Source organism: Hippopotamus amphibius, chromosome 15 (genome assembly GCF_030028045.1).
Source record: "Hippopotamus amphibius kiboko isolate mHipAmp2 chromosome 15, mHipAmp2.hap2, whole genome shotgun sequence".
NCBI classification, from domain to species: domain Eukaryota; kingdom Metazoa; phylum Chordata; class Mammalia; order Artiodactyla; family Hippopotamidae; genus Hippopotamus; species Hippopotamus amphibius.
The window spans coordinates 10,499,105-10,570,782 of record NC_080200.1 but is presented as its reverse complement, the minus strand read 5'-3'; the positions used below and the strand labels follow the sequence as shown (position 1 = coordinate 10,570,782).

Genomic DNA, 71,678 nt, shown 5'->3' with positions numbered 1-71,678 from the left:
GTAAAAAAAAAAAAAATTGAAGAATCCTAATGAGAAACCTGATGGCTTCATAAGCTGTTAAGAAAAAGAATGTTACAATAGGACTGAGAAAACTGGTGAATATGGTTATAAGTTTTATGGTTTCTATCTAAAAGTTACTGGTTTAAATCTGTGTTTTCCAGGTGTAAGGAAAACCTTCCCCTCAAACTAATTATGGCTTACAGTAATTTGGTAAATTATACCTTTGTAAGCAGGATTGAAACATTTATCTTTTCTCTCTATCTATTCCCTCTAGACATTGGAAACTCTTAGGTTCTCAGCAGCTTTATCAGATAAATTAGGAAGGCTACCTCATTAACAGGTATAGAAGATGCAAGGTATTTTGAGAAACCTGAAAAGGGAGGAATTCACCTACATCTGTTAGGCAAAAATCTGTGATAAGCCCTTGGCATGGCTTTCCTAGCACTGAGAGGTCTTTTAGAAGTCCAGTCTGAGACTCCTTATAAAAGATTCAGCAAAGCAAAAAGCCTATATGATCAATTATAGTTACATAAATTATCAGGCCAAGTTTCTTTTGAGACCAGACTTATTTTGCAAACAGATTAGCCTTAATCTGGTTATATTAGGTAAAAATGAGGGTAATTTTAGAGAGAAAATTATGTTTCAATAAATATTAAGTGCCAGTTTTGCTGATGGAGGTCTGTATTTACTAAGATTCACTCCCTGGAAAGTTCTTTGCTATTGCACTATAGTAATGTAAAATCCAACTAAGTTTTTAAAAGGACACTGTGAGTTTGTTTCTGAAGCTTATCTCAGTAATCTATCTTTGGATGAAAACCAGATGCCCCACAACCTGCAACCAGGGGATTATGGATACTAAAAGGACATAATTTAAAGGACAACCTGCAACCTAGATGGAAGGACACTTATCAAAGGAGAAACTACACTCACACTAGGATGAGAAGAAGCCGACATCAGAAGTAGACAGCTAGCCCAAGTTGCTGGACCTGACTCGTATGAACATTTATAATATTTTCTTGACTTCTTGGACCTTTCAAATGTTTTTCTATCATGGGCACAATCCTATGCTAATTTTGAAAATCAATCCGATTGTTGGGTTTGTGGCCAATTACCTATGACTAGCACTTTTGGGTTGCCTTGGTGGGTTTCTAATTGGATGGCCCTTAGGAAGTTTGCTCTAAAAAAATTATAGTCCTTTTCGGGGATCCCCTTGCCTGGCCAATTACTAATACCTATTCAGATTTCTGCAACGCACTGTGAAGTCTTGACCTCTTCAAAACTGGTTTGGCTTGGGAAGCTCGCGGCTTAAGTATTTACTTGTAACTCTATTGATGCTACTAGCTATATTGTTTGTATTTTGCCTGCTTTTCAAGATTATTGCTTCTCATATTACCAAATGTGTGACTGACCGCCAACAAAAATAATGACGACTAGGCTACTTGAAGCAGTTGATCAAATATATAGTTCTGTATGTGATCAATGATTGTAATAGTGTAACTCTGTATATGGGAAGATGCAACAAGAGGGAATTTTTCCTGGACCATAACAGATTAGGAATACAGGTGGTCCAGAGAGCTTTGGCTTTTGTTACAAAAACCTAGCCCAGTATTGGCACATTGAGTGGCCTATCGGCAAGATCTTCATCAGACCTAGGAATGAGCCTTCCTAGCACCGTGGGACAAAATGGTCATAAAATGCCTCCCAAAACATGGTCAAATTTATGACCATGAGGGGCCTCTGTCAATTACAAATTGGAACTTGCCATCTGCCTGTACAAGGACTAAATCACTTTGTGCTGCTGCAGCTACTGACCTTCCACATCCCCTGAAGGGAATTCAGGGTGGAGACCAGAAATGAGGCACTCTGTGCTCTGGAGGCTGGGTGGAATAGGTCTTTAGATAGTTAGATATTTTCAGGAGCTGATTTTATGAGCCCAACCCTTGCATCTCCTCATATCTAGAAAAGCACTAAATCCCTACATGGTGACATCGGCTTGGGCAGAAGATGGGTCCTGGGGCTTCTGAACCCCAATTTACATGCTTAACAGAATTATTCGGCTCCAGGCGGTAGTTGAAATCATTGCTAATGAAATGGCCAAGGCTCTTAATTTATTGATAAAACAACAAACCAAGATGGGTAATGCTATTTATCAGAATCATCTGGCCCTAGATTATTTACTGGCTGCAGAGGGGGGCATCTATGGGAAGTTCAGTCTCAGTAACTGTTGTCTACAGATAAATGATAAGGGCAAGGTTATAGAAAATAATAATAATCAATAAGATGGCTAAAATAGCTCATGCCCCAATCCAGACTTGGCAGGGATGGAATATCAGAGAGCTATTTGGGGGATGGTTCTCTTAGGAGGATTCAAAACTCTTGTGGAAATAGTTCTACTCCTCCTTGGGACCTGCCTCCTCTTACCTTGCCTCTTTCCCTTATTCATGAGGATAATTTCCAGCCTAGCTGAAGCCACCTTGGATAGGGGGACCACCGCACACCTCCTAGCCCTGAGAGGTTACCAGCCCCTGGGCCTGGATGACCAAGAAGTTGACGCCTTGTAAGAACTTTAAAGAGGGGGGAATGATGAGGAAATTGAAACTTCCATACTTGTAATTGCTTACTCTCTTCTATCTTGCAATGGCCTGCTCGCCACTCTCAGTTAAACAGTAAAATGAATTACTAAGATTGATCAGATAAGGGAAGACTGTCTAGCTCTCAGGCACCCACCCCAAGCCTTTGTTTGAGACCCTTTGCACATAGACTTGTTAAGTGACCATTAACTTCAACCTGCAACCAATATGAGAATGCAAATTGTGACCTTAGTCCTGATAGGAATGGAATGTCTGGCTCCTACAAGTTCCTGTTAGGACCCCCTACCATGTGTGTAACCCATGGCAACTCCGGGCTCTGTAACTGCCCGCGACCTATAGTAATTTGTAGCCAATCAGTTTGTACCAATTATAGCTGTATGCTTTAACCTATATAAGGAGAAGACTCCCCTGAAACGGGGCGCCAGAATTTTGAAGTGTTAGCTCGTCTGGGTCAACCGGCTCAATAAACCTGAGTTCTCCAACTCTCTGAGTGTTGTGCTTGGTTTCTCGTGGGATCAGTTTTTTTCTGCAACAGTGGTAGTTCCTAAAACAATAAAATATCTCTTAATTTTTTAATTTTAGTATTATAAAAAAATGTATGGTACTTTGAAGCCATTCAAAAATTACTTGGTGAGGGAAGAAATGAGTAGATGAACCTGAAGGAAAGAAGTGTTTAAATATTAGTATTGCTAGAATTTAAGGCAGAAGTGAAAGACTTCTTTCAGACAAGGGATGTCTGTGTGTTTCATGGTAATTCATGTTTCTATTTTCCAGTAGACTCATCAACAGCACGGAATCAGAAAATCAGACAGGTGTCTCAGAATTCCTGCTCCTGGGCCTCTCAGAGGATCCAGCACTGCAGCCCCTCCTCTTTGGGCTCTTCCTGTCCATGTACCTGGTCGCTGTGCTTGGGAACCTGCTCATCACCCTGGCCGTCGGTTCTGACCCCCACCTCCACACCCCCATGTACTGCTTCCTCTCCCACCTGTCTTTTGTTGACATCTGCTTCACCTCCACTATAGTCCCCAAGATGCTGGTGAACATCCAGACCTTACAATCTACTTTGTCTGATAGTAACGCATTGTAGTTACACAAGCTTTTCCTGGCATCTCCCAGGTGACAGGATGCTTGGCTGCAGTCCATACTGGTTTGCTTCCAGTTCCCCTCTATTCCCCAGAGATGTTCCTTTGGGGTGCCAGCCCAAAGAGGGGAGACCCCTACTCTCATTCTTCACTTCTGATCCTGCAGACACCTAATGCTCACTTGGTCCCGTAGCTGCCTCTTGTAGACCACTTCAAGTGTGATCCAAGCCCAGCATCTGGCTCACCTCTCTGGAACCCTGTCCTCTCCTGGCCTCCATGCAGTAATTTCTTTTTTGCATAAATTTAAGGTGTGCAATGTACTGATTTGCACAATGCTTATGTTTTGCAAAATGCTTACCACCATAGTATTAGCTACCACCTCCATCACATAATTACCGTTTCTCTTTTGTGGTAAGAACATTTGTGATTTATTTATTTATGTGTTTGTTTTTTATGACATTTTCTTAGCAACTTTTAAGTGTACAATATGGTTTTATTAACTACAGTCACCATGTTGTGCACTAGATCCCCAGAACTTATTCATCTTATAACTGGAAGTTTGTATCCTTTAACCAACATCTCTCCCCCACCCCCACCTCCCCCAAGCTGCTGGTAACCAACATTCTAGTCTCTATTTTAATGGATTCAGCTTTTTAAGATTCCACTGCAGTGATTTCTTACTAGTATTTAGATCTTTGGTGCTTTTTAGATTTTTTTTTTTAAATGTACACTACATGCGGACTTTTCATTGTCTTCAGTTGGAGAGTTGGTCCAAATTTCCCAGCCTACAGTTACCAGCAGCTGAAGTCCTGTATACGGATTACTAAATCAATACTATGTTAGGTCTGAAGCTAAATTTCTGTACCTTATGGGGGATACAGTCTTTTAAAGCAGAAGTTACCTTTTTTTTTCCAGCTGTGCCATGCAGCATGCAGAATCTCTGTTCCCCAACCAAGGATTGAACCCATGGACTGCCAGGGAAATTTCACCGAAGTACCTGTTTTCTGTGGTGAGTTCTCTGTACTTTGTGGGGGGCGGGGTGGGGGGGGGCGAAATGCTCTTATGAATGGAGGGCTGGTTTTTGTCTCTGTGATGTAATACAAAATATTTGGTCTTTGTTCCCAGTTTCTGGCACAGGCTCCTAAAACCCTTGGAATCTCCCGAGTGATAAGAGTGTCTTTGGTATGTTAATGAGATGATTCCTAGCTAAGTGGCTTCTAGAAAGCTTCAGGGCTTGTTGCCAGAAAGACTGAGCTTTGATTAGAGGGTTGGAACTTTCAGCCTCAAACCCCCACCTCTCGAGGTATTGAAGCTTGAACCAGTAACAAATGACCAATGATTTAATCCACCTCATCTATGTAGTGAAGCCAACATAAAAACCTAAAAGAATGGGGTTCAGAGAGCTTCTAAGTTGGGGAGCAAGAACACATCTATAGGGAATTTCCTGGTAGTCCAGTGGTTAAGAGTCTGCTCTTTCACTGCCAAGGGCTTGGGTTCAGTCCCTGGTCAGGGAATTAAGATCCTGCAAGCCACCTGATGCAGCCAAACAAAAACAAAAAAACAAAAAGAAAAACAACCAAACAAAAAGGTGACTCTCCACTCTATCTTAGTTCTTAGCTAGAATCTGAGACGCTTCCCTGAATTTTTATAAGTAAAGTTTTACAAACTTCATATAAAAAGTATAAAAGTTGAGCTGCAGTGTTTCAAATACAAGGTAACAGACAAATGAATAATGATCAACAACTCTAAGGGAGGTGGCACAGTGGTTAAGAATCCACCTGCCAATGCAGGGGACACTGGTTTGATCCCTTGTCCAGGAAGATCCTACATGCCGCAGAGCAATTAAGCCCATGCGCCACAACTACTGAGAAAAAAGAAGAAAGAAGAGAAGAAAGAAGAAGAAGAAAAAAAAAAACACTCTGAGGGAAATTCAAGATGTATTGAAAAATCCTTTGAGCTTGCTTGTTTTCTGCATCTCAGAAGGAATTTAGTTTTTCAGACGTTTTTGCCCAGCCTCTAAAGCCCTGGTTCCCAAAGGGAGATATAGAGCAATTTTACCAATACCCCACAGCCCCCCAGCCTAACTCCAACCTCAGTAGTATTCACCTTTGGAACGAAATAGGTCTGTTTTGGGAGATTATCCTGTGCATTTTGAGATGTTTAGCTGCATCCCCAGCTTCCACCACTAGATGCCAGTATCATCCTACCCAAACCCAGTTGTGTCACCCAACCCTAATCTCCAAGAATTGTCAAATTATTCCCCACTGAGAACTGCGCGGGGGGGTGGGGGTGGCTTGGGGGGGGAGGATGGTTTAATGGAAGGCAGGTAAGTTGCCTTAGCATAAACTAGACATTTATATGCATGGTTGAAATATTAATATATAAAGGCGAGTGACAATATTGAACTTTACCTGTGCTGCTGGAAAACCCAGACAGTTAATCCCCTCACCTCCCGCCCTTTTGTGTTCTAGAAACCAGTACTGCAAAGAACCTCCCTTCCCCATAGGAGGAGGTTAGGACTCTCTGATGACCTCTTTGTTTCCTATGACCGGGCCAGACACACCCTCCAAATTCCCATTCTTTTGTCTCATAAATGAGTACGTGAACTGTTTGTCCCCATCCTTGACAAACTAGCAAGACACAGAGATAAGCATTTCTTGTTCAGCTAACAGAGTCCCCTGGCTGCAATAAGAATCCCAAATGTACAATCTCTTCACCTATAACTTGCTTATTCCTCCCTATGAAAGTCTAAGGCAAAACCACTCTGCAGAGACACTCTGATCTTTGGATCTGGGATGTTTTCCTCATTGTGTTAGCCTGAATAAAACCAATCTCCCTACAATCTCACTTTATAGTATTTGCCTTTGACAAAAAAATAGCAAAAAAAAAAAAAAAATGAGGTGGAAGAGTGAGTGAGCTTGATTGGAAAAGGGCCCAAACTTCCAGGTATATAAACAAGCTTGGGGATCAGAGGTACAGCACAAGTGATTATAGACAATAACACTGTATCCTATACCATGGTATTGCCAAGAGAGTAGATCTCAATTGTTATCACCAAAAAAAAAAAAAAAAAAAAAAAAAAGGCAACTATGTGATGGGATGGAGATGGTAGCTAATATTCTGGAGGTAATTGGTTTGCAATTTACAAATGTATCAAATCAACACATTGTATACCTTAAACTTACACAATCTTATGTGCCAATTATAGCTCAATAAAGCCAGAAAAAGGAAAGTGAAAAGAAAAGAAAAGCTTTGGGAACTTCAGCAGAGCACTAATAAAAAGCTCACCCTCCTGGTATTGATCATGGGATTTCAGGATAGCTCTGAACTTTTAAGAGGTAGAAAGGTGGAAGCAAAACATGGCAAAGGAGGGAAAAAAAAAAACCAAAAACCTGGGGACCAAGAGGTTCTTGTTGCCTCACCCCACTCCCAATATCATTCTCACTGCTGAGCCCATGTAGAAAACCTATGGCATTGCTAATCCATGTAAAAGAATCATTCTTATCCATTTGCAGCAATACGGATGGACCTAGAGATTATCATACTAAGTGAAGTAAGCCAGACAGAGAAAGACAAATATCACATGATATTGATTATATGTGGAATCTTAAAAAAAAAAAAAGATGCAAATGAACCTGTATACAAAACAGAAATAGACCCACAGACATAAAAAACAAACTTATGATCAAAGGGGAAGGTGGGGGAGGATAAATTAGGAGTTTGGGATTAGTATAGTCACATTACTATATATAAAATAGGTAAGAAACAAGGACCTACTGTACAGTACAGGAATCTATACTCAATATTTTGTAATAACCTATAAGGGAAAAGAATTTGAAAATATATATATATATATGTATGTATAACTGAATTGCTTTGCTGTACACCTGAAACTAATACAAAACAATATTGTAGATCAACTATACTTCAGTAAAAAATAAATTTAGGGGCTTTCCTTGTTGTGCAGTGGTTAAGAATCTGCCTGCCAATACAGGGGACATGGGTGCATTCCCTGGTCTGGGAAGATCCCACATGTGGAGCAACTAAGCTTGTGTGCCACAACTACTGAGACTGAGTGCCACAACTACTGAAGCCCACAGGGCTAGAGCCCATGCTCCACAACAAGAGAAGCCACTGCAATGAGAAGCCCGAGCAACCACAATGAAGAGTAGCCCCTGCTCGCCCCAACTAGAGAAAGCCCATGAGCAGCAGTGAAGACCCAATGCAGCCAATAAATAAATAATTTAAAAAATTAATTAAAAAATTTTTAAAAGAATCATTGTTTTTCTTTAAAGAACTTTTATTGAGATATAATTGACATACAATAAACTGCATATATTTAAAGTGTACAATTTGCTATTTTTTTCTTATTAATAATGTATATATGGCAATCCCAATGTCCCAATTCATCCCACCTCAACCTCTACCCCCACCCACTTTCCCCACTTGGTGTCCATATGTTTGTTCTCTACATCTGTGTCTCTATTTCTGCCTTGCAAAATGGTTGATATGTACCATTTTTCTATATTCTGCATGTATGCATTAATATAGGATATTTGTTTTTCTGTCTCTGACTTGCTTCACTCTGGATGACAGTCTCTAGGTCCAACCATGTCTCTACAAATGTCCCAATTTCATTCCTTTTTATGGCTGAGTAATATTCCATTGCATATATGTACCAATGGATCTTCTTTATTCGTTCATCTGTTGATGGACATTTAGGTTGCAACCATGACCTGGCTATTGTAAATAGTGCTGCAATGAACATTGGGGTGCATGTGTCTTTGAATTATGGTTTTCTCTGGATATATGCCCAGTAGTGGGATTAAAAGAATCATTCTTATCAGTAAAGTGCCAAACACATGGAGACCATAAGAAAATTTTATTTTCCTGAAACTGGTTATTTTAAATTTTAAAAAGACTAACAGCAATTCAACCTGACACACCAGAGTTCTAGGTAAACAGAGGGCTGGCTGGGGAATGTAGTCCTAAACTGTGATTGTGTCACCAGTATCAATTTATTTAAAGTGATATTTGAAATCAGTATCATCCCCTTAGGTCTACCTATATAGGACAGGCAGGATCTGAAGTTTTACATGAATGGCACTTGTGAAAGTTACAGAAGTGTGGACCCTGGAGATTGAGCTATATTTCTAGAGAAAAAGGGGAAAATTTCTACAATCAGAGGGAGCAGGGGTTGGGGGTGGGATGGGTGGATATGAGGAAGCCACAGCACCACACAGTGTACTTCAGACCCTTCTATATACAGCAGTAGGAATTTATAAAATAAATAAATGCTCCATGGACAATTTTTAGAGGCATCAATTTCTTTTTCTTGTTTCTTTTTCTCTCAGCACAGAAGGAATTCAGTGAGGGGCAAAATGGTAGTATATAAGAAGTAGATTTATTGGAAGGTATACACACTCCAGAGACAGAATGTGGGCCATCTCAGAAGGCAAGGCGAGAGTGGCCAAGCCTTCAATTTTTTATTTTTTTAATTTTAATTTTTAATTTTTTTGCCTTCCCACCTGGCTTGTGGGATCTCAGTTCCCTGACCACAGCAGAGAAAGCTGTGAATGCTAACTGCTAGGCCACCAGGGAACTCCCTTCAATTTCTCTTTCTTTTTTATTTTTCTGAAAAATGCTTCCACATTTGTGTGTGTGTTTTTCTTTTTCTTTTTTCTTTTTTAATTTAATTTATTTTATTTTTTGGCTGTATTAGGTCTTCGTTGCTGCATGTAGGCTTTCTCTAGTTGCAGCAAGCGGGGGCTACTCTTCGTTGCCGTGTGTGGGATTCTCATTGTAATGGCTTCTCTTGTTGCGGATCATGGGCTCTAGGCACGTGGGCTTCACCAATTGCAGCTCATGGGCTCAGTAGCTGCGGCTCACAGGCTCCAGAGCATAGGCTCAGTAGTTGTGGCGCAGTAGTTGTTGCCCCATGGCATGTGGGATCTTCTCGGACCAGGGAATGAACCTGTGTCCCCTGCATTGGCAGGTGGACTCTTATCTGCTGCGCCACTAGGGAAGTCCTAGTATGTTCTTTTTTATTTTTTGTTTTTAAGTTTCCTAATGATTTATTCCCTGCTTTTATACTTATAAAATGCCCCCCTTCAAATTTTCAACTATTTTGAAAGAATGCAATATTTAACATTCCATTTGGAGTTTAAAATTTTGTGGCATCATTGCTCTGGTGCACCATTTCCTCTCTAAGTGGCTAGCAATCTGTAGTGGATTTTTTTTTTTTCTCTCCTCTGTATAAGACGTGTATTGTTAATAGCAGCATTTTCTACAATTATACTTAGGTAACAATTTAGACAAAGAACAGCCATGAAGGTAAAATCTTGGACTTGAGACCACTGTGTAAACAGGGATTTGCTTAGGTCCAGACCCTGATCCTCCCACTGCATGAGGTGGACTCACAGGGAAAGTGCTTCCTGGCCCCCTTGGTTGCCCATGGTGCGTGATCCTTTGAGGCCCATGCTCCTTTGATTGCTGGTGATGTACCTCTGTCACTTCCCTCTACAGACTTACAGTTCTTAGGGTAATTTATTCATTTCCTTCCCCACAGGTGCACCCATAGAAAAATTTCCTGAGAAAATTCTCGTCACTCAGTTTTCTTACCCTTCTTTTCTCAGGGTTTCTTTTTCTTTCCTTTTTCTTTCTTTCTTCCTTTCTTTCTTTCTCTCTTTCTTTCTTTCTTTCTTTCTTTCTTTCTTTCTTTCTTTCTTTCTTTCTTTTTTATTGGAGTATAGTTGATTTATGATGTTGTGTTAGTTTCAGGTGTACAGCAAAGTGAATCAGTTATACATACACATATATCCACTCTTTTTAGACACTTTCCCCATATAGAACATCCTACGACTATTAAGAGAAGACTGCATCAGTGACCTGCAGGGAGGGAGACAAAGGAATGAATACCAGAATCTCACTCTTCTTCCCTATGATCTCTTGCTAGTCCTCCCCAATGCTAGGCAACCCCAATGGGAATTCAGAGGGTGGACCAATCTCTTAATGTAGATTAAAAAGATCAGTATTTGTGGGCAACAGGGCAGGGTAAAGTATGGATGGGGTAGAGAAGCAAATGGAAAATATCCAGCATCCGTGAGAAGCCACTGCAGAGAATTGATCTGAGGATGCATATGATCTTGCTTAAGTCATTTTGTTTGTTTTGTTTTTTAAATTAATTTTTGTTAGATTATATTTGCTTTACCTGCTTAAGTTTTGAAAGGATCACTCTGGTAGTTGAGTTCAGAGTAGATAGGGGCAGAAGCTGGGAAATCAGATAGTAGATACTGCAACAATCCAGTGCAGAGCTGAAGGGCCAGGGAGATAACAGTATAGGTGATGTGAGATGGACTGATCCTGGAATTTTTTCTTTTTCTTTTCTTTTGTCTTTCCTTCCTTCCTTCCTTCCTTCCTTCCTTCCTTCCTTCCTTCCTTCCTTCCTTCCTTCCTTCCTTTCCTTCTTTCTTTCTTGATTCTGGGGGTGTGTGTGTGTATATATGTATATTTTTTAATCTATTTAATTTCTTTATTTACTTTTTTTGGCTGTGTGCCTTGTGGAATCTTAGTTCCCCGACCAGGGATCAAACCTGGGCCCCAGCAGTGAAAGTGCCATGTCCTAACCACTGGACCACTAGGGAATTCCCAAGAACGACTCAAAAGTTTTTTGACATGAACTAATGAGAGTTGTCGTTGTTACCCCAAAACTGGATTTGCCTCTTGGTGGGTGTCGAACCTAAAGCCACAACCAAGCCAAAGAGTAGGAGAAGGAAGGATTTTACTAGTTGCAGCAAGTAAGGAGAACACCCAGGATCTTTCCCAAAGCAGTGAGGAAATTTTAAGCTAAGGGTGAATGCATGTTGAGCAGAGAAGAACTCAGTGCAGAATTGGGGCGAAGGTTGACAGTATCCTAGCTCCAGTTGATTGAAGGCATGAGGATCGGCAAAAGTCCAGCATCATCATTCCTTAGGTTTGAGGGGTTTGGATCCTGTTAAAACAGCTCAAGAATGTGCTTCAGGCTAATCTTTACTTTCAAACAGAACTGGGATCTTTACAACTGATTTGTTGTCTCCAATATGGTTATTTCCCTGGCCTGGTCAAGGGCAAGCATTGTGGCCAGGTTTAGACCCCAAAATGGCTTAGGCCTAAAATGTCTTATGTCAAGAATGTTATGTCTGAATTTGCCTACAGGTTTTCTGAGATAAGGAAACTGTAGAGTTTAGGGTGTGGGGGTGAAGTTTTTAATTTTTTATTGAACTAAAATAAACATACAGAAGGGAACACATATAACTTGATGAGGGTTTCTTTTTAAAAAATATAAATTTTTAAAAATTTTTTTGGCTGCATTGGGTCTTCATTGCTGCATGTGGGCTTTTCCTAGTTGTGGCAAGTGGAGGCTACATTTTGTTGCAATGTGCGGCTTCTCAGTGCAGTGGCTTCTCTTGTGGCGGAGCACAGGCACTAGGCATGTGGGCTTCAGTAATTTCAGCACATGGGCTCAGTAGTTGTGGCTCACAGGCTCTAGAGTGCAGGCTCAGCAGTCGTGGCGCACAGGCTTAGTTGCTCCGAGACACATGGGATCTTCCTGGACCAGGGCTCGAACCCATGTTCCCTTGCATTGGCAAGTGGATTCTTAACCATTGTGCCATCAGGGAAGTCCTAACTTGATGAATTTTTACAAACTGGTCATATTATCCATTCAGATCAAGAAGCAGAACTCTGTTGGCCCAACTTCACTAGTAATTAACATCTCCCTGCCTCCTGGGTAATGACCACTCTGGTATCTAACAACATAGATTGTTTTTATCTGTTTTGTACTTTGTGTATCAATGGTATCACACAGTCTGTCCTTATATGTGTCTATATTTTTACTCAATTCATTATATTGGTGATATTTATCCAGAAATAGCAATTTACTCATTCTTAGTGTGTAAATATGCTATAATTTATTTATTCATTCTACTGTTTCCAAATTTTTATTAATAATAGAGCTGACATGATTTTTTTCTTTTGCATCTGTCTTTTGGTGAGCATATGAACACATTTCTGTTCAGGAGTGGGGTTTCTGGGTTATAGGCTCTACATGTTTACAGCTACAGTAAATTCTGTCAATTTTCCAAAGTGGCTATAACAAATTACCCTCCCACCAGCAGCAAGTGGGTTCTGTTTCCTCCATGTCCTCACTAACACATTGTATTTTCAGCCTTTTTCACTATAACCATTCTGTTTAGGTAAGTAGTGGTATCTCATTGTAGTTTAAATTAATTAGCACTTAATTAGCCTTTCCTTAATAAAGCTGAGCACTTTTTCATGTATTTATTGGCCATTTGAATATCCTATTTCGTGATATGTCCAGATTTATTTTTGGCCTATGTTTACATTGTCTATTTCTTATTGAGTGGTAAAAGTTCTTTACATATTCTGAACATGAATTATTATTTTTTAAAATTTTATTGGAGTATAGTTGATTTACAATATGTGTTAGTTTCAGGTGTACAGCAAAGTGATTCAGTAATACATACGCATGTATATGTATATTCATTCTTTTCTCAGATTTTTAAAATAAATTTATTTATTTATTTATTGGCTGTATAGGGTCTTCATTGCTGCATGTGGGCTTTCTCTAGTTGCAGTGAGGGGGGGCTAATCTTTGCAGTGTGCGGGCTTCTCATTGCGGTGGTTTCTCTTGTTGCAGAGCATGGGCTCTAGGTGTGTGGGCTTCAGTAGTTGTGGCATGTGGGCTCTAGAGTGCAGGCTCAGTAGTTGTGGTGCACAGGCTTAGTTGCTCTGTGGCATGTGGGATCTTCCTGGACCAGGAATTGATCCCGTGTCCCCTGCATTGGTAGGCGGAGTTTTTTTTTTAAGCTCTTTATTGAAGTACACTGTTGTGCCAGTTTCTGTTGTACACTGTTGTGCCAGTTTCTGTTGTACAACAAAATGAATCAGCTGTATTTGTACATATATCCCCATATCCCCTCCCTCCTGTGACTTCTTCCCACCCTCCCTATCCCACCACTCTAAGTCATCACCCATCATCAAGCTGATCTCCCTGTTATGCAGCAGCTTCCTGCTAGCTATCTATTTTACATTTGGTTGTGTATATATGTCAATGCTATTCTCTCACCTCATCCCAGTTTCCCCTTCGCCCTCACCCCCACCCCCCTGCCGCTGTGTCCTCAAATCTGTTCTCTACATTTGCATCTTTATTCTTGCCCTGTCACTGTCTTCATCAGTACCATTTTTTTTTATATTACATATATATGAGTTAGTATACAGTATTTGTTTTTCTCTTTCTGGCTTACTTCACTCTGTATGACAGTCTTTAGGTCCATTCACCTCACTACAAATAACTAAATTTCATTCCTTTTCATGGCTAATATTCCATTGTATATATGTGCCACATCTTCTTTATCCATTCATCTATTGATGGGCATTTAGGTTGCTTCCATGTCCTGGCTATTGTAAATAGTGCTGGCAGGCAGATTTTTAACCACTGTGCCACCAGGGAAGCCCCAGATTCTTTTCTCATAAAGATTATCACAGAATATTGAGTAGATTTCCCTGTGCTATACAGTAGGTCCTTGTTGGTTATGTATCTGTATAGATGTATATGTTTTTCTTGAGCTTTGTGGGTTGCTTTTTCACCATCTGTGGTATATTTTGATGAGCAGTTCTTAATTTGGTCACGTTGTGTGGCTTGCAGGATCTTAGTTCCCCAACCAGGGATTGAACCCAGGGCCACAGCAGTGAAAGCACCTAGTCCTAACCACTGGACCACCAGGGAATTACCAAGTAGTTTTTCTTTTTTTTTTTTTTAACTAATTAATTTGTTTATTGGCTGAGTTGGGTCTTTGTTGCTGCACACAGGCTTTCTCTATTTGCTGCGAGTGGGGGCTACTCTTCATTGTGGTGCACAGGCTCCTCATTGTAGTGGTTTCTCTTGTTGTGGAGCACAGGCCCTAGGTGCGTGGGCTTCAGTAGTTGCGGCACATGGGCTCAGTAGTTGTGGCTCACAGGCTCTAGAGCACAGGCTCAATAGTTGTGGCACATGGGCTTAGTTGCTCCATGGCAAGTGGAATCTTCCCAGGGCAGGGCTCGAACCCGTGTCCCCTGCATTGGCAGGCGGATTCTTTACCACTGCGCCACCTAGGAAGTCCACCAAGTAGTTCTTAATTTTAATGTATTCCAGCTTATCAAAACTTTTTTTTCCCTTTTGTCTCCTGTTTAAGAAATTTCTGCCTACTCCAAGCCATGAAATCATGTTTTTCTCTATAATTTTTGTTTTACCTTTCACATTTAGTTCTGCCATCATTTTGGAATCAATTTTTTGTATGTAGTATGAGCTGGGGATCAATTTAAATTTTTAAAAATTATTTATTTACTTATTTATTGGCTGTGTTGGGTCTTCATTGCTGTGTGTGGGCTTTCTGTAGTTGCAGCGTGAGCAGGGCTGCTTACTCTTTGTTGCTTCTCATTGCCGTGGCTTCTCTAGTTGTGGAGCATAGGCTCTAGGCGTGAGGGCTTTAGTAATTGTGGCACATGGGCTTAGTTGCTCTGTGACATGTGGGATCTTCCCGGACCAGGGGTCAAATACATGTCCCCATTGGCAAGCGAATTCTTAACCACTGCACCACCAGGCAAGTCCCTGGGGATAAATTTTAATTTTTTTCTATGTGAATATCCAATGGGCCCAGGTTTATTGGAAAGACTGTCCTTGTCCCACTGTAGTCATTGCTGCCATAGTAGATGGCCGTGTGTGTGGTTCTGTCCTCTTGCATTGGTCAGTTTTCTACTCTTGCACCAACTCCAAAGCAGAGAGGCTTGATTCTACTTATGTAAAATTCAAAAAACAGGAAAAACTCTTCTATGATGTGTAGGGGAGAAAAAAAAACAAAACAAAACTTTTCTTCTTCCTTTATAGATTCTTGGCTGGGGCTCCGTAGCAAAACAGATTAACAAGAGAAAAGCATACAAATCTATTCACTTTACCCTAAAGCCTTCATAAAGAAATGAAGACACACAATGCAGTGGTTAAATCTGAGTGTTTGGGGGTTTTTTTTGTAATTTATTTATTTATTTTTGGCTGTGTTGGATCTTTGTTGAGCAAGGGCTTCAGTAGTTGCAGCATGTGGGCTCAGTAGTTGTGGCTCATGGGCTCTAGAGCACACGCTCAGTAGCTGTGGTGCATGGGCCTAGTTGCTCTGCGGCATGTGGGATCTCCCCAGACCAAGGATCAAACCCGTGTCTCCTGCTTTGGCAGGCAGATTCTTAACCACTGTGCCACCAGGGAAGTCCATTTGAACGTTTTTTATGCTAGGTTTGGTGAATAGTGGAAAGCTGTAGAAAAATGTGATAGGACAAAAGGGTATGAGTTAGGGGTAGTAAACGGAGGGAAATTTGGCAATCTTGTTCTCTTGGATTCCTTTATGTGTCCCTTCATCTTCAGTGATAAGGATACTCCTCTCCTCTAGTGTAGGGAGGACAGCTACCACAGGAGGGTCTTATGACCTGCTTCAGGGGAATGTCAAAGAATCCTTCTTGAGTTGTCATAAACCTAATTCCCTCAGCTTAAAATATTCCATAGGCTAAGGTGCCATATTTTCGGGTATTTGTGTCCTGAACCATGTCAGATGTTATGATAAGTCATTATGATCTTGGGTGGCCTTGGCCCGCAGCGACTTGAAGCAAGATTTCGATGCCCCAGCCAGAGACTGAAGGTGGGTTGCAGCAGTGAGAGTGCTAAACCCTAGCCACTAGACCACAATGGCCAGTGACAAGACCCTGGCCCATTGGCTTTGTAGACATGAATTTCCACAAAGAGATGGAAAGTAGTGAAACACGTAAAGTGTTTATTAGGAGGAAAGAGAGGAATCACATGAGTGGTCTGAGAGAGAGGGTCACCCCCTTGTGGTAGTTTAAATCACTTATATGGGGCATTTCTTCCAGGTTTCCTTTAGCCGATCATCTTGCTTAGCTGTATTTGGTTTATCTCAGGGTCCTCCCCTGTGTGTGTGTGCATCTCTTAGCCAAGATGAATTCTAGCAAAGAGGCCTATGGATATGGGTAGGTTGACATCACCTACTATTGGGTGGTACCCCTTCCTTTTTTGACCCCTAGGGAGCCTGTCTGGGCCTGTGTAGTCAGGAAGGTCTCCTTGACCTCGAGAATGAAAATATGTGGTCTGGTTATCTTTTACCTGGGCAGGGCTCAGCTCCTCTCTCACTCCTGCTATTATCTTTCATCTTGGAGTATCTGTCCACAGGGGACAAACTCCAGCAGCTCAGCCTGGGGCCCAGCTATCTCCTGCCTCAATAATAGGGTTTCCCTTAGAAGATGAGGGGTTGTCGTGACCAGGAGGGCCATGAAGGGGACTTCTGCATTACCGGTAATTATCTTTTTACAAAAACCTGGGTAGTAATTGCATAGGCATGTGCATTTTGTGGACATTTAAAAAAAAATAATTTGTGCATAGGTATGTTCTCTTTAAAAATTTATTTGTATACTTTCTGTATGTTTGTTGTAAAATAAAGAATGTTGCTCATCACCTGGTGCTACAAGGATCAAGTCATTAGCCACTGCGGTTGCTGATGGACAGTAGTAACTCCTGAGAGGAATTTAGGAGGAAAAACAAGGTGAGGCACTCTCTGCTTTGGGAAAACAGGCCCTTTAGATAGTGTATTTCAAGAAGAAATTTAATGAGTCTAGATTCTTGTATCTTCTCATATATAGAAAAGCACTAAAATCATTAATTGCGATATCTGTTCCTTGTGACTAGCAATAATCTTTTACTGAGATATGTTCTTGACTGCATGTATTCCCTGGCCAAAAATCACATATATACTGTCTTTTCCCCCTACCTCTTCAGAGCAGTCCCCTCAGAGCTACTGAAAGGCTGTTGTTGCTGAACACAAGTTCGTGTGCCCTGGTGCACAGTGAGGCCAAACAAACCAAGACATCAGAGTTTGGAGCAGGGAAAGATTTATTGCAGGGCCAAGCAAGGAGAATGGGTGGTTCATGTCATGGCTTGAGCATGGGCTGGAAAAGAATTTCCAGACACAAGGCAGAATGTAAGGAAGATAGAGTTTATTAGAGAGAAGGGATGCTGCAAAGACAGCAGGATGACTTCCTGGCAGACCAGGGAGAACCGACCACTTTGTGGGCTTGCAGCCAGCTTTTATAACCCCTAGACAAAGAAAATTCCTGCTAGGAGAATGGCATTAATCGATTGGTCAGCGTGCCATAAGGCAAAGGGTGTCATTAGGTGATAGGCCAGGATCCTATATGTTGAATACCTTCCCTAATCCAGGGTCATGTTATCAGCTAGCCTAAGTCAAGAAATATAGTCTAAGTTAGTATACAAATCTTGCTGGGGGATGGGGGTCGCGCTAACTCTGGAATTGAGTTGCTAGGCCATAAATTAACTCTGACTTAACTCTGGTATAGGGCTCCACAGTTCATGGTTGAAAACTCCAAATTCTCTGATGGTTTTCAGGAAGGAGTTTTCATAGGCAAAATTTGGGGTGAGGGCTGCAGGATTTGTGACTTTCTTCTGGTGTATGAGGTAACAGGGCCTTGTTCCTGCTTGGCTTCAAGTCCTGCTGTGATCTTTCTTAACTCAGAAACAAGAAAAACATTTCTGGCAAAGCAATCAGATTCTGAGTTGATGGTCAAGGTAGAACTGAGCATTCCCTGCTGAATCAATGGGACAAAGAAGAGTCCAGGGTGTTGCCAAGGTTTACAATGGACATGTAGAAAGATGGGGATGCTATTATTTGAAGTTGATAAGGTGGAGTCAGGAGTTTGATTTGCAGACATTTTAACGCCTCTATAAAAAACCCAAGTTGAGAGAGACTATCTCATTCCATCTGGCATTCAGGGTAGAACTGTGGGGATGCGGATGGAAATTTGAGCCTTGAGTATACAAACAGTACCTAAATTGGTAAGTTTCAGTGCTAACACAGAGATTATGGGACAAAAAGAGGCCTGAAAACTGAGTCCGGAAGCGCTCGAACAATTAGAAACTGGAGGAAAAGTGAGCAATCCCCAGTCAACCCCGCCATGCTTGTCTTAGCTCCAGAACTACATTTCCCAGGATCCTTTCCGTCCTGTACTTCCGGGTTGGTGGCTGGTTATGAAGTCCCGCGACACTTAGAAGGCGGAAGTGAAGCGGAAGCCATTACTCTCGGGAGGCAGTTGCTGCTATACACATGGGCAGAGTAGGGGTTCTACCGCGCCGTCTTCCGAGCTTTCGGTCCGCGCGGCAGACCGGACCTGCCGTATGAACTTCTTGTCCCTTCCGCGCCAGCTTCCGTGACCTCTGCTCCCCGTGATTCTGCCCTTGCTGATGTAAGCCCCGCTTTCCTCTCTTAACCCCTTACTCTCGGCATTCCTGAGGACATGAGAGGCCCACAAGGCAGGGAGGGGTAACGGGGTACAGGGACGTGGGGCCGGGAAGCCCGGCAGCCAGGCGGAGTATGTTTTAGATCCTGTGATAAGCGGTATGAAACGCTGGTGACGAAGTTTAGGACCACTGTATTTAGCGGCGAGGGGGAGGCACTGGTGATCTAGTCCAAAAAACCTGACCTCTTGGGGTGGGGACAGAAAAGCCCGGCCGAAGTCAGTTCAGGACATTATTGGGGGAGGGGGGGAGGTGTCAGGAATTGGGGATCGCAAGGGTAAACTACCTACCTTTTACTTTGTGGTCAGTTTTCTATAATATTAATGAGAGCACACTGGTTTTTTTTTCCGTTAGCATTTGTCATGAATGCTTTTTACACTTAAACTTTTCGGCTGCTTATCTTTATTTACGTTAGTTTTGACTCTGGTGTAAATAGCCTATAACTAAATTTAAAAATGCACTTCAACATTGTTGTTTAACTTGAGAATTAGTTCATTAATGTTTATTGTGATTGCTAATATTTTGTGTTGTTTTTTACCATCTTATTTGGTACTTTCTATTTTTTAAAAAAATAAATTTATTTATTTATTGGATGCATTGGGTCTTTGCTGCTGCGCATATGCTTTCTCTAGTTGGGGAGAATGGGGGTTACTCTTCATTGGGGTGCCGGGGCTTCTCATTGCAGGGGCTTTTCTTGTTGAGAAGCGTGGGCTCTAGAGCTCAGGCTCAGTAGTTGTGGCGCATGGGCTTAGTAGCTTCAAGGCTTGTGGGATCTTCCCGGACCAGAGACTGAACCTGTGTCCCCTGCATTGGCAGGCAGATTCTTAACCACTGCTGACCGGGGAATCCCATCAACTGATTTTCTAATGTTACATTATATTTGCTTGCGTAAATAAGTTGGGAAGGATATGTACTATTTTATTATTTTTGGTTTCTGATTGCTAGTATTTTTGTTTGATGATTTGTGTCTATGTTTGAGTGAAAAATTGGCTTGTAATTTTCCTTTTGTGTTTCAGGTTTATGCCAGCCTCATGAAATGGGGTGGGTTGTTCCCTCTTTTTTCTGAACTCTGGAATATTTTGCCTAATAGTAGAATCACTTGTTCTTTAAAAGGGAGTTTTATCAGGAAAAACTACTGGGGTCTGTAGTTTTCTTTGTGGAAATTTTTAAATACATCTTTATTGGAGTATAATTGCTTTACAATGTTGTGCTAGTTTCTGCTGTACAACAAAGTGACTCAGCTATAAGTATGCATATATCCCCATATCCCCTCCCTCTTGAGCCTCCCTGCCACCCTCCCCATCCCACCCTTCTAGGTCATCACAAAGGACTAAGCTTATCTCCCTGTGAATGAAACAGCTTCCCACTAGCTAGCTATTTTACATTTGGTAGTGTATATATGCTACTTTCTCACTACATCCCAGTTTCCCCTTCCTCCCACCCCCATGTCCTCAAGTTCGTTCTCTACATCTGCATCTTTATTCCTGCTCTGCCACTTTGTTCATCAGTACCTTTTTTTTTTTTTTTTTTAGATTACATACATATGCATTAGTGTACGGTATTTGTTTTTCTTTTTCTGGCTTACTTCACTCTGTATGACAGACTAGGTCCATCCACCTCACTGCAAATAACTCAGTTTCATTCCTTTTTATGGCTGAGTAATATTCCATTGTATCTATATACTGCATCTTCTTTATCTGTTCCTCTGTTAATGGACATTTGGGTTGCTTCCATGTCCTGGTTATTGTAAATAGTGCTACAGTGAACATTGTGGTACATGTATCTTTTTGAATTATGGTTCTCTCAGGTTATTTGCCCAATGGTGGGATTGCTGGGTCATATGGTAGTTCTATTTTTAGTTTTTTAAGGCAACTCCATACTGTATTCCATAGTGGCTGTACCAATTTACATTCCCACCAACAGAGCAGGAGGGTTCTCTTTTCTCCACACCTTCTCCAGTATATATTGTTTCTAGATTTTGTGATGATGGCAAGTCTGACTGGTGTGAGGTGATACCTCATTGTGGCTTTGACTTGCATTTCTCTAGCCATTAATGATGTTGCACATCTTTCATGTGTTTGTTAGCCATATGCATGTCTTCTTTGAAGAAATGTCTACTTAGGTCTTCTGCCCATTTTTTGATTGGGTTGTTTGTTTTTTTGATATTGAGCCACATGAGCTGTTTGTATATTTTGAAGATTAATCGTTTGTCAGCTGCTTCGTTTGCAAATATTTTTCCCATTCTGAGAGTTGTCGTTTTGTCCTCTTTTACGGTTTCCTTTGCTGTGTAAAAACTTTTAAGTTTCAGGAGGTCTCATTTGTTTATTTTTGTTTTTATTTCCATTACTCTAGAAGGTGGGTCTAAAAGGATCTTTATGTCCATGAGTGTTCTGCCTATGTTTTCCTTGAAGTGTTTTATAGTGTCTGGTCTCATATTTAGGTCCATTTTGAGTTTATTTTTGTGTATGGTGTTAGGTAGTGTTCTAATTTCATTCTTTTACATATAGCTGCCCAGTTTTCCCAGCACCACTTACTGAAGAGGCTATCTTTTCTCCATTGTGTATTCTTGCCTCCTTTGTCAAATATAAGGTGCCCATATGTGCGTGGGTTTATCTCTGGGCTTTCTTTCTTTTTTTTTTTAAATTTTATTTATTTACTTATTTATTTTTGGCTGTGTTGAGTCTTTGTTGCTGCACATGGGCTTTCTCTAGTTGTGGCAAGCGGGGCTACTCTTCATTGCGGTGCTCAGGCTTCTCATTGCGGTGGCTTCTCTTGCTGTGGAGCGTGGGCTCTAGGCGGGCGGGCTTCAGTAGCTGTGGCACATGGGCTCTAGAACACAGGGTCAGTAGTTGTGGCTCATGGGCTTAGTTGCTCCGCAGCATGTAGGATCTTTCCAGGACCAGGGCTCAAACCCATGTTACCTGCATTGACAGGCGGATTCTTAACTAGTGTGCCACCAGGGAAGTCCCTATCTCTGGGCTTTCTATATGTGGAAATTTTTAAAGCTGTTGTTTCAGTTCTCTAAGAGTCATAGGGCATCCAAGTTCTCTATTTCATTATGGTTAGTAAAATTTCTTCATTCCATCTAAGGCTAAATTGTATTGTCAAATCTATTTATGTGTTAATGTGTTTTAGTGCTTGCTACATGTGTAATTTTTTTTCTTTAAGAACTTTTATTGAGATACAATTGAATACAATAAACTGCATATATTTAAAGTGTACAATTTGGTATTTTTTTCTTACTAGTAATGTATATAAGGCAATCCCAATCTCCCAATTCAGTCCCCCTCTCCCCACTTGGTGTCCATATGTTTCTTCTTTACATCTGTGTCTCTATTTCTGCCGTGTAAACCAGTTGATTTGTACTATTTTTCTATATTCCACATATTTATTTTTCTGACTCACTAGAGTCTTTGTTACAGTCTCTAGGTCTATCAATGTCTCTACAAATGTCTCAGTTTTGTTCCTTTTTACAGCTGAGTAATATTCCATTGTATATATGTACCACATCTTCTTTATCCATTCATCTGTTCATGGAGATTTAGGTTGCCTCCATGTTCTGGTTGTTGTAAATAGTGCTGTGATGAACATTGGTGTGCATATATCTCTTTGAATTATGGTGTTCTCTGGGTATATGCCCAGTAGTGGGATTGCTGGGTCATATGGTAACTCTGTTTTTAGTTTTGCAAGGGACCTCCATACTGTTCCCTATAGTTGGCTATATCAATTTACATTCCCACCAACAGTACAAGAGCGTTCCCTTTTCTCCACACCCTCTCCAGCATTTACTGTTTGTAGATTTTCTGATGATGCCCATTCTAACCAGTGTGAGGTGATACCTCACTGTAGTTTTGATTTGCATTTCTCTAATTATTAGTGATGTTGAGCAGCATTTTCAATGCCTCTTGGCCATGCATATGTCTTTTCTGGAGAAATGCCTATTTAGGTCTTGTGCCCATTTTTTATTAGGTTGTTTGTTTTTTGGTATTGAGCTGCATGAACTGTTTATATATTTTGGAGATTAATCCTTTGTCTGTTGATTCATTTTCAAATATTTTCTCCCATTCTGTGGGTTGTCTTTTTGTCTTGCTTATAGTTTTCTTTGCTGTGCAGAAGCTTTGAAGTTTCATTAGGTCCCACTTATTTATTTTTGTTTTTATTTCCATTACTCTAGGAGGTGGGTCAAAAAAGATTTTGCTGTGATTTATGTTGAAGAGTGTTCTTCCTATGTTTTCTTCTAGGAGTTTTATGTCTGACCTTACATTTAGGTCTTTAATCCATTTTGAGTTTATTTTTGTGTATGGTGTTAGGAAGTGTTCTAATTTCATTCTTTTACATGTAGCTGTCCAGTTCCCAGCACCACTTATTGAAGAGGCTGCCTTTTCTCCATTGTATATCCTTGCCTCCTTTGTCATAGATTAGTTGACCATAGTTTATCTCTGGGCTTTCTATCCTGTTCCATTGAACTGTATTTCTGTTTTTGTGCCAGTACCATACTGTCTTGATTACTGTAGCTTTGTAGTATAATCTGAAGTCAGGGAGTCTGACTCCAGCTCCATTTTTCCCCCTCAAGATTGCTTTGGCTATTTGGGGTCTTTTGTGTCTCCATACAAATTTTAGGATTTTTTTGTTTTAGTTCTGTAGAAAATGCCTTTGGTAATTTGATAGGGATTGCATTGAATCTGTAGATTGCTTTGGGTAGTATAGTCATTTTCACAGTGTTGAATCTTCCAATCCAAGAACATGGAATACCTCTCCATCTGTTTGTATCGTCTTTGATTTCTTTCATTAGTGTCTTATAGTTTTCTGAGTACAGGTTTTTTACCTCCTTAGGTAGGTATGTTCCTAGGTATTTTATTCTTTTTGTTGCAGTGGTGAATGGGATTGTTTCCTTAATTTCTCTTTCTGATCTTTCATTGTTAGTGTATACAAATGCAAGAGATTTCTATGTGTTAATTTTGTATCCTGCAGCTTTATCAAATTCATTGATTAGCTCAAGTAGTTTTCTGGTGGCATCTTTAGGATTTTCTGTGTATAGTATCATGTCATCTGCAAACAGTGACAGTTTTACTTCTTTTCCAACTTGGATTCCTTTTATTTCTTCTTCTTCTTTTTTTTCTGATTGCTGTGGCAAAGACTTCCAAAACTATGTTGAATAGTAGTGGAGAGAGTGGACATCCTTGTTTTGTTCCTGATCTTAGAGGGAATGCTTTCTGTTTCTCCCCATTGAGAATGATGTTTGCTGTGGGTTTGTCGTATATGGCCTTTATTATGTTGAGGTAGGTTCCCTCTGTGCTCACCTTCTGGAGAGTTTTTATCATAAATAGGTGTTGAATTTTGTCAAAAGCTTTTCCTGAATCTATTGAGATGATTATGTGGTTTTTATCCTTCAGTTTGTTAATATGGTGTATCACATTGATTGATTTGTGTATATTGAAGAATCCCCACTTGATCATGGTGTATAATCTTTTTAATGTGTTGCTGGATTTTGTTTGCTAATATTTTGTTGAGAATTTTTGCATTTAAATTCATCAGTGATATTGGTCTGTAATTTTCTTTTTCTGTAGTATCTTTGTCTGGTTTTGGTATCTGGGTGATGGTGGCCTCATAGAATGAGTTTGGGAGTGTTCCTTCCTCTGCAATGTTTTGGAAGAGTTTGAGAAGGATGGGTGTTAGCTCTTCTCTAAATGTTTGATAAAATTCAGCTGTGAATGCATCTGGTCCTGGACTTTTGTTTGGTGGAAGAATATAAATCACAGTTTCAATTTCATTATTTGTGATTGGTCTGTTCATATTTTCTATTTGTTCCTGATTCAGTCTTGGAAGGTTACCCTTTTCTAAAAATCTGTCCATTTCATCCAGGTTGTCCATTTTATTGGGATATAGTTGCTTGTAGTAATCTCTTACGGTGCTTTTTATTTCTGTGGTGTGCGTTGTAACCTCTCCTGTTTCGTTTTTAATTTTATTGATTTGAGTGCTCTTCCTCTTTTTCTTGATAAGTCTTGCTAGAGGTTCATAAATTTTATTTATCTTCTCAAAGAACCAGCTTTTAGTTTTATTGATTTTTGCTATTCTTTTCTTTGTTTCTCTCTCATTTATTTCTGCTCTGATCTTTATGATTTCTCTCCATCTACTGACTTTGGGTTTTGTTTGCTCCTCTTTCTCTAGTTTCTTTAGGTGTAAGGTTAGATTATTTGGGATTTTTCTTGTTTCTTGAGGTAGGATTGTATTGCTATAAACTTCCCTCTTAGAACTGCTTTTGCTGCATCCCACAGGTTTTGGGTTGTTGTGTTTTCATTGTCATTTGTCTCTAGATATATTTTGATTTCCACTTTGAATTCTTCAGTGATCTCTTATTTATTAGTATTGCTTAGTCTCCATGTGTTTGTGTTTTTTACAGTTTTTTTCCTGTAATTGATGTCTAATTTCATAGCGTTGTGGTTAGAAAAGATGCTTGATATGATTTCAGTTTTCTTAAATTTACCAAAGCTTGATTTGTGACCCAAAATGTGATCTATCTTGGAGAATGTTCCACGTGCACTTGAGAATAACGTGTAATCTTCTCTTTTTTGATGTAATGTCCTATAGATATCTATTAAATCAAGCTGGTTTATTGTGTCACTTAAAACTTGTGTTTCCTTATTAATTTTCTGTGTGGATGATCTGTCCGTTGGTGTAAGTGGGGTGTTAAAATCCCCCACTAGTATTGTGTTGCAGTTGATTTCCTCTTTCATAGGTGTTAGCATTTATCTTATGTATTGAGGTGCTTCTATATTGGGTGCATATATATTTATAATTGTTATCTCATCTTGTTGGTTGATCCCTTGATCATTATGTAGTATCCTTTCCTGTCTCTTGTAACATTTTTTATTTTAAAGTCTATTTTATCTGATATGAGCATCGCTACTCCAGCTTTCTTTTGATTTCCATTTGCATGGACTATCTTTTTCCATCCCCTCACTTTCCATCTGTATGTGTCCCTAGGTCTGCAGTGGGTCTCTTGTAGACAGCATATATATGGGTCTTGTTGTTTTGGTATCCATGCAGCCAGTCTGTCTTTTGGTTGGTGCATTTAGTCCATTTATGTTCAAGGTAATTATCGACATGTATGTTCCCATTACCATTTTCTTAATTGTTTTGCTTTTGTTTTTGTAGGTCCTTTTCTTCTCTTATGTTTCCCACTCAGAGAAGTTCCTTTAGCATTTGTTGTAGGGCTGGTTTGGTGGTGCTGAATTCTCTTAGCTGTTGCTTGTCTGTAAAGCTTTTGATTTCTCCATCGAATCTGAATGAGATCCCTGCTGGGTAGAGTATTCTTGGTTGTAGGTTCTTCCCTTTCATCACTTTAAATATATTATGCCACTCCCTTCTGGCTTGCAGAGTTTCTGTTGGGAAATCAGCTGTTAATCTTATGGGAGTTCCCTTGTATGTTATTTGTCATTTTTCCATTGTTGCTTTTAATAGAAATTTTTCTTTGTCTATAATTTTTGTGAGTTTGACTACTATATATCTTGGTGTGTTTCTCCTTGGGTTTATCCTGCCTGGGACTCTCTGCGCCTCCTGGACTTGGGTGGCTGTTTCCTTTCTCATGTTAGGGACGTTTTTGACTATCATCTCTTCCAGTATTTTCTCGGGTCCTTTCTCTCTCTCTTTTCCTTCTGGGACCACTATGATGTGAATGTTGGTGCATTTAACATTGTCCCAAAGGTCTCTTAGGCTGTCTTCATTTCTTTTCATTCTTTTTTTTCTTATTCTTTTCTGCATCAGTGATTTTCACTATTCTGTCTTCCAGGTCACTGATTCGCCCTTCTGCCTCAGTTAATCTGCTATTGGTTACTTCTGGGGTATTTTTCATATCATTTATTCTGTTGCTTATCTTTGTTTGTTTGTTCTTTAATTTTTCTAGGACTTTGTCAAAGTTTTCTTGCATCTTTTTGATCTTTGCATCCAGTCCTTTTTCAAAGTCCTGGATCATCTTCACCATCATTATTCTGAATTCTTTTCCTGGTAGGTTGCCTATCTCCACTTCATTTAGTTTTTCTTGGGTTTTATCTTGTCCCTTCATCTGATACAAAGTCCTCTGTGTTTTCATTTTCTCTGTCTTTCTATGGCTGTGTTTTTCAGTTCCACAGAACATAGTACTGCTGATATTGCTTGATACTGCTGTCTGCCCTGTTGTGGAGGAAGCCGTCTAAGAGGCTTGTGTGTGCTTCCTGGTGGGAGGGAGTGATGGTGGGTAGGGCTGGGTAGGCGGAGCTCAGTAAAACTTTAATCTGCTTGTCTCCTTATGGGTGGGGCTGCATTCCCATCGTGTTGGTTGTTTGGCCTGAGGATACCCAGCACTGGAGCTTACAGGCTCTTTGCTGGGGCTAATGACGGACTCACACCAGTGAGCTCTTCCCAGAACCCCTGCCACCAGTGTCCCTTTCCCTGCGCTGAGCCACAACTGCCCCCCACCTCTACAGGCAACCCTCCAACACCAGCAGGTAGGTCTGGTTCAGTCTCCTATGGGGTCACTGCTCCTTCCCCTGGGTCCTGGTGAGCACACTATTTTTTGTGTGTCCTCCAAGAGTGGAGTCTGTGTTTCCCCCGGTTCTGTAGAGGTCCTGCAATCAAAGGACCACTGATTTTCAAAGTCTGATTCTCTGGGGATTCCTCCTCCCATTGCTGGACCCCCCAGGTTGGGAAGCCGGATGTGGGGCACAGAACTCTCACTGTAGTGGGTGCCCTTCTGTGGTATAACTGTTCTCCAGTTTGTGAGTCGCCCACCAGCGGTTATGGGATTTGATTTTAACACGATTGCACCCCTCCTACGGTCTCATTGTGGCTTCTCCTTTGTCTCTGGATGTGGAGTGTCTTTTTTGGTGAGTTCCAGTGTTTTTCTGTCAATGATTGTTCAGCAGTTAGTTGTAATTCTGTTGCTCTTGCAATAGGGAGTGAGTGCACGTCCTTCTACTCTGCCATCTTGAACCGTCTCACTCCTGTAATTTTTTTAGGTTTTCATTTTTGTATTTATATGTTCTTTTAAAAAAGTAAATCCTGCCAGAATTATGTCAATTTTGTTTTCTTGAAGAACTTTTGGCTTGATTGAACCACTTTGTAATATGTATGTTTTCTATTTTATAACTTTTTGTTCTTTATAATTGTCTTCCTTTTGCCTTTCTTGATATGTTTCTTTATAATTTCTTACATTGGATACCTGCACATCCCAAAGGATTGCACAGATAGTATTTTATTATACTTCAGTTCTGAATATTATCAAACACTATGGCTTCTTTGTTGTGTGAATTGTTTAGGACTTTTTACTTTAATTTCTATTTCTGTGACTTTTTCGGGTTATCTTTTGGTTATTGTTGCTAATGTGCTTGCAATGTAGTCAGACATTGACACCATTTTGTGAGCACACATTGTGCCCCATATGTGTGTGGATTTCATAGTCAGGAAATATAGTTAGGAAATTTTGTGTCTGCATAGAATTATTGAATTGTCTGCTCTGGTAGTGGCTTTGTCCATTCTCCTTAGAGTTCTGCCCCCATTTCTCCCCCACAATATATTTTTGAGCCTATATTATAACATATATACAGATTTTTCTTGGATTATCCCCCATTTTATTATGTAAATCCTCCATTTTCTCTATCAGCCTTTTTGCCTTAATTCATTCTGATATTAATATATTTATATATATATGTAAATTTTTAAAAAATATTTGCCTTGTATATCTTTTTTTCCCCATTCTTCCTATATCCTTAATTTTTAGGTTTCTCTTGTAAACAGTATATAACTGGATTGTTTTCACTCCATTTTGAGAATATCTGTATTTCAGTTGAAGCATTTCGTCCGTTAACATCCTTTTTTCTTTGCTCTACCCTCCTTTGATTTGAGTATTTTTTTCATTTCACATTTTTCTCTGCATGTTTTCAGTTTATCTACATGTTTGTATACATACTGAGTTTATTTATGTCTATTATTTTAGTGGTTGTTTTGGAGAATTTGTATCTGTGTTTATTCATGAAATTTAGATTTTTGATATGTTATCACTCCCCTGATTTATGTGGTTTTGTAATCATGCATTTTAATTCTTTTTTAAACCTCAGAAGAGATTATCGTTGTATACAGTCATTTTTAATTTCATTATACCCACGTATTTTCCATTTTGTGTGCTTGCTTTGATTCTTGGACTCATTGGTGTAAATTCTTAAGCCTCTTTACTTTGATTGCTTGACTTTTTCTTTCTCTCTAAAATATATATTTTAGAATTTTTCTAAAAATACCATTATTTTTGCCATCCTAATGGACATATTGGTTGCTAAAGGCTTGTATATTTTATTCTAGAGCCATGAAGATGTTCCACTATCTTCTGGCTTTCATTGTTGCTGGCGAGAAGTCAGGTGTCAGCCTAATGTTTATTTCTTTAAAGCAGTGGTTCTTAAAGTGTGCTCTTCAGACCTGCAATATCAGCATCACCTTGGAACTTGTTAGAAATGCATATTCTTGCATCCCACACCCCAGATTTTCTGAATCAGAAACTGGGGATGGGGTCTAGCAATGTGGGTTTTTTTGTTTGCGTTTTAAAATATCTTTTCAGTGTGTTTTAACAAGTACTCCCAAGTGATTCAGCCTTCCAAGTTGATTCAGCTGCAGCTTGAAGTTTGGGAACCATTGCTTTAAAGGTGACCTGTTTTTTTCCCCTGCCTGCTGTTAAAATATTCTTTTTGCCATTGGTGTTTTCTCTTTCAGTGTTGTAGCAAACTGTGATCTGTTTTTATCTTCAGTCTCTTTATATTTGCCTTCTGAAATGAGAAATCCACAGCTGATATATTTTGCAATAACTGCCTGTGCTCCTTCCCTCTCCTTTTGGAATTCTGTTTAGAATCAGTTCAGCCTTTCCCCTCTGTCTCCCATGGCTCTTTATACTATCGTCTGTTTATCTGTGTGCTCTCATGTCTGTTCTGTAGAAGTGATTTTTAAATTTAAGCCTGCATAAAAGTCACCTGTAGTGCTTGCTAGAACAGATTCATCAGTCTACTCCAAAGAGTCTCATTTAATTGGACTTGGATATGAACTGGGCATTAGAATTATTAAAGCTGTCTAGGTGATTTTATGCAGCTGGCTTGAGGACAACACTTTGGTATTCTAGAAAACAGTTTTGGTGTGTGTGGTTTTTTTTTTTTTTTTTTATTGGCTGTGTGTAATCTGATAAAGCTATCTACCTGGTCCCCCCATTTTGCCTTTATTTCAACAATTGTAAGTGTCCTTTTAGAAATTTCTGAGTATTTATTGCCAGCTTATGAATGATTTTAAAAGATATCTGTCTATATTTTGTGTTGCACTTAAAATAGTTTTGAGTGGAAGACTTAATCAGTATATCTAAATTTCCTGTTGGAAACAGAAGTCTTAACCTGCCCTTTTATACCCTGGAACGTTTCATCTGATTAGTTTAAAGCTTACAGATAGTGAAGTATATAGAGATATTAATTTACAAAAGTAACACATTTCCGGATTGAGAAAAATGGCATGCAGTGTTCTCACAACTACTGTTACTTTGTCTATGCCTGCAGGAATAACACTGGTAGATAACAGTTTTAGCAGGGACAGAAACATCACTCTGTAAAGTTAACAAAAGAATCATTCTCTCTTTAGTATTTACACCTGCAAATTCTGAATATCTTGGGGCAGTATTACAAAATTCAACGTGAGATTTTAAATAGAATATTGGAAGAATTATGGGCACAAAAGGAGAATTCACAATAGAAGTTTTAAAGGGTAAAATGTGTTTTAAAGGGTAAAGTCAAAAAACTGATGAAGGAGGCAGATCTTCTGTAATTGTGGGGAGCATGGATGAGAGTAGGGTGAGGTATGTGGGCATGCAGAATCCAAGGAGGTGTTAACCCTGCCCTGTGTGATGCTGAAAGCACCTCTTTGAGTTTTGTACTCCAGCAACCTCTTTTATCTCTGACCTTGGTACTGGCCCTGGCACAGAGAAAAACAGATCCTAATGAGAATGGGCTAAGATGTGTTGAAATAGAAAAATGGAACTGTTTTCACTGCATTATAAAGGAAATTAAGAGGGAAATTAAACAACCTCAGTAGCTCTTTGAAAATGATCTCTGCATCACATTTATCTGTGCTGATATCAGTCTGATTATTGTGTTTTTTTTTCCTGTATCATGTAGAAACAGGAGTCGAAACTTCAATTCATCCCATAACCATTCCTAAACTCCTCTGCTCTACGTTCTGTCACTTAGATGCTGAACTATTCCTGCTGTATCTGTATTCAGGGTCACTGATTCTAGCTCAATAAGTGGTATAATTGCTCAGATGAGAAACATTCCAGAACCTCTCTCTGGGCTCTAGTTTGTATTACTTTGAAAATACCCCACAGGTTTGAAATTGCTGTGAGTGCATTCTCCATCCAGGCTTGAACCATTTGTGTACCTGGCCTTGCTTTGGGGGTGGGACATGAATGATGGGGGGCCAAGGTGTGGCTAAGCTTTATGGCTATGTCCTAGCACCTGGGTCAACATACATCTTACAGGACACCCCCATCCCCGTGATCTTCCCAAGACCCCCAGGTCCAGAAGGGCTGTCTCAATATGAAGGGAAATGTGGATCACCTTAGTTGTCGTCCATTCATTCTTTGTTGTCTGAGGTACTGTTCCAGGCACCTCAACAGTGAATGAAACAAAGAAGTGAAAAACCCCTGTCTGTCTGGCGCTTACTGTCTGGCTGGGCATACATAAAATACATAGTATGTGTGGGAGAGACAGTAATGCTTACTAGATATTCTGTGTGCTGTCCTGCATTTCCCAGGATCCCGGCAACTAGCGGGGGCATGTTACTAGTTCTGGGCAATGAGCTATGAGCACTTCAGGGCTGGAGCATGTGTGTCAAGGGGCACAGTTCTCCAGGCACACCCTTCTCATCATCCATGGCCAGAATGACCACAGATTTCAGTTGACTCGGATACAAGAGGCATGCCCCTATGTAACTGGTAGTTTAACCACCAGCCCAGGTTAAACAAGTAATATGAGTGAGACATAAGGTTCCATTTCATTGAGTCATTGAGATTTGAAGTCTATTTTTGCAGTAAAGTAGTGCTTACCCTGACTTATATGGTATATTAAGTGGAGATTAGTGCCTTGGAGAAAAATAAAAGAAGGAGTGGGGTTTAGGGCTAGACAGGCAGAGGTTTGCATTTTGACTAGAGTGGCCCGTAAATGCCATATCGAGACACTTAAAGTTGATTAAAGATCCGAAGTGGGAGAGGGAACAGGTACACTTGAATGTGGAGAAGAACATTTCCAAGCAGAGAACAGCAAGTGCGAAGAACCCAAGGTGTGAATGTGCCTGGCACAGGCATGAGGCCTCCAGTGAGGAGGATAGTGTGAACAGAGGGAGTGAGCAGTGGGGGAGGGGCTCGTGGCTGAAGCAGCAGGAATGCAGGCCTTTGGCTAAGTGAGATGGGACACCAGCCCAGGTGAGCAACAGAGCAGTGTGACCTATGTTATGCTGACAAAGTTCTACTTGCCATATAAACTAAAAGATAGAAACAGGGAGACACTGAGGAAGCTATTGATGTAGGAAAGTAGAGGTGCCTTGCACCACGGCAGTAGTAGAGTAGGTGGTAAGGAGTGGCTAGATTTTGGATAAGCTTTCAAAATAAAGCCCACAGGATTTGCTGGTGATTTGGATCTAAAATGTGAAAAAGGAGAGTCCAGAATGACTTCGAAGGCTTTTTGCCTTGAGCTCCTGGAAGGGTGGAGTTGTCATCGAGATGGGAAAGCTGGCAGGAGCTCAGTGTTAGGTGTTTACCTTGAGGTCTTATTAGCTATTGCAGGGGAAATGTGTTAAATAGCACTTTTCTGCCCATTTCTGTGGCTCATGCTGCCTGGGGCAAGTGCCAGAGTGGAGAGTGGCACTGACCGTAAATTAACAGTTAAGTAATTTGTGAAATCATCAATGGACTTTTTTTTTTTTAAAGATTTTATCTTTTTTTTTAAGTTTATTTATTTACTTATTTATTGGCTGTGTTGTGTCTTCGTTGCTGCGAGTGGGCTTCCTCTAGTTGTGGCAAATGGGGGCTACTCTTCGTAGTTGCTCCGTGGAACGTGGGATCCTCCTGGGGCAGGAATTGAACCCGCATCCCCTGCATTGGCAGGTGGACTTCTAACCACTGTGCCACTAGGGAAGCCCGGATATTTTGTTTTATGATAAAAAGTGTTGTTTTAGAGTGAACATTTATTGAGCACATACAGGCCCGTAATTCAGTATTATAATCTATAATTTCCAGGTGAGAAAACAGGCTTAGTCTCTTGAATGGGGCCCCCATGGGCAAGAACACTGGGCTTGCAGCAAGGTGGGGTCACCTGAGGTCTCAAGGACAGACAGACAACAGCCTTTGTAATCAGAACCCAACTGGTGATTGTGATGTCAGTACCCAAAGGGTGGAGGGATTTCACAGAGTGGACATGTGGGATAGGGGAGAGGAAGGCCCAGGAGAACCCTGGCACTTAGGGGATCTGCCAAAGGAGGAAGGACCATGAGCAGGAGTCTCAAAAAGAGGAACCAGAGATGAAGGAGGACAACCTGAGATGTGATGCACAGTGGCCAAGAGCAGAGGTTCCCCGGGGAGAGAGAGACGGGGCAGTTGGTAGTGGGCAAGGTCGTGTATTGAGAAGGTCAGGCAAGGTTAGAATCAGGAAAAAGCTGTTTCCTGATTTGGTGTCAAGGAATTCATATGCAGAGGTCACCTTAAGAGGGGACCTGTGTGGCTCTGGAGTCAGATTCATTAGCCCCTGTTTGTGACTGTGGCCACATGACCTAACTCTTCAGTACCTACCCCACCTTTCTCAGGATACTGCTTATTACCTCATAGGGAAGTTGTGAGGGTTAAATGAGAGTCCCTGGAAAGACTCAGGAGATACTTTGTACATAGTAAACAGTGCATATGTTGTTATTTGTAGCGTTGCTGTTGATGCTGACAAGAAAAGTTGGGGGACAGAAGCTTGAGCAGAAATTTATAAATTGAGAATAGAGGAATAAGCAGGAGGTGATGGTGGAGACCTTGTTCTTCAGTGACTCTGAACCTCTGTTAACTTACCTAGCCTCTCCTCAGCAATCTGATGTTGGAACCTAAAGGCACAGTGATCCAGAAGAGCTTTGTAAATGAGAATCCTCTACTTGAGAAAGGCAAGCTTTGTTCCAAGTTCGACCTGAGAAGGCTTGCAATATCTCTTTATACCCAGAAGGTGGCAGCACCTGTTCTTATTTGGAGACAGGTACCATGGTATCTAGAAATGAATGAGAGAGGATTAACGTTTGTGTATTTCCTCACTGCATAAGGGGAAAGAAAAGGGAGCTGATAATTGTTGAGAATCTACTACATCAGCAGAACTGTTTTGCCCTCACTGTTCTCACTCAGGTGGTACTTACCAAATACCTCCCCCCCCCCCCCCCCCCCAACCTCTGGAAGGAAGAATAACTCAGGTTTTGCAGTTAAGGAAATTAGAACCCAGGTCTCGCCCCTGCCATATGCTGTGTAATTTTCTGGCAGTTACTTAAACTGTCAGAGTCTGTTTTCTGTGGGGTTCAGGGAAACCCAACACTGGATCCTGCTTAACGTAAGGTAGGACCTGGCTTCCCACCAGTGGCAGTGCTGTTCACTCTTTTTGTAAACCTGAGAAATGCAACTACTTTTATTGTCATTACTTCACCCAGTTTCATAAGTTGTTCCCAAGAGTATTAAATTTTTCTAATTTACTTTCATTTTACTACATCTGATTTGTTCATATTTCTAGAAAAAAGATAGGACTGGTGGTTGGTAACATTTAATTACAGCCCAAGAAATTAAACAGTTTGACCCTTATTTTCCAGTTAACAAGGTATAAAACTGTGTTCTACTTACTGGATTTTACATCCCTACTCAGTTTTTAATTTGAGAAGAACATAATTCATCAACTTGGCAAATGTGTTTTTTCTAGTGAATGATAAATATGTGTGTTGTTAAGGAGATTGCAAGTAAAGCAGTTTTGGAAAGCAGTTTGGCAACACTCTCTAAATGTTTAGTCATAAATGTTGACTAAACGTTTTACTATCTAGAAATTCATTCTAAGGAAAAACTTGAAAAAAAATCTACAAAAATTTAACTGCAGATATTTCTTACAAGTGTTATTTTTCTATTTGTGAAAAATTGGAAATATTCTAAACATTTCAATAAATTGATGTGCCTGTTTAGAAGCACGTAGAATATGAGGACATTAAAATATCAAAACATTAAAAAAATAAAATATCAAAATATCAATAAAAATGAAAAGGCATTATACAAATATTATAGCTGATTCTAAATTTCATCTGTAAAAGAAAATATGTGAGAATATCCAGTATTTTTGACAAAGAAAAACTAATGAGTTACATGTTGTCCTAGATACCAGAAGATACTAAAATAAAGTGTTTTTTTTTAAACTTTTATCATTTGAACTTTATTTTACTATTCATATATCCTTTTCTTCATTTTTAAAAGTAATTTCTATGTGTAAGGTACTATGCTTGGCATATGTATAACTGAATCACTTCGCTGTACATCAGAAATGCTGACCTGTATAACAAATCAGCATAAATTCAGGTGAGATTTGATAATAACCTATATAAAAAAAAGGAAACTGCTAAAGGATTAATTCAGCCAAACAATAAATGACTGGAGTAACAATCACATATGGGTTAGCAGTGATGGAGGTCAGGGCAGGATGTCCCAAAATATGCCACTTTGGCATATTGATTATTTTGAATTAAAGTTATATAAGAAACAGCTGGCATGAGAAGGACCCTCTGACCTTTTTTTGCTCCCCTGAAAGTAGGAAACAAATCTCCCATGTGAAAGGCACCTTCCCTGTACCGGAAGGTAAAGAGACATCCTTATCTCCAGTGATATGAAGTTCAGGACCGAGAAGGCTGTATAAACAAAATTTGTTACTTCTTTACCAATTTAGTACCTCAAGCCCAAACTTCTTTGTCCTGTCAGTTCTTCAGAAATTTATTGTTTTTCTGTCTAAAAGGTATAAAAGCTGCCTGCTTTGGTCGCTTTGAGTCTTTTATAAAATGGTATGATATTGACTGAGAACCAGGCAACCTATCAGTGGCATAAAATCTAAACTCCCTGCTGCCAGGCTTAACATGTATACAGGTAGCTTGTCTATTTAGGAGTTCAAAGGTGTTTGAGACTGTGCTATCTTGGTTTAAGATTGGTGTTACTTCTTTAAATGTTTGGTAGAATTCACCAGTGAAGTCATCTGGTCCTGGACTTCTTCTTTTATTTTTTTTTAAGAACTTTTATTGAGATACAGTTAAGAGACAATAGACAGCATATATTTAGAGTGTACAATTTGGTATCCCAATCTCTCAATTCATTCCCTCCCAACCCTCCCCGCTTTCCCCACTTGGTTTCCATATTTTTGTTCTCTACATCTGTGTCTCTATTTCTGCCTTGCAAACCAGTTGATTTGTACCATTTTTCTATAGTCCACGTATATGTGTTAATATACGATATTTGTTTTTCTCTTTCTGACACATTTCACTCTGTATGACAATCTCTAGGTCCATCCATGTCTCTACAAATTTCCAGTTTGTCTACTAACTTTGGGTTTTGTTTGCTCTTCTTTCTCTAGTTTCTTTAGGTGTAAGGTTAGATTGTTTATTTGGGATTTTTCTTGTTTCTTGAGGTAGGATTGTATTGCTATAAACTTCCCTCTTAGAACTGCCTTTGCTGCATCCCATAGGTTTTGGATCGTTGTGTTTTCATTGTCATTTGTCTCTAGGTATTTTTTGATTTCCTCTTTGATTTCTTCAGTGACCTCTTGGTTGTTTAGTAGCGTATTGTTTAGCCTCCATGTGTTTGTGTTTTTTACAGTTTTTTTCCTGTAATTGATTTCTAATCTCATAGCGTTGTGGTTGGAAAAGATGCTTGATATGATTTCAGTTTTCTTGAATTTACCAAGGCTTGATTTGTGACCCAGAATGTGATCTGTCCTGGAGAATGTTCCACGTGCACTTGAGAAGAATGTGTAATCTGCTGTTTTTGGATGTAATGTCCTATAGATATCTATTAAATCAAGCTGACTTATTGTGTCATTTAAAGCTTGTGTTTCTTTATTAATTTTCTATGTGGATGATCTGTCCATTGGTGTAAGTGGGGTGTTAAAGTCCCCCACTATTATTGTGTTACAGTCGATTTCCTCTTTCATAGGTGTTAGCATTTGCTTTATGTATTGAGGTGCTTCTATATTGGGTGCATATATATTTATAATTGTTATCTCCTCTTCTTGGATGGATCCCTTGATCTTTATGTAATGTCATTTCTCGTCTCTTGTAACATTTTTTATTTTAAAGTCTATTTTATCTGATATAAGTATCACTACTCCAGCTTTCTTTTGATTTCCATTTGCATGGACTATCTTTTTCCATCCCCTCACTTTCCGTCTGTATGTGTCCCTAGGTCTGCAGTGGGTCTCTTGTAGACAGCATATATGTGGGTCTTGTTTTTGTGTCCATTCAGCCAGTCTGTGTCTTTTGGTTGGTGCATTTAGTCCATTTACATTCAAGGTAATTATCAACATGTATGTTCCTATTACCATTTTCTTAATTGTTTTGTTTTTGTAGATCCTTTTCTTCTCTTAGGTTTCCTGCTTAGAGAAGTTCCTTTAGCATTTGTTGTAGGGCTGGTTTGGTGGTGCTGAATTCTCTTAGCTGTTGCTTGTCTGTAAAGCTTTTGATTTCTCCATCGAATCTGAACGAGATCCTTGCTGGGTAGAGTATTCTTGGTTGTAGGTTCTTCCCTTTCATCACTTTAAATATATTATGCCACTCCCTTCTGGCTTGCAGAGTTTCTGTTTCTGCTGAGAAATCAGCTGTTAACCTTATGGGAGTTCCCTTGTATGTTATTTGTCATTTTTCCCTTGTTGCTTTTAATAACATTTCTCTGTCTTTAATTTTTGTCAGTTTGACTACTATATGTCTTGGTGTGTTTCTCCTTGGGTTTATCCTGCCTGGGACTCTCTATGCTTCCTGGACTTGGGTAGCTATTTCCTTTCCCATGTTAGGGAAGTTTTCAACTATCATCTCTTCCAATATTTTCTCGGGTCCTTTCTCTCTCTCTTCTCCTTCTGGGACCCCTATAATATGAATGTTGGTGTATTTAACATTGTTCCAGAGGTCTCTTAGGCTGTCTTCAGTTCTTTCCATTCTTTTTTCTTTATTCTTTTCTGCATCAGTGATTATCACCATTCTGTCTTCCAGGTCACTTATTCGCCCTTCTGCCTCAGTTAACCTGCTATTGGTTCCTTCTAGTGTATTTTTCATTTCAGTTATTGTGTTGCATATCTCTGTTTGTTTGCGCTTTAATTCTTCTAGGTCTTCAGTAAACTTTTTGATCTTTGCATCCAGTCTTTTTTCAAAGTCCTGGATCATCTTCACCATCATTATTCTGAATTCTTTTTCTGGAAGGGTGCCTATCTCCTCTTCATTTAGTTGTTTTTCTGGTGTTTTATCCTGTCGCTTCATCTGGTACAAAGTCCTCTGCTTTTTCATTTTCTCTATTTTTCTGTGGCTATGGTTTTCAGTTCCACAAGACAAAATACTGTTGAGCTTGATACTGCTGTCTGCCTTTTTGTGGAGGAAGGTATGTAGGAGACTCCTGAGTGCTTCCTGATGGGAGGGACTGATGGTGGGTAGGGCTGGGTGGGCAGAGCTCAGTAAGACTTTAATCCGATTTGGTGGGTGGAGCTCAGTAAAACTTTAATCTGCTTCTCTGCTAATGGGTGGGGCTGTGTTCCCACCTTGTTTGTTGTTTGGCCTGAGGCCACTTAGCACTGGAGCTTGCAGGCTCTTTAGTGGGGCTAATGGTGGACTCTGGGAGGGTTCAGGCCAATGAGCACTTCCCAGAACCCCTGCTGCCAGTGCCCCTGTCTCCTCGGTGAGCCACAGCTGCCCCCCACCTCTGCAGGCAACCCTCCAACACCAGCAGGTAGGTCTGGTTGTCTCCTATGGGGTCACTGTTCCTTCCCCCTGAGTCCTGGTGAGCACACTTTTTTGGGTGCCCTCCAAGAGTGGAGTCCCCATTTCCCCCAGTCCTGTGGAGGTCCTGCAATCAAATCCCACTGACTTTCAAAGTCTGATTCTCTGGGGATTCCTCCTCCTGTTGCTGGACTCCCAGGTTGGGAAGCCTGACATGGGGCTCAGAACCCTCACTTTAGTGGGTGGACTTCTGCAGGATAACTGTTGTCCAGTTTGTGAGTCACCCACCCAGCATTTATGGGATTTGATTTTAACGCGATTGCGCCCCTCCTACTGTCTCACTTTGTCTTTGGATGTGGGGTGTCTTTTTTGGTGAGTTCCAGTGTCTTTCTGTTAATGATTGTTCAGCAGTTAGTTGTAATTCCGGTGCTCTTGCAAGAGGGAGTGAGCGCACGTCCTCCTACTCTGCCATCTTGATCCTATCCTGAGCTGGTCCTGGACTTCTTGGTGGGAGAATTTGATGACTGATTGAGCCTGTTTATTTGTTATGGGTCTGTTGATTTTCTCTTTCTTCTCCAGTCCATTTTGGTAATTTGTATGTTTCTGGGAATTTGTCCATTTTATCCAGATTATCTAATTTGTTGATGTACAGTTGTACATGGTAATCTCTTAGAGTCCTTTTATTGTTTTATTTTTGTTTTTTAAAGTATTTTTTCTGTGTCTTTAATGTTGTTTCTTTTTATTTTGTTTTAATTTAATTTTATTTTTCTTGGCCAAGCCTCATGGCTTGCAGGATGTTTCCTGACCAGGGATTGAACCCAGTCCCCTGCAGTGAAAGCCCAGAGTCCTAACCACTAGGCCACTAGGGAACTCCCTCTTTGAGTGCTTTTAATTTCTGTAATGTTGGTAGTAATGTCCCCACTTCCACTTCGCATTTTAGTTACCTTGTTGATCTTTTGAAAGAACCAACTTTTGTTGATTCTGTCGTACTTCTGCTCCATTTCATTTATCTCTGTTCTAATTCTTTTGCTGTCTTTAAGTTTAGTTTGCTCTTATCTTGTTCCTTAAGGGGTAAAGTTAGGTTGTTTGAGATCTTTTTTTTAACGTAGGCATTAACTGCTACAAATTTCCTTCTCAGCACTGCTTTCATTGCATTCCGTCAGTTTTGCTGTGCTATATTTCCATTTTCATTTGTCTAAAAGTTTTTTCTAATATCCCTAGTGATTTCTTCTTTGTCCTGATGGTGGTTTAGACTGTGTTGTTTCATTTCTGTGTATTTGTAAATTTTCCAGTTGTCCCTCTGTCAGTTTTTTAGGTTCATTCCATTGTGGTTGGAGAATATATTTTGTTATGATTTCAGTCTTACAATTTGTTGAGAATTGTATTATGGCCTAATTTATAGTTTATCCTGGAAAACCCTAATTTTCGTATTTTTTTTGGTAAATGTAGTTCATTGATTTTCACTGTGCTTGTTGACTTTTTAATGTAGACATTTAAGTGTATACATTTCCTCCCGACAATTTAACATCATTTCACAAGTTTTTATTTGTTGTATTTTCAGTTTCATGTAGTATAAAGTATTTATTGTTTCCTTTGTTTCATCTTCTACACAAAATTATTTTCAAGTGTGTCTTTAACTTCCAAATACTTGAGTGTTTTCCACATATATCTTACTGTTATTAATTTCTCATCTAGTGCAGTTGCTGTCTTTTGAAATTTATTGAAACTGTTTTATGGTCCAGCATATATGATCCAGACTCTCTTGCTGGGTGTTAAATTTGGAGAAAGTTAAATGATCTGGAGACATGTGGTGTAAGAGGTAGAATTCATTAAAAAAATTTTTTTTAAACTAATTTATTTTTTTTTCTTTTTCTTTTTTTTGCTTGGCTGTGTTGGGTCTTCTTTGCTGCACGTGGATTTTCTCTATTTGTGGTGAGCGGGAGCTACTGTTCGTTATGGTGTGCAGGCTTCTCAGTGTGGTGGCTTCTCTTGTGGCAGAGCACAGGCTCTAGGTGCATGGGCTTCAGTAGTTGTGATACATGGACTTAGTAGTTGTGGCTCTTGGGCTCTAGAGCACAAGCTCAGTAGTTGTGGCGCATGGGCTTAGTTGCTCTGCGGCATGTGAAATCTTCCTGGACCAGGGATCGAACCGTTGTCCCCTGCACTGGCAGGCAGATTCTTAACCACTGCACCACCAGGGAAGTCTGTAAGAGGTAGAATTCATTGACTTTTTTTTTAAAGAGTTAAAACTTCTATTTTTTTTTTTTTTGGTGGCACACGGGCTTAGTTGCTCCGCGGCATATGGGATCTTCCTGGAGCAGGGATCGAATCCATGTCCCCTGCATTGACAGGCAGATTCTCAACCACTGAGCCACCTAGGAAGCCCAAAACTTCTATTTTTTTTTATTGAAGTATAATTGACTTACCATGTTGTGTCATTACTGCTATACAGTAAAGTGGCTCAGTTATACATATATATACTTTTTTTTTAATGTTCTTTTACATTATGGTTTATCATAGGATATTGAATATAGTTCTCTGTGCTATACAGTAGGACCTTGTTTATCCATTTTATATATAAACGCTTGCATTTGCTAACATCAACTTCCTGCTCCATCTCTCTCCCAAACCCCTCCCCCTTGGCAACCACCAGTCTGTTCTCTATTCATTGAACTTTCCTCCGCCCCCCCCCCCCCCCACTTCATTTTCTAGTTAACATCAGGTAGTGAATTAGGACCTGAATATAGCAGTGCACTCTTCTAGTTTACTATATAGTTTTGGAAACAGAGAGTAACAGGAAACAAGGAAATGAAAACATAAAAATACACTGTGACAGGTTTTGTAGGATAAGTAGTGTCAGCTAACAAAAAGCCGAGTTTTTTCATGTTAAGATAATAACTATTGAGTTTGTGATGTGAAGAAGGTTGTGTAGGTTTTTTTTTTTAGTTTTTAAGTGATTAGAGCTGTGGGATGGAGCAGTTAAGTTGTAGGTTTTCGATGTGAGCAGCCAGAGGGCTGGCTACTGATTCTCTTTGTTGAGACTGGAAGTACTAGAGGAGGAGAAGCCTTTTGTATGAGATGTTCTTTGGTGGCTTTTAGTAGGTAGTGAGAATATGATTTTGAATTCATACTGGACCTTGAGTGTTAGAGATGCAAATTAAGGGGCATTAAGGGAATGGATATGATTGCCTTGGCAAAGCACAGAGTAGGAAGAGCAATAGGGTAGGGACTGATTCTTAAGCAAATTCAACCTTTAATGGTGGAAGAAGACCTTCTGGAAAAACCTTGATAGAGTATTGAGAGATGTAGGGAGAGAACAAGGGAGAGAGTTGTACAGAAGCCTAGAAAGAGAATGATCTTTGAAGAAAATAGATACTAAGTTTTGCTGAGGATCTAAGACTGAAATGCATTTACTGGATTCCATTGACACAGAACACAGGAGTAACTGTATTTTCTGTGAAGATGGAGATGATGGTAATTGACATTAGGTGCACTGAGTTAGGAAGATAGTTTATGTGGACTGTTTTCATAAGCTTTTGCTCTGAAGGGAGGGCTAAGTGGAGCTGAGGCAGATTTGAAGAATTTGGCTTTAGAAGGGAGGGAGTGCAGACATCTTATTGGTAATAGGAGTCATAGGTCAGTTGTGGGAGGAACTTTGTGTAACTGGAGACAGGAAGGTAAGAAAGACTCCTCAACTTTTTTTAAAGTAGAGTATAATTTACGTTCAGGAAAATGCACATATCTTAGGTGATCAATTGGGTAAATTTTTTGACAATGTGTACATTGTATAACCACTAACTAGAAAAATTAAAAAAAAAAAAATTCACTTGCCCCAGAAAGTTCTCTCTTGCTTCTCATTCTACCACCATATCATATTCCTGCAAGGAGGCAACCAACTTTTTTACTTCTTTTGACTTAAATAAATACATTTTGCTATCATCCATAATAAATTTTACCTGTTTGTGGACTTCATGAAATTGGAATCATAGAGCATGTGTTTTTTTTTTTTTTTGTCTGGCTTCTGTTGATCAGTGTTTTAGAAATTCATCCATGTTATGTGTCTCAGTAGTTTCTTTTCATCTCTTAGTATTTAATTGTACATACCACAGTTTACTTATTCATTCTTTTGTTGATGGATAGATTGTTTACACTTTGGGGCTATTAAGAATCAGACTGCTATGATCTTTTTTTTTCTTTTTTCTTTTTTTCTTTTTTTTTTTTTGTAGAAAGCCAGGTAACATCAAGGGAAAATTCTTTTTCTTTTTCTTTTTTTTTAAAATAAATTTGTTTATTTATTTATTGGCTGCATTGGGTCTTCTTTTCTGTGCACGGGCTCTAGCTGTGGTGAGCAGGGGCTACTCTTCATTGTAATGTGTGGGCCTCTCATTGTGGCAGGTTCTCCTGCTGCAGAGCACAGAGTCTAGGTGCACAGGTTTCAGTAGTTGTGGCATGTGGGCTCAATAGTTGTGGCTTGTGGGCTCTAGAGCACAGACTCAGTATTTGTGGTACATGGGCTTAGTTACTCCGTGGCATGTGGGATCTTCCTGGACCAGGGATTGAACCCGTGTTCCCTACATTGGCAGGCAGACTCCCAACCACTGTGCCACCAGGGAAGCCCTGCTATGACAATTTTTGTATACATTTTTGTGGATATGTTTAAAAAATTTTCTCTTGGGTAGATACCTAGGAGTGGAAATGCCTAGTCAAATGATAGGTGTACTTTTTAAGAAATTGGTACACTGTCTTGCAAAGTGGTTGAACCATTTCACACTCCCACCTTTAGTATATGAAATTTTTTGGTTTGCTATATCCTTGCCACCATTTAATGTTGATAGGCCTTTTTTAAAAAAAAAACAAACTTTATTTTATTTTATTTTATTTTTATTTATTTTTGGCTGTGTTGGATCTTTGTTGCTGCACATGGGCTTTCTCTAGTTGTGGTAAGCTGGGGGCTGCTCTTTGTTGTGGTGCATGGGCTTCTCAGTGTGGTGGCTTCTCTTGTGGCAGAGCTTGGGCTCTAGGAGCTTGGGCTTCAGTAATTGCAGCATGTGGGCTCAGTAGTTGTGGCTCACAAGCTCAGTTGTTGTGGCACACAGGCCTAGTTGCTGTGCAGCATGTGGAATCTTAGTCTTTTTAATTTTGGCTGCCCTGGTGGGTTGAAATGCTATATCATTAGTTTTAATTTGCATTCATCTGATGACTGATGATGTTGAATAACTTGACATGCTTATTATTGTTCAGTTATTAAACTTTGTGAAGTGTCTAAGTGTAGCCCTTGTTGAGTTTTTTTTTTTTTTTAATTATTGTTTTTTTCTTTGTAGGAGTTCTTTATGTAATCTGAATGTGAATTCTTTGTCAGGTGTATGTACTACAAATATTTTTTTCCCCAATCTGTGGCTTGGCTGTTTATTTTCTTAATAATGGTATTTGATGACTAGAAATTTTTAATTTTGGAAAAGTCTAACATTGATTTTTTAAAAAATGTTTAGTTCTATTTGTGTCTAGTCTAAAATATTATTATGTAACTCAATGTTGTTAAAGTGTTCTCTGTGTATTTTACTTTTTGGTGTCTGAGTTATCTCAAAGTTTTTTTTAAATTCAGAATTTTGTGTATGTAGTGATAATAGAGGTCAAAGATCCTTTTTGTCCATTGAGTTCTTCCAGCACCTTGTTTTTTTCCTAATTTGAAGATCTAATTGGCTTTCTTAGGCAATTTATGAATTGGGCAGCATCCCATCTACCAAGTAGAAGGGTGCTCTCTGAGCGCTATTTACTAAAAAGATGGCTTTCCCTAATGAATTGCTTTATTCCCTTAATGAAAATCATTTGACTGTGCACATGTAGGTCTGTTTCTAACTCTGTCTTGTTCCATTGACCTTTTTGTCTATACTTATTCCAACAACTCTTCTTTACTGTAGTAAGGTTAGTAAAATGAATCTTCCAAGTTTACTTTTCTTTCTTAACATTGTTCTGGCTCTTCTAGATCTTTTGCATTTTGGTACACGTTTTAGATTTGGTTTGTCAATGTCTAGAAAATAACCTGCTGAGATTTTGTTGATGACTTTGTTGTATCTGCAGATGGATTTGGGGAGAGTGAATACCTTAATAATACTGACTATTGCAGCCCATGAAAATGATATAGCTCCTCACTTATTTAGGTTTTTTTATTTCCTCCAGCAGGGTTTCACGGTTTTTATTGTCAATGTGTCTTGCACAGCTTTTATTTAGTTTATTCCTTTGTGTTTTATATATTTTATGCTGTTATAAATGAAAGTTTTTTAAGTTGCATTTTCCAGTTCTTTGCTGAGTTATGGGTTTTTTTGGTTTTTGTTTTGTTTTGTTTTAGTTGTGATTACTGTGAAATGAAATGCAAGATTATTCTCTCAAAGCAAGCGTCATGTGAGACAGTTTTGGGGTTGGAAAAACTGGTGAGATTTTTACATGTTTTTATGGAGATAGGAAGATTGGATTACCATGCATGCTTTTCTTTAGTGTAGCTGCTCCTTCACAGTTAGTGACTTTGAGTTTTGAAAGCTGCTAGTGTAGTTGGGTGTGTGCAGACTGGTCTTTCCAAGTATTTTCAGGGAGGAAACAGATGGTTGGAATCATTCTGGGATGGTCTTTTGCTCATTAGGGGTATACTAGGCAGAGGATTAAAAGAATTTGGACAAAAATTTGTCAAAGTGATGGGTCATGATGAATCTCTCAGCTGGATAGGTGGGGCAGTGAGAGAGGAATTTGCTGTTGGGGGCAATGTGGTAGAAGCATGGGTGGCCTGGAATCCCCTCTAAGTGGGAGAGTTCATGTGAGAAGAATGTTGTGTAGGAGATTTTGTCCAGAGAGCAAATTTCTGAATCACTCTTTGTGAAGTGAATCTGATTCTGTTGATGACAAAACCTGGGCTGTGGCCCACAGCTGTGTATGTTGGTGTGGAGTGTGGGGCCAAAAGGCATTGGAGATCAGAACACATGGTCCTACATGGACTATCCTCATGGATACTTGAACCATCCTAAGCCAGGATGAGCCTTGAAGTTGAAGTCATCTGGGGCCCAAGTGTTGAATGAGTGACGGAGTTTAACAGAATTGGAATTAGTGACAAATTACTTGAGAGAGTGAATCTGAGTCTCGCTTGAGGTAGGTCAGGGACCTCTACCACGTTGCCTGGAGGTTTTACCTAAGCAAGGTTAAGACCCAGGATATGAATAGGTATGACTGAGTTGCTTTGCTGTATGCCTGAAACTATCACAACATTGTTAATTGGCTATACTTCAAAATAAAATAAAAAGTTAAAAAAAAAAGTAGACCCAGGATGAGACAGAACTTTCTGCTCAAAAGAGGAAATGCTGAAAAACAAAAACCAGAATTGTCCTCCGAGTGGGAGAGACAGAAAGCCTTTGGCTACACCTAGCAGTCTTTTTCTCATTTACTACAGATGCCTGCTCCAAGAATCCCGTGAGAACGAGAGAGTAGCTTTCTGGTGCCAGTGCCCTGCTGTTCAGGCAAAAATTTACTATCATTCTCACAGGATGGCAGCTCTTGGTCTGTCTCCCACGTGTGGTAAGTTCTTCAGGTGATGAATGCCCTCAGACATCAAGCTTCAGTGGCTCCTGCCACTTCACCGAGGGCAAGGATGTATGCAGCTAGTGGGAGGGCTGCCAGGTTAGAAGTGGAGGAGGATACATGAATTGAAGAGGGGTGGGAGTCAAGTCCTGAGAGCACCCCAGGGGACTGTGTCTGATTCAGGGTCTTTGTGAGTTTGGGCGAGGCAGGGAATGTTTGTAGTTGGTGTGTAAAGAGGAGTACTGGTAATTGGTAACCCTGCAGCATCCCATTTAGTATTTTGATAAGTCTGGACAAAGTAACAGCTCTATCTCAGATCTTTTATCCCCTTACTCCTAAATTGAGAATATTTATCATTTTCTTCATGGATATGTAGGCCCACCACCCTTTCTCCTGTCCTTGAGTGGAGCATTGCTGCTCTGGCTTGCTGCACAACAGTGTGTGTTTGTGTGTGTATGTGAAATTGGGGCACGTGCACTGCACATGTACAGTTAGTGTGGGACCATTTCCTGATTTGTGAATGTTGGGTGGGCTTTAATCCTCACGGGTCCTCTCTTCTCTAGTTATGTCCAACCAGGAGCCTGCCTGTGCCCATGAGTCAGAAATTCCTCTGTCTTCAAAAGACCATTCCTGTCCCCAGGATGTGGATCTGTTTGCATGCAATGGCCTGGAGCCTCACACATCAACCAGTGTTGGTTCCCAGGTACACCAAGGTCTCAAGACCCCTGAGGGTGGGGGAGGCACTTCCCTAGAATATCCCTAACATCGCACGTTAGAATTCTTTTAGATCGTCATCCAGGCTGATTGATGCATGATCAGGGTGCAAGAGGAAGAGCCAGAGAAGGTGGTGAGGCTGTCCTGGTGTTAGGAATGTTTGGGTAAATGATTTATGTAACAGGTGTTTCTTTCATAGGATAGCTCACAGCTCTCAGGCCAGGTTCGAAGTGGAAGCATGTTTGATCCCATGTCAGAGTTGCATATGAAGCAGTGAGACAGGATGAGATTATCTCATAGGGAATAGAAGATATCTGAGGACTGTCTTCTAGAGCGAATATTTAGACCCCAGAACCCTGCATTGAGAATCCTGTGTTTAGTCTCTCACGTGTAATCTTTAACCTCAGCCATCTTTGAACACGGATAGGCTGGGTTCTCACTGACCCCGAATGTGTGTGGTGTTTCAGGAGTACGTGACTTTTCAGGATGTTGCTGTGGACTTCACTGAGAAGGAGTGGCCCTTGCTGGATTCTTCTCAGAGAAAACTGTACAAGGATGTGATGCTGGAGAACTATAGCAACCTTGCCTCAGTGGGTAAGGCCACCGTCATTTCTTCATTTATTCATTCGTGAATCAGATGTTTTTGTTGTAAGTACTTGCTGTGACCCAGGAACTGTGTGGGGATTCGGAACACAGTTATGAACAAGCTGACCTGGTGCCTGTCCTGATGGTATCTCTCCCTTTGGATATTGAGACCTGTCCATTGCATTGCCCTTGGAGGTTGTCAAGTGTGTCTGAGCTTGGGCATAGCTTTCTGAGTTAAGACATCCTTAACCCTGGTGCTCCAGTGGTTAGAACTCTGAGCTTTCACTGCCAAGGGCATGGATTCAATCCCTGGTCAGGGAGCTAAGATCCCGCAAGCTGTGTAGCGCGGCCAAAAAGGAAAAAAAAATCCTCATTCCTTTGAAGGGCAAAATATGTGGGTATTTGTGATTTTGTGTTTTATGAAAGCCTTTCACTGTGTTCCTTAGAAATGTGGCACCATCATTTTGCTGCTCCTAAGTCAGACTTGTCCACCTTCAGAGCACTGAAGACCAAAACACTGACCCCAGACTAATGGAAGGGGTTGTCCACTGCACGATCCTCCCTCAACATGTGTCTTTCCCCGTGAGTAGGGTGTCAGGTGGGCAAGCCCAGCCTCATCTCCCACTTGGAGCAGGAAGAGGAGCTGAGGACAGAGGAGCAGGAACTTCACCAAGGCCCTTGTCCTGGTAAGCACCAGGCAGACACAAGTACTTCTGAGAATCTGCTCTCTCCAGTGATGTGATAACAGATCCATTAGGAAACATCATCCAGGGAAATTTGAAAATGCTGTCTCTTTCACTGTCCTTCCATCCTCTCGCAAGTCTTTTGGTCTCAGTGTCCCTTCATCTTTAAATTGATGTGTCCACGTGAGCTCTTTGTCCTGTTCTTTCCTACTCAACATTCCTGATCACATGCTTAATGTCACTATCAATGTCAGTCTTTGAAAAGTTGCTTCTTAGTGAGTCAGCTTAAATTTCTACCCTTGTCATTGCCAAATATCTCACATAGCCAAATTTTTCAGTTATTTTTACTCATGTTTATTCTCCCCTTTCACATTCCCTTTCCTTCTTTAGGGTTAGTATTTGCAAAGAAAGCCACCTGTTTTTGTCACCATCATCCCACCATTTTCTTTCTCCAGCAAGTTAATATTTTTCCAATCTGTTTCAGATTGGGAGACTCCATCTAAAACCAAATGGTCAATTCTTATGGAAGATATTTTTGGGAAGGAAACATCTAATGGTGTGACAATGGTAAGATTTCCTTGGGATAGTTCTGGATCTTCCATATTGGGAGAGGACAGGGGCAGCCTGAGTTAGAAAAGCAGCTCAAAACCAGGCAGGTCCCCAAGAGGAAACAGTGTCAGAGACCATGTATGCTGCCAACTTGGGAAAAACTCTAAAACCTGGCCCCAAACTTCTTCACTTAAAGTTCCAGTGAGTATATATTTCTATAATTATGTCTCAGATGTTGAGTGTTGGGGCTTAATTTAGTTCTGAACAGTTAACAAAGTATATGCAAAAAGCTTTGTGAAAGTTACACACATGGAACCTCAGGGCATAGCATTCACATGTTTTCTTTGATGGAGTCCAAATGGGGCAGGAGCAGTACTTTTGCATTGCAAATTATGACATCATTAGTCATAGTGTTTTGCTTCTATTTACGCCAGTTTATGTGGGGATGGTCTTAGAAATGTAATGAGTATGAGAAATGCCTTAGTCAATGCTCCCCCTTCATCAACAGGAAAGCAGTCGGCTTGGAGAGAAATCCACTGAATATGCCAACCTATTTGACGTCTTCAGCATGGGCGCTCATCTTACTCAGCAAATGGGAAGGCACACCGGCAAGAGGCCCTATCACCGCCGGGACTGTGGGGTGACTTTCAAGAACAGATCCCATGTAACCCAACATGTGAACATTTACAATGGGAGGAAAATGCATGAATGTCATCAGTGCCAAAAAGCCTTCACCACGAGTGCTTCCCTTACACGGCACAGGAGAATACATACCGGGGAGAAACCCTATGAGTGCAGTGCCTGTGGGAAAGCTTTCAATGACCCCTCAGCCCTCAGGAGTCATGCAAGAACTCACCTCACAGAGAAGCCCTTTGAATGCAGTCAGTGTGGAAACGCATTCCGAACCCTCTCCTCCCTGAAGATACACATGAGAGTTCACACTGGGGAGAGACCTTACAAGTGTGACGAATGTGGGAAGGCGTATGGCCGGAGCTGCCACCTCATTGCACACAGAAGAACACACACTGGAGAGAGACCGTATGAATGTCATGACTGTGGGAAAGCTTTCCAGCATCCCTCACATCTCAAAGAGCACGTCAGGAATCACACTGGAGAGAAACCCTACGAATGCACACAATGTGGAAAAGCCTTCCGATGGAAGTCCAACTTTAACTTGCACAAGAAGAACCACATGGTAGAGAAAACATATGAGTGCAAAGAGTGCGGGAAATCCTTTGGTGACCTCCTGTCACGGAGAAAACACATGAGAATTCACATTGTAAAGAAGCCCGTTGAATGTAGACAGTGTGGGAAGGCGTTCAGAAACCAGTCCATCCTTAAGACACACATGAACTCCCACACTGGAGAGAAACCATATGGGTGTGACCTCTGTGGGAAAGCCTTCAGTGCAAGCTCCAACTTAACTGCACACAGGAAAATACACACTCAAGAGAGACGCTACGAATGTGCTGCCTGCGGGAAGGTCTTTGGTGATTATTTATCCCGGAGGAGGCACATGAGCATCCATCTTGTAAAGAAACGCGTGGAGTGCAGACAGTGTGGGAAAGCCTTCAGAAACCAGTCAACCCTTAAGACACACATGAGAAGTCACACAGGAGAGAAGCCCTATGAGTGTGATCACTGTGGGAAGGCCTTCAGCATTGGTTCAAACCTTAATGTGCACAGGAGGATACACACTGGGGAGAAGCCCTACGAGTGCCTGGCCTGTGGGAAAGCCTTCAGCGATCATTCATCCCTCAGGAGTCATGTGAAAACACACCGGGGAGAGAAGTTCTTTGTGTCATCAGTGTGGAAAAGGCTCCAGTGACCCACCTTTTTAAAGAGAAACACGAGAGTGTAGACCGGAAGGGAGCCCAGCAGGTGTAAGGAAGGCAGGAAGCCTTGATGAACTCATCTCACTGGGCACAAAACAGTGTGTTAACTTGGGAGAAATCCAATTTGCATAATAACTGTGGAAAGACTTGGGTTTTTCCACAGCATTTTGGAGATATGGGAGAACTCACGATAGGTGAGAAGACATATATCTGTGATGTGAAGAAGCCATTAGTGTATGTTTAGGTCTCAACAAATGAGAACTTAGGGAGAGAAACCCTAGTCTCATATTTAATGTCAAAATGACTTCAGCATCACCTTGTACCTTATGGATACAAGAGTAAGCACACCAGGGAGGATCTCTGTAAATTCCACGATTGGACAAACCTTTCCTGGTCTCACTGTATTCCTCATGAGAGAAATCACCCTGAGGAAAAAAACCTATGAAGTAAGGAACGTGGGAATATTGATAACGGATTGGCAAACTATGGCCAGCTGTCTGTTTTTGTGCAGCTGGCAAGCTAAGGATAGTTGTTGCATTTTTAAAGAAGGAAAAGGTGTGCCAGAGACCATTTAGACCACAAAGTCTAAAATACTCATTGTCTGATCCTTTACAGAAAAAAATTTGCCCATCATTGGTCTACAGCAGTGGTTCTCAACTGGGGATAACTTTGCTCCCCAGGGGACACTTGGCAATGTCTGGAGACATTTTTGGTTGTTAAAACTGGGGAGGTGCCACTGGCATGTTTTGGGGAGACATCGGGGATGCTGCTAAATATCCTACAATGCACAGGGGCTTCTCACAAGAGAGAAATTATGTGCCCCCAAAATATCAGTATTGCTGAGGTTAGCCAACAATCCCTCAATTTTTCATGGAAGTCGTGGGTACTCACACTAAGAGAGATTTCAATTTAAAACTTCAAAATTATAATCAGTATAATTTTTTTTCAGGAAACACGTGAGACCCCACACTGCAGACAGTCCCCATGTGGAGATAATATTATCCACAGCCCTCTCACTTGTGCATATGAGAATTCACTCCCCAGTGGGATTTCTTAGTACATACAGAATTACACTTATCAGTCAGTCTTTCGTCATGAAAACGGACCCCAGCTCCTTAATTTTTACGTCTTTATTTTTAAGCTTATGCTCTTCCAAATAACCCTTTTGCCTCATCACAGAAGGTTTGTATATAGCATTTTTACTATAATTTCATTCTTTATATGTGTTCATTTCCTGATGGACAACTTGACCAATGAAATTTTTTAGAATAGTGTTTGTTATGTGCTGTGTAACGTGGGTATTTCTAGTACCTGTTTGTTACAAGTATCTAATGCAAATTTGATCAGAGCGGGATGTCTTCATCAGATGGGTCCTTTGGAATGTTTTTGGTCTCCCATCCAGCCAAGAGTAACATACACTTACGTTATAGTTGCTCCTTCAGTATTTCATATTCTTTCATATCAAGAAAATCCAGTCTTTGTCTGAGTAGTAAGGTGTGCTATTTTTAAAAATCTCTTACAGGTTTTTCCTGCAGCTAATACAGCCCTTGTCCACAGCCCGACCATTGACAAATAAATGTATGGGCTGTAAAAAAGCTTTTGAAAAAGAGTCATTCTTACCTGGATTCTTCTCTATGTTTTCTTTATTTTCTTGCTCTTCTCTTTACTTCTCACCTTGAAAAGAGATTCAGTACCTTGTAACCGTGAGGATGCAAGCCACAGGCTAAGGGGTAGACACTGCAGAAAAATCACAATGATCCTTGTTCCCCAGTGGCTTCTTTGGGTGTCTGCACTAGCCCTGGATTTGTTATTTCCAGACTCCTATTATGTGAGAAAAAATAAAACCGATTATTGGTTTAAGCTGCTTTTGATATTCATTGTTTAATCTTTGTAATCATTATTTTATTGGTGGTGGGGGTGGGGGTTCTGCTATACTCCAGCTGGATGCTGTCTATAACCCGTACATCTGGTTATCAGTGAGGTTGGAGAGCTGCTATATGTGTGGGTATAATCTGCTTATGTTGATACTTTTAATTGTTGGATATGGGTTTTTTAAAATCCTGAAGTCATGTTTTTAAATTGTATTTCAAATCTCTGATGTACTTAAACATTATTTCTTGACTTGTGTTGAAATAAGTGTATTAGTTTTCGCAAAAGCCCTGAGAAGTAGGTACCACCAGTAACTCTTTTGCATATGGGCAATCTGAGGCAAGGAAGTTTAAGGTTACTTGTGTGAGGTCAACTCGTTAGCAAGTAGTAATGTCTGTGTTTTGAGTCCATATCACTTTTATGTCAGGCCCTTTTCTGTGCCCTGAGTCTCTAGCAGTGAATCAGGATTTTTGTCTTCTTGGTGCTCACATCGTACTTGGGATTAAGGTGCAAGGTAAACATGTGAATACATATATCCTATATCAGATGGTGGTCAGTTCAGTGCTGGGAAATTTAAGCCTGGTGATAATGAGAGGGATGTGGGGTTCAGTGGAACTATTGGATCGATAGGGAAAGCCTTTTGTTTAAGGGGACATTTGAGCAGAGATGTAAATTCACTGCAATTGTGCACCATGCTGTAATGTGGGGAAGAGCACCTTTGGCAGTTCAAAGGTCATGGAAAAGAATTTTACTTGGGACAAAGGGGCCAGTGTGACTGGAGTGCAACAAGCTTGGGAGTCGCAGAATGTGTTGAGGTCAGAGCTAGATTGGGGTCTTGTTCATGGGGGTATCTTGTGGGTTAACTGAAAGAACTTTGCCTTTCATTCTCAGTGTGGAAAGTCTTTGGAAGATTTTGGACAGAGAAGTGACAACTATTCAGTTTCTGCTTTTAAAGGTTCATAGTGGCTTCTGGGTTGATAGGCTAAATAGGGGAGCAAGATACAAATAGAAACCTGTTAGAAGATCATTGCAGAATTCAAGTTAAATGTAACAGAATCCAGATTATTAGTAGTAGGGGTGTTTTGAGAGTCACATTGAATGTGGCTGTAGTTCCTTTTGTATTATCTTCTCACAATTCATCTAACTACCGCTGATGTATAGTTAGTTACTGGACTGTTTCCACTTTTCCCCGTTATGAATGATGCTACTTTAAGAAATTGTGTACATAACCTTCTGGAGCGTTATTCCAGGAGTGTGAATTCGCTGGGTTGTAAAGTCTACATGTTCATTTTATCTTAATGCCAAAGGTCTTTCTGCAGTGTTTGTGTAATGATACCTGTGTGGTAACATTTAAAACAGGTTTTACAGAAATGCAGAAAAGTGCTTAGCTCATACATATATACAGCTAATTTATCACATGAACACGTCCGCGTAACAGGCAAGAAGAATGTTTTACTAGCATTGCCGATAACCCCGTCTCACCTCATCCACATAACAAACCTTTTCTTACTCCCCCAAAGTGACCAATATTCTGACTCTGACAACATACATGGCTTGGGTTTCTGTTTTTGAACCCTATACAAGTGGAGCCATACAGTATACATTCTTTAGTGTCTGTCATAATTTGCCCAATATTTTTGTGAAACTGATCCATGTTGTTTTAAGTACTTCTAGATAGTAATACATTTCATTGTGTCGCATTATTTGAATATTCCAGTTTATTTAAGCAGTTTGTGTTAATGGACATTTGACTGTTCGGTATAAGCATATTTTAATATTTCTGATAGTACATAAGTGCATGCATTTCTCTTGGGTGATTACCCTGGACTGAAATCACTGGGTCATATGGGACACATATTTCACAGATGATGCCAATTTTCCAAAGTGGTTGTACAAATTTGTTTTCCAACAGGCTATTTTATGGAGTTGGATCAGATGTTACTAAAATTGCCTGCTGTCTTCTTACTGATTTATATATTCCAGATGTGGGCCCTATGGATGAATATGTTTTGCAAGTAATTTTTCCCACTCATGCTTGTCTCTTCAGTGTTTTAATTGGTGTTTTTTGATGAAATGAGTTCTTAATTTTAATGTCATCTAATCTTTATGGACATCATTCTTCTGTTCTTGTGTAAGAAACATTTACCTATCCTGAAGGCAAGAAGATATTCCACATTTTTTTTTCCTATAAGTTTATTATTTTAGTATATACATTCAGATCCACACCTTGGAATTGATTTTTTGTGTTATTGTGTGAGATAGGATTAAATTTTTTTTCCATATTAACACAGCATCATTTATTTTAAAAGTACATCTTTACCCCAGGGATTTTTCATGTTTGTGATATACTGAATTCCATGTATTGGGTCTAAATTTGGACTTTATTCTTTTATTGGTCTCTTTGTTCACACACTGTGTCACACTGTTTAAATTATAAATAAGAGGCTTTCTAATAAGTTTCAGTGTCTGGATGGACTAGTTTCCCTCCTGGTTTTGCTTTTTCAGTGTTTTCCTAGGTATTCTTGTGTGTATGTGTGTGTTTGGGGGGAGGTATATGTACTTGTGTATTATCTTGTCCAACTCCATAAAATCAGTGTGTTGGTATTTTTATTGGCATTGCCTTGAGTTGCACTTTGCTTGTTTATTAACTCTCAAGCCTCTAATTATTTTTGCTTGTCTGATTGCATTGGCTAGTACTGCTAGTATGGTGATAGAGGGCATTCTTGCCTTGTTCTAGAGGTAATGCCCTATTGTTTTTCCATTCATTAAGATAAATATCCTTTAGAACTGAGGTATACAGTTGACCCTTGAAAAATGTGGGGATTAGGGACACTGACCCTCCTCACAGTGGAAAATCCATGTATGACTTTACTGTCGGCCTTCCATATCCATGGTTCCACATCCAAGGATTCAATTGCAGATTGTATAGTATTGTAGTACATATTTTTGGGAAAAATCCATGTATAAGTGGACCCATGCAGTTCAAACCCATGTTGTTCAGGAGTCAACTGTATATTTTATCATATTGAGAAGGTATCCTGTGTTCTTGAATGTCTTATTGTGAATGGGTATTAAGTTTTTCTGAACATCTCTGAGGAGGATTGTGATTCTTTCCTCTGATTTATTAATATAGTATGTGATATTAATAAATTTCTCAATACCCACAGATTTTGTGTCCCTAGAATGAATTTTATTGGCCATGGTATATTATTTTCTTAATGTGTTGTTGAATTCTGTTTGCTAGTATTTTCTTGAGAATTTTGCATTGGTATTCATGAATAATTGATGTGTGGTTTCTTAGTACTGTCTGTGTGCTTTGGGTATTAGTATTATGGCTGCCTCATGAGAGGAATTTGGAATTGTTTCCTCCTTTTCAATGCTCTGGAATAATTTGTACACCATTAAGACTGTGTTTTTTAGAAGACTGGTAGAATTCTCTGTGAAACCATCTGGGTGGAGTGCTTTTTAGTGGTATATTTTCTTAGGAACTTTATTTCTTTACCAAAAATTAGTCTGTTTTAAGCTTTCTAACCTGAATGGAGTCAGCATTGGTAATCTGTATTTTCTTAGGAAATTGTTCATTTCATCTAACAGAGATCAGCAAAGTGGTCATATGATTTTAAAAATATTTTTTGATTCAGTGGTCATCACTTCTTGTTTTTTGTATTTGCTTTCTCATTTCTTGCATCAAATAAGCTAGTGGTTTATTTCTGTTTCAAAAAAAAAATTGAAATTTTGACCAGTTAGATTTATTTTCTATTTTCCTCATTAATTTCTGCTTTTATCTCCACTACTTCCTTATGCTTTCTTTTGGTTTATTTTTCTTTTTCTAGGTTTTTTTTCTTAACTATTAATTTATTCTTAATCTTTCATTCACAAGTGTTTTGTGCAGTGAATTTTCCTCTGTTCACTGCTTTGAATACATCCCGTAGGTTCTAATATGTAGCTTTGATTATCATAGTTTCTTTACAGTTCTGTAATTCCAGTTTGTATTTTTCTTTTTTCACTTAGGAGTTAAATTAAATATCCGGGTACAAGGACCCTTTTTGTTTTTGTTAGTAAAGTCGAGGTTTATTTTATGTTAATTATTCTGCAATTTGAATATAATATGCCTAGATCTAGGCTTTTTTTCTTTTTTATATTGATACTGTTTCATATTCATGATCTCTTAGTTTCCTGTATCTGTGGTGGTTTGGTGTTTGTCATTAATTTTGGAAAATTCTCATCTGTTACGACTTCGACTTCAGATATTCTGTTCTTCTCTCGTTCTTCTCCTGATATTCCCATTATATGCATGTTATACCTTTTGTAAATTGTCTCACAGCTCTTGGATATTTTATCTTTTTTTTTATTTTTACTATTTCCTTTTGATTCTGTCTTAAAGTTTCCATTTCTCTGCTTATGTTACCCATTTGTTCTTACACATTCCCTTTTTTCATTAGAACCCTTACCATATTAACCACAGTTAATCCCAGTCTGATAATTCCAAAATCTCTGCCCTGCGTCTGGTTCTGACACATGCTTTCTTGTTTTAGACTGTTTTTGTTTTTTTTCCACCCCTGCCTTTTAATATGGCTTGCAGTTTTTTTTGTTGAAATCTTGACATGAGGTGTTGGGTAAAGGGAACAGCAGTAGATAGTCCTTTAATGTGCTTTATATTTTTCTAGCTAGAAGTTAGCCTGTGTTTGCTGGTTGCTGAAGCTATTGTATCAGGGGCTGAAGTATCCTCTAGGGCCCTTATTTTTATCTTCCCTGTTCTTTGGGTTCTTCTAGAGACTCTTTTAAAATTTTATTTACTTATTTTTGCAGCTTCTCAAACTTTATTTAGACTTCCTTTTTTTTTTTTTTTTTTTTTTTTAAATTTTTATCTTTTGGCCATGCCATGCAGCTTGTGGGATCTCAGTTCCCTGATCAGGGATTGAACCCTGGCCGCAGCAGGGAAAGCCCAGAATCCTAACCACTAGACCAATAGGGAACTCCCTAGAGACTCTTTAAATAGGGGCTTAAGACTAGCAATTCTAACTGTAGTCCTTTGTTATATACATGAGCCCAAGAAAATCCTTTCCGTTCAGTTTAAGCTACATGAGTTCCTTTATATTTGTCTTTAGCCCACTGTTACTTTTCTGAATTCAGAATAAAAGCTGATATTTTTTTTTGAAAGTACTCAGTTACTTCTTGAGGATCTAAATAGATAAATAAATCTGCTTTCTAAAGATGAGTTCCAACCTCAGGGCTTTGACAATCCTTCTGACTTAATATTTGTGATAAAAAAAAATGTTTTTCTATCTTACCCAAAGAAGGCAGATTTGAATAATTTAACACACATTAACTACAGTCTTCCACATACCACTGTAAGGTAGTCATCCACCTGAGAAGACACAGGTGAAATAAGTCAACTTATCAGCTGGAAATTGGGACCATTTATCAAGTGCGGTCTGTCCAGCCTCAGTTTACCTCCTCTCAACTGCATGCCTTTCATGCTGGCACCACCTGGTGGACTAGTTGGGCTTATGGTGCATTATGGCAGGAGGGCAGGGCCACAGGGCTTCCATCTTCCATTTGTCTTCCTGAAGTGCCTGTACCCTCTCCACTTGCAGTGCTCCATGCAGGTCTTTGGGTGCTTGGTGGGGGTGGTTGCACGTCTGTTGGTGAAGGTGCTGCATGTCCTGCAAATCAAAAGTTTTCCTAAGTTCATTAGTGAAGAAATAGCAATTATTGACTGGCTCTTGCCAAGATTTGAAAAAAATACACCCTAGAGGCCAGGCACAAGGGGAGAAGAGCGTTTTCTCTGAGCCTTGAGTAAAATAGGACTATTTCTTTAATTAGGAGCCCTGGGAATCCAGCACAGCTACTCCCTCAGCCCAGTTCCTCCATCATGTCAATTAACGGGGCAGAAGAAAACTGAATTCCCATCTCCACCTAAGTGGCCCAGAGCTCTTGCATCTCATTGCACTTTTTTTTGCTAGTCCTTGGGACAGACGTGATAACCTTATACAATCTCTGGAGGAGACTTCTAATTATACTCTTACCCAGTCTTCATGTCTCACTATGGCTTTCAGTTCTTAGGGCCTCTCCAGCAGGAATCAGCTCTGTCTTGTGTAATGTTTGGGTAACTCCAATCCACTCAGGATTTTTTTCCTCTCTAGGGATCCAGTGAATATCAATTAAGTGCCTTACACCCGGTTAGGCTTTGGGGAGAAAGACGTGGTACTCTCCTTAAAGGAGTAAAGGTCCAGGAGGAGAGACAGGTATAAATAACAAATAAGATAGTATGGCCTGGTAATCCATTAACGAAGCCCCAAGGAGGGATGTCATCTCTTTAACTCAGAGTTAGAGTTGAAGAGATGATGCAAGCTAAGTTTAGAAGGTTTACTATAAAGTGTTCAGGATCAGATTTGAATAAGCATGTCAATCCTGAGTGCACTGAAAAGTACATATAACACTCTCTGACATGTAAAAGGACAGTCTTTGAAGTAGGAGACAAAGCTGCAAGGGTAACATGGGACATTATATAACATACACATATACATCAGGACTTTATTAATCTCAATTTATTTTTTTAAATTTTTAAAAAAATTTATTTATTTGCTGCATTGGGTCTTTGTTGCTGTGCATGGGCTTTCTCTAGTTGCAGCGAGCAGGGTCTACTCTTCATTGTGGTGCACGGGCTCATTTTGGAGGAGTTCTCTTGTTGCGGAGCATGGGCTCTAGGTGTGTGGGCTTCAGTAGTTGTGGCACAAGGGCTCAGTAGTTGTGGCTCTCAGGTTCTAGAGTGCCAGCTCAGTAGTTGTGGCACACAGGCTTAGTTGCTTCACAGCATGTGGAATCTTCCTGGACCAGGGATCGAACCTGTGTCCCTTGCATTGGCAGGCAGATTCTTAACCACTGCCCCACCAGGGAAGCCCTATTAATCGCAATTTAAATGTTAATTGAATTCGATGGAAATCCATTGACATCTGATGAGATTCACCATTTATAGAAAGGTAGCTTGTGCGTGGTCCTTAGAAGAATGGAATGAAGGGGGCCTGTTTATATTTGCTGTGTAATAAACTACCCCAAACGTGGTGGTTTAAAACAAGCACAATTTATTTAGCTTACAGTTCTGTTGGTGGACAACTTGGGTTGTGCTTGGCTTGGCTTACTCGTGCTAGCAGTTGGCTGCTGGTTTGGTTACTTGCTCTTCACTCCGGTCTCATCCTCCAGCAGCCTAGATGGGGGTCTGTACACATGATGCCATAAAGGTTCCAGAAGAGCTGAGCTCTGCCATACAGGTGCTTTTCAAGTCCCTCCATGTGTCATGTCTGCACCCCATTGCCCAGTGCAGTCACGTGAGTGAGCCCAGGGTGGAAGGGTCCTCAGAGTTACTCAGAAGGGACACGGGTACAGGAAAGGGAAGAAATGGTACCTATTTTTGCAGTCACCACAAGGCCAGTGTTTATATTGGAAGAATTTCAAGTGAGGGAGAATAGTTTTATATAGATAAATCGACATATAAGAAGCTGCACATTCTTAAAATATACAAACTTGATAAGCTTTGAAATATATATATGCTTGTCAAACCATCATCACAGTCAAGATGGTGAACCCCCAGAAGTTTCCTCACATCCCTTTGTAATCTTTCCCCATCATTCCCCAGGCAGCCATGAACAGACAAGGTTCTTGTCCTCTGGCACTTCGAATTCGCTAAAATTTGTTCATCTGTTTATTCAGCAAATGTCCATTGATGCTTCTGTTCCAGACCTAAGGCCTCTTTCTCCATGCAGAGACTCTCTTGTCTAGGGGCTGGTATCTTAGGTCCATTCTTTTTTGGGCTTTAGGAAAACCAGGGTCTAACCCTCGCCTTTTTTTTTTTAACTTAATTTTCTTTTCACTGATTGTTGTGAGTCATGGTAAATCAGTGGTTCTCATTCAGGGGTGATTTTGTCTGTAAGGGACATTTGGCAATGTCTGGAGATACTTTTTTTTTTTTTTAAATTTTATTCCCTTCCTTCCTTTTCTTTCTTGCCTTCCTTCCTCCCTCCCTCCTTCCCTCCCTCCATCCTTCCCTTCCTTCCTGCGTTGGGTCTTCGTTGCTGCATGCGGGCTTTCTCTAGTTGCGGATAGCGGGGGCTACTCCTTGTTGCAGTGTTCAGGCTTCTCATTGTGGTGGCTTCTCTTGTTGTGGAGCATGGGCTCTAGGTGCACAGGCTTCAGTAGTTGTGGCATGTGGGCTCAATAGTTGTGGCTCGTGGGCTCTAGAGCGCAGGCTCAGTAGTTGTGGCACATGGGCTTAGTTGCTCTGTGACATGTGGAATCTTCCTGGACCAGGGCTTGAACCCATGTCCCCTGCATTGGCAGGTGGATTCTTAACCACTGTGCCAGCCACCAGGGAAGCCCTGAGATATTTTTTATTTTTTTTAATGGGGTGTGAGGGTGTGGGAAGCTACTGGCATCTAGTGTATAAGCCGTGGATGCTGCTAAACATCCTACAATGCATAGGACAGCACTCCCCCCCTCCTGCACTCCCTGCCCAAGAATTATCTGGCCCCAAATTTTAACAGTATGCGGCTTGAAAAACCCTATAGTAGAGTAATAATGTCTATACCTACAACTAATTGAAAGATGGAGGATAATCAGATACTGTTCCAGGCTTGTTAGGATGGTCCTGTCTTGGCTTCATCTTACTCTAATGCCCCAGGTCACCAGGGCCAGAGGTTCCATAAAATGGTTGGAAGCCAAGACATTGCACTGAATAAAATGATTTTTTTAAAAAATAAATTTATTTATTTGTTTATTGGCTGCATTGGGTCTTTGTTGCTGCAGGTGGGCTTTCTCTAGTTGCGGATAGTGGGTGCTACTCTGAGTTGTGGTTCATGGGCTTCTCATTGCAATGGCTTCTCTTGCTGTGGAGCATGGGCTTTAGGCACACGGGCTTTAGTAGTTGTGGCAGAAGGGCTCAGTAGTTGTGGCTCTCAGGTTCTAGAGTGCCAGCTCAGTAGTTGTGGCACACAGGCTTAGTTGCTCCGCGGCATGTGGGATCTTCCTGGACCAGGGATCGAACCTGTGTCACCTGTGTTGGCAGGCAGATTCTTAACCACTGCGCCACCAGGGAAGTTCCTAAACTGATTTTTTTTTTCCCTTTCTAGTAGCAATCGGTTTATATCAGACACCTGCTGGAGAAGAATGCAGCTGAGCAGAGCTTTGTGGGGTACAGGATCCTGCCAATATATATACCTCCTTTTGGCACAAGATGGGAGCAACAAATAAATAATGTGTTCATAAATATGGTATCCACTGCTTTTCGAAACTGTATATTTGATACTTAGCACTAATTTTAAAAATCACCCCAACAGTTACTTATAAGTGAAGAATCTGAAGCTACTTAGAGTCAGAGAGTAAATGATACAAGTTAGGATTCAAACACTGGAATCTGCCAGCAACTACATCTGGTATTTACCAAGCGGGTTCAACATTCCTCAAGTCAACCCAAGACAGGTTTTAATTTTTTTGCTCATTTCAAAAGAATCTCCCCCATGGAGCTGAACCAATATAAAGGGTGCTCTGCCCTCCCAGTGTCCTGTCATAGGGAGTCTTTGTTTGGGGTCATTTCTTGGTCCAATCTTTAGTGTCTAGATCCAGGAAAGTTCTCTCCTGGACTCTACAGATGTGGCCTCCAGCACATGGTACTCCTAGGCTGTTCAGGGGGCTATCTTGGACAGGGCCCCCTCCTCCATGCCATCCTCAGTGCCCTAAGTCAGAACTCTGGGAATTCACTCAGCCTGATCAACCCTCTCAAGTCAGCTTTTCCACCTGTTCTGCTGATAATGGATCCCTTTGTTCCTTCACAGGGTGAACATGAACCCAGACGTCCTGAATGGATCTTCTGATGGCTAAAAATTATTGAGGATTTATGCCAGACACTGTTCTGGGCTCTCATGTGTGGCATCTAATCCCCACCAGAACTCTTCAGGAAATCTATTATGGGGCCTAGAGGCACAGAGAAGTTAAATAACTTGCATGAGATTACACCCTGAGAGAATGATGAAGAGAGATACTAACCCAGAGTCCTCGTAGCCTCTATGTTCTGCCACCTCTCAAAATACGATCAGTGCTGTGGAAAGGAATGAATAGGAGGGTGGTGGTCAGGGTGGGGCTCTTGGGAGAGCTGACAGTTGACTTGAAGCCTAGCTTGTGACAAGGAGCCAGGCGTGTGAAGATTTGGGGAAGCATGGGCCAGCCGAGGAAGACAGTGAGTAGATTGCTTTGGACCTTTATTTCATATCAAATGGATCAACAAGGACCAGAATTTCCTTTCTTTTAAAGTAGATGCTACAGTGAGGTTCCTAAAGAAGTTAGTCATTGAAGTCCTCAGTATAGGTCAATGGCCAATACCAAAGCAAGACTCAGTATGTAAAATCTTACGGGGTGAGGGAGGTTGGTATGGTACAGTCCAGATGATGGTTTTCAGACTCAGACCAGGGAAAAGCATGGTCCAGCAAGCATGGTGCTAGAAGTTAGAATATAACTGAGAGGGTTGAAAGATTGTCACTCTTGGTGTCTTTTCTCCCCATCTTCAGTCCTTGACTTGCTTTCTCCTTCCTGGATGCTTGTAGGAATTGATGTCCTCGAAATAGTTTGTTTTCATGAGAAGTTTAGGTATTGGTTGGCCATTTGTTTAACTTTTTATTGGAATATAGTTGATTTACAATGTTGTGTTGGTTTCAGGTGTACAGCAAAGTGAATTAATTATATGTCTACATATATCCACTCTTTTTTAGATTTTTTTCTTCTGTATAGGGTTGGCCGTTCTTTTTCCTTGGTGGACGGTGAGCGGCTTCAAGTTTGTCTTTGGCTCAGTATATCATAAACGGTATTTTTTTAATGTGTAATTTTTATTTTGTTTTATTTTTTATTTTAGCTGCGTTGGGTCTTTGTTGCTGCGCATGGGCTTTCTCTAGTTGTGGTGAGCAGGGGTTACTCTTCCTTGAAGTGCACAGGCTTCTCATTGTGGTGGCTTCTCTTGTTGTGGAGCACGGGCTCTAAGTGCATGGGCTTCAGTAGATGCGGCACACAGGCTTAATTGCTCCGCGGCATGTGGAATCTTCCCGGACCAGGGCTTGAACCTGTGTCCCCTGCATTGGCAGGAGGATTCTTAACCACTGCGCCACCAGGGAAATCCCAATATTTCTTTTCTATGTCTTCAGGTTACATATTCAGGAACACCAGTTATCAGCACTTGGGATCTCTGTTGCCTGCCCTTCCATTATCTCACTGAGAGTACATTCCTCTACTGAAAAGTCTCCTCAGAGCTCCCTTCATGTCCCTGTTCCTCAGACTGTAGATGAAGGGGTTCAGCATGGGGGTGACTACCGTGTACATCACTGAGGCTACTGAACCCTTTCTGGAGGGATGGGCTGTTCCAGAAGTGAGGTAGACTCCAAGGCCTGCACCGTAGAACAAGGAGATGACTGAGAGGTGAGACCCACAGGTGGAAAAGGCTTTATACTTCCCCTCAGTAGATGAAATGCCCATTATAGAGGAGATAATTCTAGAGTAAGAGAAAAGGATCCCAGTCAGGGGAATAACACCCAGCAGGCCAGTTACAAAATACAGCAGGATGTCATTGACGAGGGTGTCAGAGCAGGCAAGCTTGAGAATCTGAGCAAGTTCACAGAAAAAGTGGGGGATTTCTGTCTCTTTGCAGAAGGACACCCTCAAAACCATCAAACTTTGCAACAAAGAATATGTCAGGCAGATCAGCCAAGAAAGCAGAAGCAGGAGACCACAAAGGCGAGGGTTCATGATAACCGTATAGTGTAGCGGGTGGCAGATGGCCACGAACCGGTCATAGGCCATCACCGTCAGTAGCAAATTATCTAGCCCAGCAAAGATCATGAAAAAGTACATCTGGGTAAAGCAGCCTTCATACGTGATGCCTTTGTTCTGTGTCTGGATGTTCACTAACATCTTGGGGACCGTGGTGGAGGTGAAACAGATGTCACTGAAGGACAGGTTGGAGAGGAAGAAGTACATGGGGATGTGAAGGTGGGGGTCAGAGCTGATGGCCAGGATGATGAGCAGATTCCCTATAACACAGACAAGGTACATGGACAGGAACAACCCAAAGAGGAGGGGCTGCAGGTCCATATCTCCTGAAATTCCCAGAAGGATGAATTTTGAAATAGCTGTTTGGTTCCCTCCTTCCATATGGAAGTTGCCTGGAAAGAGGCCAAAATAATGTTCAGACAATGACAAAACAGGAATGTGCTGTACATTTCAAACTCATTCACTCATAAAGTCTTATGTCATATAGAGTTTTCTAGACCAAGATCTTCTCAATAATACCCTCCCTTCCCTGCTTCCACCACTACCACCAGGAACATCTCTTTAAAAATGAATGTCCCGCAAATATTGTATGCTAACTCACATATACAGAATCTAAAAATGGTACTGATGAACTCAGTGACAAGAACAAGGAAGCAGATTCAGAGAATGGACTGGAGAACTCGAGGTATGGGAGGGGGCGGGGGGTGAAGGGGAAACTGAGACGAAGCGAGAGAGTAGCACAGACATATATATACTACCAACTGTAAAATAGTCAGTGGGAAGTTGTTGTATAACAAAGGGAGTCCAACTCGAGGATGGAAGATGCCTTAGAGGACTGGGGCAGGGAGGGTGGGGGGGACTCGAGGGGGGGGCGTCAAGGAAGGGAGGGAATACGGGGATATGTGTATAAAAACAGATGATTGAACCTGGTGTACCACCCCAAAAAAAAAAAAAAAAATGAATGTCCCGGAATTTCCCTGTGGCTCAGTGGATAAGACTCCGTGCTCCCAATGCAGGGGGCCCGGGTTTGAGCCCTGGTCGGGACTAAATCCCACATGCGTGCTGCAGCTAAGGAGCCAGGCTGCCACAACTGAGAAGTCCTGGAGCTGAAACTAAGGAGCCTGACTGCCAAAACTAAGACCCAGCACAACCAAATAAATTAATATTTTTTAAGAAATAAAAATGAATGTTCCACACTGCACAGGGGTGTCTTGCATCTTCCCTGACTCATGGCTCTTCCTTTGCTGTATAATTCCTGTGAAGGTACCAGCCTCATGAACATCTTTCTGCCTTGCAGTTGTGGTCTCTTCAAGTCCCAGGGAGACGTAGACGGAGATCTTTGGGAATTGCAGAATTTAATGATGTTCTATTACCCTCATGCCATTTATCTTGAAACAATATCTTGAAACAGACCGTTCTCTGTCTCAAGTTTGACTCCAAGAAGGATATTGTGCAAAGACTTTATAGCCAGTTCCTCCATTATCATATAGTAACTTCTCCCTCCATTGTTGTCAGAATGAACAATGAAGCATAATACGCCCCAATCCCAAAGACCAAATCAGAACCCCCACTGTACATTCTAATTGTGCCCTACATGCTTGTGTTGTAGTTCTTTAAATTTCTTTAGGTTGAGAGGACTATGCCTTTTCTGTTTCATTTTCATTTCATAACTTAAGCACTTAGTACAGTACTTGGTACATAATAGGTGCTCTATAAATATTTGTTGAATGAAGGAAAGAAATTGTCAGGGTATAGTAGAGGCAATTCTCTATCATAAAATCTTTTAACTAAGAACAAGGAGACCATTTATCATGAAGTCTTTCAACTGAAAATAAAGAGAATGAGAGCCTTCTAACTTTCATTTCACTCCTTAAAAAAAAAGTCTTAGTTTCTGTTTGACTATTATGTCTCTGCCACAGGAGGGAGTTTCTAGATTCAGAGACAGTTACCCTCAATTTCATATACATTTAAGAAAAAGTTCCTCCTTTTGACATGAAATGTCTTTTTATAACTTACATGGTTTTAGTTCCTCTCTCTGAAGATCATGTCTCTTTGCCATGATAATATTTGTAGACATCTGAATGATTCTTTTCATTTCCTCCTCTTTCATTTATTCCACAATTATTTGAGTGCCTGTTGCATGCCAGGCACTGGGTTAGAACTAAGTATATAAAAGTAAGAGGCATGGGCTCTGCTTCCCTGTAGCCTTGAGTGTTATGAAATGTTGTTGCCTTTGACTCCTCTGAGGTGGTTATTCTGATTAAGACTCTAATGATCCACCCACTCAAGGAAAGTGATTAGTAGGAGTATTAACTGGTCAAAAGTAAGGAATATTAATTTAGTTGAGATCCAAGAAAGTTTGTAAAAGAAGATGAATGAGGACAGGCAAATTTTAAATCAGTGCAGTGGACGTAAATACAGAGATATCAATGGGACAGACTGCACAGTCATGGAACAGATATTAGCCAATATGAGAATTTAGTTTGTAATGTAGATATATCACAATCCATAAAAGATAAATGATATAATGGTCTTTAGAAAACATTTTTTAAAAAAACCCTCAGAATAAATACCTAATAGAAAAGAGAGTGACGGGCAAAACTGAAATCAGAACACTTAGAAATGAATACAGATAATGTATTTATATGACTTCATGAATTGTGCAAGTTTCCTAACCAAAAGAGCGGTGAGAGGAATCACAAAGGATTAGAAAAGTAGTTTAAAATACATTCAATAGGTACTTCCCTAGTGGTGCAGAGGTTATGAATCCACCTTCCAATGTGGGGGAAGTGGGTTCAATCCCTTGTCGGGGAACTAAGATCCCACATACCACGGGGCAACTTAAGCCCTCATGGGACAACTAAGCCTACATGATGCAACTACCGAGCCCGTGAGCTCTAGAGCCCATGTGCCACAACTAAAGAGAAGCCCCCGAGCCACAACGAAAGATCTTGCGTGTCACAACTAAGACCCAACTCAGCCAAATAAATAAATAAAATACATTAGATAAATAATATGTTTGTCAATAATACCAAATGACGTGACGTAGGGAGGATTTATAATAAAATATAAAAGGCAATAATGTATTAGAAAACTCTTAAAAACAAAAAAATATATAGAAAAAATAAAAGACAAAATACAAATGGGTAAAAACATGAAAATATTCTCAAATTCCATAGATACAATCATTGAAGACCAAGGTAAAGGGAGAATTAGATGCTATTTTTGTAGACTTTAGTTTTTTAGAGCAGTTTTATGTTTACAGAGAAATTGAGCAGAAAGAGTCCACATTTATTACCCCTCTTCCTCCCTGCTAGCACTCAATTTTGCCTATTATTAACATTTTGCATTGGTGTGATACATTTGTTATAATTAATGAACCATTATTGATTCATAACTGAAGTCCATAGTTTACATTAGGGTTAACTCTTGGTATTGTACTGTTTCATGGGTTTTGCCAAATATATCATATCATTTATCCAGCATTATAGAATCATACTGACTGCCCTAAAAACCCCCTGTGCTCAGCGCATTTATCTTTCCCCTCTCCAGCCACCGGCAACCACTGATCTTTCTACTGTGTCTGTAGTTTTGCCTTTCCTGGAATGTCATATGGTGTGAATCGTGTAACCTTTTAAGACTGACCTTTTTTTTATTTAGATATACATTTAAGGTTCTTCCTTGTCCTTTCATGGCTTGATAGCTCACTGCCTACTATTGCTAAATAATATTTCATTGTCTGGATGTAATTAACAACAGTTTGTTTTCCCATTCAGCTACTGAAGAAGATCTTGGTTGCTACCAGCTTTGGTCATTTATGAATAAAGCTACAAAAGATATGTGTGTACGTTTTTCTGTGGACATAAGTTTACAACTCACTTGGGTCACTATTAGGAACGCAACTGCTGGGTAATATGGCAAGATTATGTTTCTGTTTAAAGAAATATCAAACAAAGCAAAACAAAACCAGCACCAAGTTTAATGAGAATATCAAATGTGGGTCATAATAAGTGAAATTGGAATGACCAGGTTTGAAAAGACTCCTTTGGGATAAGCTATTCTGGAGATCAAGTTAATAAGTTTTGAAACCTTCTGAAAGGTTATCAGGTTGGCCCCAAAAGATTTAGGTATGAGACTGTTGAAACATTACTTCTTATGTTATGGCACTTTTATTTTAAAGAATAAGGTTAACTAAGTAATTTATTTATTTTTGGGTGTGCCACACAGCATGTGGGATCTTAGTTCCCCAACCAGGGGTTAAACCCATGCCCCCTGCATTGGAAGTGCGGAGTCTTAAGCACTGGACCGCCAGGAAGTCCGTTGTGGTACTTTAGAATATTCTCTGGAGTATTGCTGTTAAATTACAGGTATACCCCATTTTTATTGTGCTTCACTATACTGTGCTTCGCAGATACTGAGTTTTTCACACCTGGAAGGTCCTGGCAACCCTGTGTTCATTAAGTCTATTGACACCATGTTTCCAACAGCATCTGCTGACTTCGCGTCTCTGCCACATTCTGATAATTCTCACGTCCCAAACTTTTTCATTATTATTATATTTGTTATGATGATCAGTGATCTTTGATGTTACTACTATTACTGAAGGCTCAGATGATGGTTAGCATTTTTTTTTTTAGCAATAAAGTGTTTTCTAGTTAAGGTTATGCACATTGTTATTTTAGACATAATGCTATCGCACACTTAACAGACTACAGTCTAGTGTAAACATAACTTTTATACACACTGGGAAACCAAAAAATTCGTGTGACTCACTATTGTGATATTTGTTTTGCTGCAGTGGTCTGGAACCAAACTCTCAATATCTCACAGGTCTGCCTGTATAATGTTTACAGAACATTACTGTTAGAGTACAGCTCTTCCTTGACTTATAAAGGGGTTATGTCCTAAAAAATCCGTTGTAAATTGAAAATATCATTAGGTTGAAAATGCATTTAATATACCTAACCTACTGAATATCATAGATTAGCCTGGCCCACCTTAAATGTGCTAAGAACACTTACATTAGCCTAGAGTTGGGCAAAATCATCTAACACAAAGCCTATTTTAAAATTGAAGTACAGTTAATTACAACTTTGTGTTAGTTTCTAGTATACAGCAAAGTGATTCAGTTACATATATATATTCTCTTTCAGTCTTTTCCATTATAGGTTATTACAAGATATCGAGTATATTTCCCACAAAGCCTATTTTGTAATAGAATGTTGACTCCCTCATACGATTTGTGGAATACTGTACTGGAAGTGAAAAAGAGAATGGTTGTGTGGGTACAGGAGGGTTGTAAGTACATTGGTTGTTTACCTTCCTGATTGCCTGGCTGGCTCGGAGCTGTGGTCACTGCCCAGCATCATGAGAGAGTATCTACCACATGCCACTAGCCTGGGAAAAGAGCAGGAATCAAAGTTTATAGTACAGTTTATACTGAGTCACTTGTCACTTTTACTGCATTATGAAGTCAAAAAAAATCTAAAGTCAAACCATCAGAAGCCAGGGACCATCTGAATACTGTTTGCAGTTTTGCTGTTAAGAGTATAATGTTCATAGAGTGGAAATTTTTGAAGAAACAAAATGGGATCGTTGAAGAACACTCACATGACAAAGTGTCCATGTCATAATGGTAAGTGGAGAGAATAGGACAGAAAGCCACTCGTATAGAACAATAGTAATTTGGAGATGAACTGTGACTAGAAACAAATTCACCAGAATGTCCATGCTGGTTACATCTGTGGGATTATGGGTGCCTATTTTCTTTTGGTTTTATTTCTTCTTATTCTACATTTTTTCTTAATTATTTTATTTTTTGGCTGCACCACGAGGCATGCGGGATCTTAGTTCCCAAACCAGGGATTGAACCCACGCCCCCTGCCCTGGAAGCATGGAGTCTTAAATACTGGGCCACCAGGGAAGTCCCTACATTTTCTTTATTTTTCCACAATGAGAATATATTATTGATACTTTGTGATCAGAAAAAAAATTTTTATAGAGAACTATATTCGTATCTTAGAACAGGTTTCAGGATGACCCTTCCATTCTCTCTGCTCCCATGAGGTAGGTCAGGTAGAGCCCCCTCAACAAAAAATAATTTATCACGAGCCATTATTCTAGGCTGACAGAGGGAATAGCGGTTGGAAGAGGAAAGAAAAGGGAAAGCAGGAGCAAAAGACAAAAATATAAAGATGAAAATAAGGTGAAGAAGTTATGTAATAAGTCAGGATTCTCTAGAGAAACAGAATCAACATGGGTGTGTGTGTGTGTGTAAAGAGATTATTATGAGGAATTGGCTTACACAATTATGAAGAATGAGTCCCAAGGTCTGCAGCCGGGAGGCTAGAGACCCAGGAAAGCTCACCAAATATAGTTCCAGTCTGAAAGTTGGCAGGTTTGATACCCAGGAAGAGTTGATATTTCAGTTCCAGTCTGAAAGCAGAGGGTAAAAAAAGCAAGCTGCAGCCTAAAGGCCATCAGGCAGAAGGGATTCTCTCTTCTTCAGCCTTTTTGTTCTATTCATGCCTTCAGCTGATCAGATGAGGCCCACCCACATTAGGGAGGGCAATGTGTTTTACTCAAACTACAGACTGACATGTTAATATCATCTAGAAACATCACAGACACACCCAGAACAATGTTTGATCAAATACTTAGCATCACAGAGTTGTATAGTTTATAATGGGTGTGTTCATTTCAGAGGTAACAGCCTGCAGAACTAAAAAGGTTTCCACCTGACTGCAATGATATTGAGGGATTGCCAGTTGGGCAACATCCAGTAGTGGGAGGCAGACATTGCTGATGACTCTGGCAAAGAATTGGAGATATCTGCTTTGATTTTGAATATTTGGTACTGGTGGTGGTGGTATGCATATAGCATACAGAATAAAAGATCTGATTTAGGACAGACTTTTCAGGTATGGGAGGAATAGAATCAGCCTACATGACAGATGCCAGCTTTATCGCTTCAGGACTCCATGGGTCATAGGCAGACAGGCAGG

General features: G+C 40.3%; 2 protein-coding genes across 4 annotated transcripts; one reads left to right on the top strand and one right to left on the bottom strand.

The window, feature by feature from the left end:
* Window positions 1-18,860: 18,860 nt before the first annotated feature.
* On the top strand, window positions 18,861-53,746 carry ZNF317 (zinc finger protein 317). 3 transcript variants are annotated; one of them, XM_057710132.1, is made up of 7 exons: window positions 18,861-19,021; window positions 46,507-46,631; window positions 47,198-47,337; window positions 47,816-47,942; window positions 48,524-48,619; window positions 49,101-49,183; window positions 49,674-53,746. In XM_057710132.1, the coding sequence occupies exons 2-7, from the start codon at window positions 46,601-46,603 to the stop codon at window positions 50,991-50,993; spliced, it is 1,797 nt and encodes a 598-aa protein (XP_057566115.1). In that variant the 5' UTR covers window positions 18,861-19,021; window positions 46,507-46,600; the 3' UTR covers window positions 50,994-53,746. The 3 variants fall into 3 exon arrangements, with proteins under 3 accessions (XP_057566115.1, XP_057566116.1, XP_057566117.1); XM_057710133.1 differs by lacking the exon at window positions 18,861-19,021 and adding an exon at window positions 38,983-39,084; XM_057710134.1 differs by lacking the exons at window positions 18,861-19,021; window positions 47,198-47,337 and adding an exon at window positions 38,983-39,084 and having other exon boundaries at window positions 49,674-53,745.
* Window positions 53,747-64,116: 10,370 nt separating this feature from the next.
* On the bottom strand, window positions 64,117-65,055 carry LOC130837281 (olfactory receptor 7D4-like). The gene has a single exon (XM_057710102.1). The coding sequence runs from the start codon at window positions 65,053-65,055 to the stop codon at window positions 64,117-64,119; it is 939 nt and encodes a 312-aa protein (XP_057566085.1).
* Window positions 65,056-71,678: the final 6,623 nt, after the last annotated feature.

Excerpts from the sequence above, each read along its gene's own strand:
- ZNF317 (XM_057710132.1), top strand. The coding sequence starts at position 46,601 with ATGGCAGCTCTTGGTCTGTCTCCCACGTGTG. Across the intron at positions 48,620-49,100 it reads TCACCAAGGCCCTTGTCCTG|ATTGGGAGACTCCATCTAAA; the intron begins GTAAGCACCAGG and ends AATCTGTTTCAG. Across the intron at positions 49,184-49,673 it reads CATCTAATGGTGTGACAATG|GAAAGCAGTCGGCTTGGAGA; the intron begins GTAAGATTTCCT and ends CTTCATCAACAG.
- LOC130837281 (XM_057710102.1), bottom strand. The coding sequence starts at position 65,055 with ATGGAAGGAGGGAACCAAACAGCTATTTCAAAATTCATCCTTCTGGGA.